This window comes from Nicotiana tabacum, chromosome 12 (assembly GCF_000715075.1).
Source record: "Nicotiana tabacum cultivar K326 chromosome 12, ASM71507v2, whole genome shotgun sequence".
Taxonomy (NCBI): domain Eukaryota; kingdom Viridiplantae; phylum Streptophyta; class Magnoliopsida; order Solanales; family Solanaceae; genus Nicotiana; species Nicotiana tabacum.
This window is the reverse complement of record NC_134091.1, coordinates 15,113,326-15,185,414: the sequence shown is the minus strand read 5'-3', so window position 1 is coordinate 15,185,414 and position 72,089 is coordinate 15,113,326. Positions and strand designations below refer to the sequence as shown.

The 72,089-nt window shown below is 39.3% G+C and overlaps 2 protein-coding genes across 5 annotated transcripts; one reads left to right on the top strand and one right to left on the bottom strand.

The window, feature by feature from the left end:
- Window positions 1-27,746: 27,746 nt before the first annotated feature.
- LOC107763502 (uroporphyrinogen-III synthase, chloroplastic) lies at window positions 27,747-42,103 on the top strand. 3 transcript variants are annotated; one of them, XR_012697212.1, is made up of 12 exons: window positions 27,759-28,066; window positions 29,272-29,359; window positions 30,761-30,827; window positions 31,618-31,736; window positions 31,928-32,023; window positions 32,388-32,443; window positions 32,674-32,759; window positions 33,006-33,140; window positions 34,671-34,750; window positions 34,905-35,153; window positions 40,668-40,724; window positions 41,530-42,103. XR_012697212.1 is itself a non-coding variant. In XM_016581987.2 (10 exons), exons 1-9 carry the CDS (start codon window positions 27,860-27,862, stop codon window positions 34,726-34,728), a joined length of 912 nt encoding a protein of 303 aa, XP_016437473.1. In that variant the 5' UTR covers window positions 27,747-27,859; the 3' UTR covers window positions 34,729-34,750; window positions 34,905-35,300. The 3 variants fall into 3 exon arrangements, 1 of the variants encoding a protein (XP_016437473.1); XR_001643034.2 differs by lacking the exons at window positions 40,668-40,724; window positions 41,530-42,103 and adding an exon at window positions 35,261-35,300; XM_016581987.2 differs by lacking the exons at window positions 40,668-40,724; window positions 41,530-42,103 and having other exon boundaries at window positions 27,747-28,066; window positions 34,905-35,300.
- Window positions 35,622-53,359, bottom strand: LOC107775083 (putative serine carboxypeptidase-like 23). 2 transcript variants are annotated; one of them, XM_075226185.1, is made up of 8 exons: window positions 52,902-53,359; window positions 40,989-41,093; window positions 40,617-40,891; window positions 40,276-40,521; window positions 40,049-40,167; window positions 39,846-39,941; window positions 39,643-39,748; window positions 35,622-36,308 (listed from the first exon to the last, which is right to left on the bottom strand). In XM_075226185.1, the coding sequence occupies exons 1-8, from the start codon at window positions 53,263-53,265 to the stop codon at window positions 36,261-36,263; spliced, it is 1,359 nt and encodes a 452-aa protein (XP_075082286.1). In that variant the 5' UTR covers window positions 53,266-53,359; the 3' UTR covers window positions 35,622-36,260. The 2 variants fall into 2 exon arrangements, with proteins under 2 accessions (XP_075082286.1, XP_075082285.1); XM_075226184.1 differs by lacking the exon at window positions 35,622-36,308 and adding an exon at window positions 38,980-39,236.
- Between the last annotated feature and the right edge of the window lie 18,730 nt (window positions 53,360-72,089).

The following is a 72,089-nucleotide window of genomic DNA, read 5'->3' as shown; positions in this document are numbered from 1 at the left end:
ATTACTGCTAAGGTACGACCCTCCCATGTTCATTTGTATTTCGAAACTAACCCTTGCAGGTGTTCGACCAGAAATAGGGATGGATTCTTCAACACGAAGCCTTTATATCTGAAAGCACGCGTTACACTCTTTTTTCCTTAGACCGGTTTTGTCCCAAATGGGTTTTCCGGCGAGTTTATTAATGAGGCAACCATTGATCGTCCTAACTTAGAAAAATTCAACAGTATCCGAGGCCTCTTTACAATCAACCCTAAATACTAGGGGGCATTGCCCTCGAATATCAAGTTCGATGCAAGGAAGTTACTTCATGACAACAGGGTCTCGATAGGAAAATTTTGTAAGTGCCAAATGATCAATCGAACCATGCCCACGTAGTTTGCTCGAGCCCTGGCACAAAACATGTACGCATGTATGATGACATATAAAGAGAAAGTTCTTCTTTACGGATACCTCATACCTCAGAAAGGTTCTTCTACTTCATATTCTTGATCTATTATGCAAACAGGCTTAAGGGCCGACCGTGACCGTAGTTCGAATGATTACGCCCACAAATCTGGGACTGCCGTCCGAAAAAGATTACCCCCTCAAATCAGGGACTGTCGCCGAAACATCAACAAGATCGAATTATATAAACTCCGAAGATCATAAGCCCAAGAGGCAAATCCCGAACTAAAAAGGGATTTCTATAGGCCACGGCCACGGCCACCCCATTTGGGGACTGATACTTCGGGCAAGTTCGAAAGTAAAACCGGAAAATAAGCCCAAGACGCAAACCCCGGACTAAAAGAGGCTACGACCAAATTAACACGAATCAAAGACGTTTGAATTTTGTAACAAAGTAGGCCTTCGAAATCAATCATAAACCGGTTAGAAAGGCTACCCCCCGGCAAAATCATAAAAGGCTTCTATAGTATCAAGTTTCGAAAACTCTAATGAGTACAAAATTGTTTGAAGACTTGAACAATTTCCTATTTCATGTTAAGGCATTACAAGTTTCCCAAATGCGAATGATAAGAAACTCTTTCAAGCCAGAAAGGGGACAAAGCCATAAAACAACCCTTTTACAAAAACCTAAGGGTTACTTTACTTCGAGTTCGAGCAAGCACTCACTCGACCATAAAGCCTAAGGGCTATTTTCTACTTTGAGCTCGAGAGACCGTCCTCGCTCAACTAAAAACCTAAGGGTTACTTTACTTCGAGTTCGAGCAAGCACTCACTAGACCATAAAGCCTAAGGGCTGTTTTCCGTTTTAAGCTCGACAGACCATCCTCGCTCACATAAAAAACCTAAGGGTTACTTTACTTCGGGTTCGAGCAAGCACTCACTCGACCATAAAGCCTAAGGGTTGTTTTCTATTTTGAGCTCAAGAGACCGTCCTCGCTCAAATAAAAAACTTAAGGGTTACCTTACTATGAGTTCGAGCAAGCACTCACTCGACCATAAAGTTTACGGGCTATACTAATTCGGGCAAGTTCGAAAGTAAAACCGGAAAATAAGCCCAAGACGCAAACCCCGGACTAAAAGAGGCTACGACCGAATTAACACGAATCAGAGACGTTTGAATTTTGTAACAAAGTAGGCCTTCGAAATCAATCATAAACCGGTTAGAAAGGCTACCCCCCGGCAAAATCATAAAAGGCTTCTATAGTATCAAGTTTCGAAAACTCTAATGAGTACAAAATTGTTTGAAGACTTGAACAATTTCCTATTTCATGCTAAGGCATTACAAGTTTCCCAAATGCGAATGATAAGAAACTCTTTCAAGCCAGAAAGGGGACAAAGCCATAAAACAACCCTTTTACAAAAACCTAAGGGTTACTTTACTTCGAGTTCGAGCAAGCACTCACTCGACCATAAAGCCTAAGGGCTATTTTCTACTTTGAGCTCGAGAGACCGTCCTCGCTCAACTAAAAACCTAAGGGTTACTTTACTTCGTGTTCGAGCAAGCACTCACTAGACCATAAAGCCTAAGGGCTGTTTTCCGTTTTAAGCTCAACAGACCATCCTCGCTCACATAAAAAACCTAAGGGTTACTTTACTTCGGGTTCGAGCAAGCACTCACTCGACCATAAAGCCTAAGGGTTGTTTTCTATTTTGAGCTCAAGAGACCGTCCTCGCTCAAATAAAAAACTTAAGGGTTACCTTACTATGAGTTCGAGCAAGCACTCACTCGACCATAAAGTTTACGGGCTATACTAATTCGGTTCCAATCGAATTGTTTAAACCTCGGATCTTGGAATAAAACTTCACAAGGCAAAAAGGAAGAAAGTTTAATATATATGTCAAAAATGATTTACAAAGGCAACATGGCCCGATCAAGTTTCTATAGAAAATACCAAAATAGTCTTATAAGAAACACAAAAAAAATACTAAAGGACTTAGTCCTCTCCGAGAGCAGCATCTTCGTCCTCGAGGCCTCCTTCACTTTCAGATCCTCTCATACTCCCGGTATCATCATCATCAAGAAAGGCCAACACTCCGTCCTCATCTTCTAGCTCCTTAGCTCTCTCGATTTCGGCTGTAAGATCAAAGCCACGAGCATGGATCTCCTTGAGAGTCTCCCTTCGATACTGGCATTTAGCGTGCTCGGCAACCCAGTTTGCTCGAGCCTGAGCAGCCTCAACAACCTCATTTTCTCGAACCTGAGTAGCTTCAACATCGGACCGGTAAACGGCCACCATTGCATCAGCATTAGCCATGGTTTTTTGACCTCCGATTTGGCCGCTGAAAGTTCTGTGGCCAGTCTCTCTCGATCAGAAGTTGCTGAGCCCAATCGAGACTGGAACTCCTCGATTTTCTTGGCTTGCACCAAGGCTTTCTCTTTCAATCTTCAAAGTTGGATCTCAGCAGAGGACAGTTGAGTTCGGGCAGCCTCCTTTTCTGAGGCAACGCGGTCCATATTCTTTTTCCACTCTTCGGCCTCTGCCTTCACTGCGTCCACTTCAACACGAAGTTTCCTGATCACATCGAACTTTTGCTGGACCTGTGGAACCAAACTGTTAGCCATCACGCCCGAGTTAGTGTCATTAACTTCAAAGATTTTTTTAACATGCTCGGACTAATCGGCTTGTTCTTTCCGAGCTGCTTCTAGCTCAGCTCGAAGTCCTTTTCCTTCTCCTTCTCTCTACTCATTGAGAAGCTTGAAGGCATCTCTCTCCTCGGTAAGCCCTCGGATTTGGATTCATACCAGTTCAGTTCCCCTCAGGATCGGAGAAACACCTCGTGATGAAGCATATAGGCCTACAAAAATAGAAAGAAGGAATTATACAAGGAAAGAAAAATGCAAGTATGAAAATTGACAAAGAGAAAATGAACTTACCCTATCCAGGGCCTATTGAGCTTCGTTGAAAAGACAAGAAACTCCCGCCTCGCCAGAGCTCTTCTTCGGAGCCTCTGAGTCACCAAGACCGATGACATCTTCTAACCTAACAAAATAACCACGGAAAGGGTCTTCCTCTTCATGGGCTCCTTCCCCGTGATAGGCCTCCACGGCCTAAGCATCGCGTATCATCGACTGGGAAAATGAAGAAAACTAGGAATACCCAATCTCTATTGCCCCGAGTAGGTCTTTTGGGGCTCCGCCTCCATCTTGGGAAGCCTCAAGGTCAGTTCCTACACTGGTATCCACCGCCTCTTTGACGGTCTCCTTGCCCCAAGGTAAAATATCCTCGGTCCCCCTCTGCTCGGGAACTTGGGTCGAAGTCTCCTTCCAGACCTCATCAAGCCTGGACGGAGCAGTATCGTCTCCCACCGATTCCAAATCTTTTTGAATATCGGTGCCGGTTCATGCACGGGCCACCAGCCCAGAACCACCTTCTTCTTCTTCTTCTTCTACTTCTTCTTCTTCTTCATCCCTTAGTCTTTGGACTGACTCCAGATTCAGTGGGATTATGTTCCCCTTGGGTTTACGGGCCGCTCTCTTCTTGGGTTTTTGACCCTCGGGGTTCGAGGCCCTTTTTTGCTTAATTTACGGTTTTGAGATAGGTGGTAAAGCCTCTTCATCTCCGGCGAAGGTATCATAACTGCATCCTTTCTGAGACCTACAAATGGAGAAAGTAAATAAATTCATACTTGAAAAAAAATGCTTGAACGATAGGCAAAATTGGTAAAACTGAGAAGAAGGCTTACCATGAGTACGAGCCTCCCACCGACCCTTTGTGCCACGTGCGCTCAGCGTATGTTGATGTTGAAACCAGGCTCCTGACCCAGTTCTCGAGGTGGGGAAATGCACCCAGCATCCAAGCAACGGCTACATCAAGAAAAATACTGATAAGAAAAGATGAAGAAGTAAACACAACAAGAACTAAAAATGGGATCATACTTACATTTCATATTCCAATTCTCAGGAAATGGCATACTCTCAGACGGGATTAGGTCCGAGGTCTTCACTCGAATGAATCGGCCCATCCAACCCCGATCTTTGTCTTCATCTATGCTCGTGGTAAATGCCTTGGTGGCCCGGCGCTGAAGCTTTATCATCCCACCTCGGTAAAGTCGGGGCTATATGATCTTACGAGGTGGTTGAGGGTAAAGGGAAGCCCGTCGATTTTGCTCACAAAGAAACGAAGCAATATCACAATCCTCCAAAAAGAAGGGTGAATTTGACCGAGGGTCACATGGTATTTCTTGCAAAAATCAACGATGATTGAATCGAGGGGACCAGCATGAAAGGATAAGTGTAAACATTATACCCTTCCACATGGGTAGTGATAGCCTCCTCCGGTGTCGGTATCACAACCTCCTTGTTTTCCCAATTGCAGACCTTTTTCACCAGATCAAGAAGACTTTTTGGTATCGAGCATATATATCTCGACACTGGCTTGCATCTACCAGCAACCGATGAGGGTTTCTCGACTTTAAAATCAGAATCAATAACATACTCCCCGGGAACAAGTTCTTCAAGGCGTGGCTCCACCACTATCTTCTCGTCCGCCGGCCGAGATGAGGAAGCAGCCTCTTTCTGCGGAACAGTTTTAGATGTTTTGGCCATCTAAATTTCTGTGAACAAAGAAGAAGGGAGATTGAAGTATTTTATATTTTGGGAAGAACAAGCAAAGAAATTCCAAAACCTGGAAATAGGACGCTTTGAAGAAGGCAAAGAACAAGAACTATGTATATTGGAATGAAAATTATTTGAAGATAAAAGTTTGAAATAATGAAGAAGGGGGCTATTTATAGATTTCACAGCGACAGTTCAAAATTGGCGGTGGCCGACCGTCGACTGACGCGCATTTAATGCCTTGGTAACTGGACTGATGGGGCATTTGTCACATACGTCACAATCGGGCTCGTTGCAGACGTCGGTATTCATCTAGTCAGAGCTTAAAAATCATATCGTTTCACGCCACCTTCTTTCCGAGAAACGAGGGGACTATCTGTACACGGTCAAAATCGAGTTTGCCCTTCGTGTGACTAATCAAGACTGGAGCATGATGGACCGAGGTTCGTCATTATAATGTCTAGCGGTGATGTGAAATTGGGTTGTCGAGTTCGAGACCCAGAGATATTTTCCAAGGCTACTGAAGAGATAAGGAGTTTGAAATAACTCCTCAATCAAAAAGAGATTTACGTGGGAGAATTGGTTCAGACACTTACCTAAGATTAGGAAGATCTCCGCACCTCTATAGATAAGATTCAGTTTTTGGAAAGTTCTCTCGCTCATTTGAAGACAGCCTATGAAGCCTCGGAAGTAGAAAGATAAGAGCTGAGAACTGAGATTGATCAGTGGGAGAAGGATTATAAGGCTCTCGAGGATAAGTTATCGTTAGATGTGAGCTTTGCTCTCTTGAACACTCGCCTCGAGACTCTAAATGAAGCTAACCATGAGGTTTTTGACCTTAATGTTGAGATTGCTAGGGCTAAAGAAGCAATTGATTAAACTCAGCAATGTCAAACCTTTTCCTCACCTGGAAACGAAGGTTCCAAGGGTGATGGAGATGGACTTGTTCCTGGGAGGGCTGATGTTCATGCCTATTCTTCTCAAATTAATCCTTCTTCTCCAGTTGATAATACTCTTTAGCTTTTTCCTTTCCCTTACTTTTTGTTAGCTTTTATTTGGAACTTCCTTATGCTATTTTTCCCTTAGTTTAACAACTTTTTGGAAGGTTTGATTTTGGCTGACCCTGTCTTCTTTTTGGGGTTTAATGACAAATTAGCACCCTTATTTTTCAAGGTTAATATATATAAATGTTTCGGTTATTTTTGACACATATTATGCTCTTTGCCTTTTTGATTTTTGAGCTTTGTCTTGCATTTAAAAATACCTTAACAATCTGTGACTTTGGTAAATACGGGTTTTTATAAAAGAGGGCCCTTTTATGTTAACGACACTGATGAAAATGACGTCTCATCTTCATATTTGTGTAAATATATGAAACATGAAGTAGACATGAAAAAAGAAATAATTTGAGGAAGTTTTATGTTTTGAACTTTCAAATAAATTTCGTACATCATTTCCATAATTTTTCGTACAACACTTTCATAACTGCTTTCATTGTAGCAGATTTTAAAATACAAAATCGGGTCTATTATCCCGTGACTAAATTTTGGCCTTAACCTAAAACTCGTGGGAATATGGAATGTCTTTCATCCTTTTCGCGAGTTCACACTCCTTTGAAACATTTAAGGTTACATCAAGGTTTTTGATTCATGCTGAACTGAATTATGCCTTTCTAACTCTTTTGCTTCCTTCTATATGCATAGTCCACCTAGTGTTGAAGCTTTGAAGTATGAAATCTCGAACACTCGATTACTCCATCCTTTTGGTCCATTCCCTGAAAAGGAAAATACAAATGGGACTCGGAGATAATTATTTAGATGATGACTGCATAACCCTTTTTTCGTCAAAAAGGTTGCAACCTAGACCGGGAATAATTCAGTATTTCGCGTGCCTTTCGGATTTAATATCATCATTTGGTACGGGCAAGCTTTTATCATCTAAATGGTTAGTAAAATTCAAAAGAACAAAATAAAATTGAACTTGCGTGATACCTGACCATGGGTACTTTCCTCGTCTAGAAGTAATACTTCTTTAAATGAACTGTGTTCCAGTATGATGATAGTACCTTTCCATCTATGGTTTCCAACTTGTATGCTCCCTTTCTAGTGATGCCTCGAACCCTATAAGTGCCTTCCTAATTTGGAATCAATTTTGCTGCATTGGCTGCTTTTGTCAATCGGAACACCTTTTTGAGGACGAAGTTCCCAATCTTGAAGTATCTCAAATTAGCTTTCATGTTGTAATATCGTTCAATCATCTATTTTTGAACTGCTATTCGAATTAATGCTACTTCTTTCCTTTCTTCTAATAGATCCAAGTTTACTCGCATATCCTCCTTATTAGCTTCCTTAGTAGCATATGTGTATCTCGTACTTGGTTCACCTATCTCTACCGGAACCAAAGCTTCTGCACCATATACAAGTGAAAATGGAGTCTCACACGTACTCGTTTTTGTTGTCGTCCGATAAGCCCATAACACCCCCGATAATACTTATGGCCATTTACCCTTTGATTCTTCTAATTCTTTCTTCAAGCTATTGATAATAACTTTATTTGTCAATTCAGCTTGTCTGTTGGCCGCAGGGTGGTAAGGTGCGGAGGTAATTCGTTTAATCTTCCAACTTTGAAAGAATTATGTGACTTTTGTGCCTATGAACTGTGGGCCATTGTCACACATGATTTCCTTTGGAACCCCAAATCGACATATAATGTTTTGCCAAATAAAGTCCCTGACTTCTTTTTCTCGCACCTTTTTGAAAGCACCTGCTTCTACCTATTTTGAAAAATAATCTGTTAAAACTAATAGAACTGGTGCCTTTCCTTTAGCTTGAGGCAACGGGCCTCTAATATCGATGCCCCATTTCATGAAGGGCCATGGTGAAATAACTGAATGCAACAGTTCTGTTGGACGGTGCATGTTATTGGCATATCGTTGACACTTATCGCACCTGGCTACAAAGTTCTCTGCTTCTTCTTCCAATTTTGGCCAATAATATCCTGCTCTTATTAATGTTTTTACCAATGATCTTCCCCCGGCGTGATTGCCGCAGTGCCCCTCGTATACTTCTCTCATCACATACCCCATTTGCGATGGACCGAGGCACCTTCCTAAAGGTCCTACAAACATCTTTCGATATAAATTTCCACGAATTAAGCAATACCAAGCAGCTTTTTGTCGAAGCAATTGTGACTTCTTCTTGTCCTCAGGCAAGATTCCATACTACAAAAAGTTCACAAATTCGTTTCTCTAATCCCAAGTTAGACTATTAAACTTTACCTCACTCTTGTCTTGGTCAAGTGCAGAATGAAACAAATGTATCGCGATAGCATTTTCTGCATTTGTTACATCCACGATAGATGCTAGATTTGCCAACGCATCTGCATCTGCATTCTCTTCCCTGGGTATCTGCACGGCCTTCCATGTCTAAAATTGTCTAAGCAATTCTCGTACCTTTTCCAAGTATTGTTGCATTCGCGTTTCTCTTGCCACGTAAGTCCCCCTGCATCTGGTTAACCACCAACTGCGAGTCACTTTTGATCACATTCTGCTCTATACCATGTTCTCGTGCCAGTTCCAAGCCTGCAATCACAACTTTGTATTATGCCTTATTGTTAGTGATTGGATAACATTTTATTTTTTGTCTTATGGCTTCCCCTGAAGGTGGAATTAGAACAATTCCTATACCTGCTCCTTTAACGTTTGAAGAATCATCGGTAAATAGAGTCCAAGTCCCTGGATTAACTCTGATAAATACCTGTAGTTCCTTTTTTGCTTCATGAACTAAATTCGTGCTAAAATTCGCTATAAAATCTGCTAAAACCCACAATTTTATTGCAGTTCTGGGCTGATATATGATATCATACTCGCTGAGTTCTATTACCCATTTAGCTAATCTACCTGATAGTTCCTGTTTATGAAGTGTATTCCTCAAGGGAAAAGCAGTTATTACTTAAATAAGATGACATTGGAAATAAGGTCTTAACTTCCTAGATGCTATAATTAACGCCAAAGCAAGCTTTTCCAAATGGGGATACCGTGTCTCAGCATCTAGCAAAGATTTACTACCATAATATATTGGGGATTGTTTACCTTTATCCTCTCGGACCAACACTGCACTTACCGCTACTTCTGACACAGTGAGATAGATGAGATATCTGTCACCGTCTTTTGGTTTGGCTAGCAAAGGCGGTTTTGACAGATACAACTTTAGGTCCTTGAGGGCTTGTTGGCATTCATCAGTCCATTCAAACTGATTTTATTTTTTCAATACTTAAAAGAATTTAAAACTCTTTTCTGACGATTTTGATATAAACCTCCCCAGGGCTGCTATCCTGCATGTTAATCTTTATACATCTTTTTTGCTCGTAAGTATATCTGGTATTTCCTCGATAGCTTTGATATGCACAGGATTCACTTCAATACCACTGTTAGAAACAATAAAGCCTAAAAACTTACCTGAAGCCATGCCAAAAGCGTAATTTTCTGGATTTAGCTTCATATTATATTTTCAAAGAATCTCAAAAGTGTCCGACAAGTATTGAAAATGATATCCCGTCTGTGCTGACTTGACTAGCATATTCGTCAATGTAGACTTTCATAGTTTTTCTCATATGTTCTTAAAATATTTTAGTCACCAATCTTTGATACGTGGCTCTAGCATTTTTTAAACTAAACGGTATGACTTTATAACAGTAAGTCCCCCTATCTATGATAAACGAAGTTTTTTCTTTATTTAGAGGGTCTATTTTTATTTGGTTATATCCTGAATATGCATCTAAAAAACTCAAAAGCTCATTTCCCACATTAGAATCAATTAGTTGATCTATATGCGGCCAAAGAAATGAATCTTTAGGACAAGCCTTATTTATATCAGTATAATCTACACAAACTCGCTATTTTCCATTCTTTTTAGTAACTACGGCGGTATTAGCTAACCAGTTAAGGTACTTTACCTCTCGTATCGACCCAATTTTATAAGCTTTTGTATATCATCTTGGATTACTTGATTTTTGAAGGATTCTTGCTTCCTCTTCTTCTGCTTGACAGGTGGGTATGATGGGTCCTCATTCAGTTTGTGGGTCATCACCTCCAGTAGTATACCTGTCATATCTAAATGCAACCAAGCAAAGCAATCTACGTTAGCTTGTAAAAATTTAATTAATTTACCTTTTATTTCTGGGCTTAAATTTGCCCCGACATAAACTTTTCTGTCTGGCCAGTGTGTAAATAGCACTATAGCGTCGAGTTCTTCAATAGTTGTCTTAATATTTTTATTTTCTTCTGGCTCTTGAATAACATCGGGTCTCGAATTAACATCAGTCTTTCCTGGTATGCCTTCAGTTGAGGTCTTTGCACCAACATCCTCAACCGAGTTCTGTAGTTGCTATTGCGCATCTGCATCATTGGTTACCGTATTTGTAATCACCACTGAATTGATATTTCTTGAAGCTTGCTGATCTCTATGGATTTGACGAATTCCCCACTGTGAAGGAAATTTGATAACTTGATGCGGTGTGGATGGGACGGTATCCATATCGTGAATCCACGGTCTTTCCAGAATTATATTATATGCCATGTTCGCGTCTATCACCTGAAACTTTGTATCCTTGACAACTCCTTCCACGAATGTGGTAAGCACAACTTTCCCTTTTGTGATAATGCTTGAATTATCAAACCCGAACAAAGACTGTGCCTTTGGTATCACCTTGTCAGTAGCTTGCATTTCGTTCACCACCCTTAGTAAAATGATGTTTCCTGAACTACCTGGATCAATCAAAACTCGTTTTACATTAGTATCATGTACTAGTAGAGATATTACCAGTGCATCGTTGTGTGGAATCATCAAGTCGTCTGCATCTTCATCATCAAATGTTATACGGTCTTCTTCCAAGACCTGGCAAACTCGCTTCCCGTGAGTTACCGTGACTTTTGACGTCTTTTTTGCAGCTGTATATGTTACCCCATTGACCTCATCTCCCCTAGTTATTACATTGACTGTTCTTTTTGTGAAGGAGGTTTCGGGGATTCCTGTCTGTTCTCCATATATGATTGTCTTCATTTCTCACTGAACAGATCAGTAAGATAACCTTGCTTCAACAAATGCTCGACTTCTCCCTGCAGAAGTCTATAATCTATTGTTCTATGACCATGATCATTGTGAAAGTCGCACCAGAAATTTGGATTTCTTTTGCTTGGATCTGATCTCATTTCTTTAGGCCATCGCACCTTATCTCCCATACCTCTTAAAACAGCTACTAACTCAGATGTGCTGACATTAAAGTTGTGATCTTCTATCCTCGCGTGTGTATTGGAATCGTTGCCTAGTGCATCTCGTTCCTTTCTGAACCTAGATGAAGAACCCGTATCTTTTTGCCTTGGTCTTGAGTCTAATTGTGTGTTATCTTGTTTAGATTGAGAGTCTCATCCTACAGGTCCCGTATAAGGTTCGTACCTGTTTTTTCCGATCCTTTTTTCTGATTCTGAACGTCTCGATCATGTTCTTTCATTAGCCATTAGTTGTGTGACCGTATCTTCCTCTATCCGTAACTTTGTACTGTACTTGTTGTACTCATCGTTCCAAGTTATTTCTGGGAATTCTCGCAAACTTCCCTTCAGCCTTCTCGTGGCTTCTGAACTTTCTCGTTTAAATTGCTCGCGAATGCCATAGCTGCCCAGTTATCAAGTACCCGAGGACATCATCCTCTCCCGCTGGAATCTATCTACAAATTCCCTAAGTAATTATGTATTCCCGTGTTTTACCTTAAAGATGTCTTCCATCCCTTTTTCAACTTTCTGAGCTCCCGAATATGCTTTTATAAATGAATCTGCATGCTCAGCAAAAGAATTAATAGAGTTTTTCGGTAAAAGAGAATACCATTTTACCGCTCCTTTCGTGAGTGTTTCACCAAACTTTTTAACCAAAACTGATTCGATTTATTTCTTGGTTAAATCGTAGCCTTTCACGCCAGTTGTGAACACAGTCAAGTGATCTCGAGGGTCAGTTATTCTATCATATTTTGGAATATCAGGCATTTTAAACTTTTTAGGAATTGGCAAAGGTGTTGCACTTGGCTTCCAGGGTTGTTGTGAATACTTGTCAATATCTACCCCTTTGATTACGGGTGGCACGCCTGGTATTTGCTCTATGCGTTCATTTTGCTCCTTCAATTGTTTTGCAAAGTTAGTATCAAACTTTGTAAATTATAATTATTTGGTGTACCTGACCCTCTCTCATGAGATTCGTTAGGAATTCCTCCACTTCCAGAATTGTCAAGCCCTAAGCGTGTGCCTTCCATGGTTGTTGTATTGACCGGTGGAGGAGTTTGTGGCGCATTAGGAAATCCTCTAACAAAAGCTTGTAGTGCACTATTCATATGGTCTGCAATCAATTGCTTTAGAGCGTCTTGCTCTATGGTTTGTCTGACCCCTTGTTGATCATCAGCGTGTGATGCAGACCTTTCAGGTGAACCTTCACGAGATTGCTGAGGGGATACCGTTGGAGAGTGGAGTGGTGGAGTTCCATCTTGTTGGTTCAACAAATCGTTTTCTTTAATCATTGACATAGTTACTTGTCAAAGAATAGAATTTGGGAAGTAAGAAGATTAGCAGATTCCCGGTAACGGAACCAATTTGTTTAACCAAAAATAGATTTTTAGGTCAAAGTCAATATTTAGAAGAAACCAGGTTACTGATAACCAATATTTACTTCACTTTCACAATAATTTTAAGAAGAATAGAAAAAATAATGTATACGATTAGCAAAGAACAGTAAGGAATGAACTGACAATCACTCCCCAAAATTAAGGTTTAAAACTTGAAGAGTAAAGCAAAGAATTATAGTATGTATTTCAGTAATAATCGTAACCTGTCTTTACAAATGATATTCTCATCCTTATATAGGAGCATATAATTATAATAGTTCTCACACTTAATTTGGGCTTATTAGAGGCACTAATTGTATTGATTGCTCGTTACCATAGACAACCGTTATTGGCATATTTATAACTAAAAATTCCTTGTAACTGCTCTGATTCCCCTTCCTTATTTACTTTTGGTTCCTGTATCTTCCCTTCTTTGTAGCCTTCATTCATTTCATTCCTGCTTCTCATTTGACAGCTGTCAAGTCCGGTTCTTTTCTTTATGCTACCCTGGGGGTGTTTCTCCCGTACCTTCCGTGCATTCTTAATTAAGTTAATTGAGAGTGCCACTTGTCGCTAATCGACGATCCACGTGTCATGCCTCGTCAGCTTACTGATGTTCCACGTGTCATATTGTTTTCCACCAATACAAAATAGTTGTCGCAATTATGAGTCAGATAAAAAAGAACAAATAAAAAGCTTATAAACTTTATATTACATCACATAAGTATTAAATTTCATTATATCGTATTCTCTATTAATATTATTTCCATCCGCACTCTATCCGCACTGAAAAGATGTATAAGGACATCAAGAGTTTTAGCAGGTTGAATAAGATCGTGTACTCTTAATAAGAGGTTTCGAGTTTGAGCCCTATAAATGTTGAATATTTGTAGGATAACGACACAAATAAGATATTTTTGTGTCACTGTTGATTTTTGACCCCAATAATATAAGTTTTAGGAAAATAACCTAAAAGTAAGATTTTAAAGCATTTTTGCCAGAATTTTAGAGTTATGGTGATTGTCAAGATTTATGGCAAATTTTTGAAAATCACCAGAATTTTCAGTCAGAAATGCTTGGAAAAATCTGTTGATCATTAGGATTTTTGTGAGTGCTTTCCTTTTAATAGACCTTAATTAGGGCTCCAAAGTCAAGTAGTAATAGCGTCGATTAACCATTTTTCAGTCTTGTAATCGAAAAATAGCCATTGTCAGATGAAACTCCTGACAAAGGCTATTTTCGATTTTAGACCTTAAAAGCCACTAATTATGAATTTTATCCAAATGCGAGATGAAAAATCAAAAAAGAAAATAGGAATAATAATGAAATAAGAAAAACAATGAACAAAAAAAGATGGCAGAATACATAAAATACCACCTGAACTTGTAACCAAATCCCTGTTACACACATGTTGATCACAAAACTATTTTTTACACACCTAACCTTTTAAAAGTGTGTCTGTTACACACCATTTTGACTACATGGCAAGAGCATGTTTTACACGCAAGTGAATAGAAAAAGAAATGTATGAACTCTCATCTAGACGCCACATATGTCCATTTTTTAATTTTTTAATTAAAAACATTATCTTCTTCGTCAAGAGCTTAAAAAAACAACCAGCTCTCGCAACGATGGAGAAATTATTCCCTTTTCTTTTTCTCCAAAATCTCACCATAGAAAACTTCCCTCCCTTTCCCATTTATTCTATATTTTCTCATTTATTTCCTTCCATCCTTTCTTTGAAAAAATCCATTTATTAAAAAAATCTCAAGAAAATTAGAGAGATTTTGGCCCCAAAAATCCCATACATTCAGCATCTTTCACTATTTATTCCGATTATATGAGGCAGTAGGGTTATTCGTTGGACTTTGTTCTATGATGAAGCAAGGACTGTGTGAAAATATGGTTTAATTGAAGGAGGTGGATGTGGGTTCAAGGATAGATGATGCAAAATGAATGCAGGTGAAGGAATATTGTGCTTATAGTGTCATGGACTACGGGAAGGTGCCAATGAAGGAATATTTTCTACAAAAGAATGTGGTGGTGTCGAGCGGCGCCTATGGCTGATTGATGGCGAAGCAGTGGTGGATTGAAACATTTATGGTGGTGGGAGATTGGATAGTTAAGAGATGACTGGAGTTCTTGACATGGGTGGTAATGGAGTATTTGTTTGGGGCGAGAATGGTAATGGAGTTCTTGACAGGGGTATTTGGGAAGATGAAGCAAATGGATTTTTTTAAGTGTTTTCTTTTATTTTCTTAGTTAATTGTTACGATCCAAAATCCCAATCTGTCGTGATGGCACCTATCTCAATACTAGGCAAGCCGATAATATCGATAAACCACAGTTTCTTTAAGTTTGAAGATATAATATTTAAATATAATACAAAATCTCACAAATACTGATATGAACACTCCCCAAAACCTGGTGTCACTGAGTACATGAGCATCTAATATAAATACAAGTCTGAAAAATATGGTCCATAACAGTCTGAGACCAAATATTGTAATTTAGGAGATAGGGAAGGAGAGGCAAGGTCTACGAAATACGACAGCTACCTCAGAATCTCCAAAAATTCAACCGTGCAAAAGAATCAACACCCACTATGTTCAGAAGCACCTGGATCTGCACACGAAGTGCAGGGTGTAGTATGAGTACAACCAATTCATCAAGTAACAATAATAAATAAGTAACTGAAGATAGTGACGAGCTACACATTTATAGTTCATTTTCAGTAATTCCAATAAAGAATAGACATGCTTTCAAGTCCAGCAGTTTAAGTCAAATCAATTTTATACAGTTCATGTTCATGTAATCCGGATATAGAATCTTTCAAAAAATTGCACAACAATAACAGATAGCAACTAAATGCAACAACAAATGAAAATCAAGTACAGCCTTTCAGGCAACAGTTACTCAACTCGTCACAACAGCTCAACCACTCGGCTCTCAGCCCTCAGCACTCACACTCAATGGATACCCGCGCTCACTGGGGTGTACAGACTCCGGAGGGGCTCCTACAGCCCAAGAGCCATAATTCGCACGGACAACTCACGTGCTATAATATCCTTCATGGATAACTCACGTGCTATATATCCTTACCTCACTAATAGGCCCTCGGCCTTACTCAGTCCTCAACCTCTCTAATCTCTCGGGCTCTCGGAAATCACAAAGATCAGCCCAAACAAAGGTAACATAGTGAATCAACAAATATCAAGAAAGACTAGGGTATGATACACAAGTAAAATCATGACTGAGTACAAGACAATAATTAGCAAATAATTCAATAAGTACGCGACCTTTGTGAGTCCTAACAGTACTATCACATAGCCTAAGCATGATTTTTAACATGATTTACCGTCAAATTTCATCAACACAAAAAGAGCATATAGCTAACAACAAGTTATTAAACTTTACAGTTTCACGGGATGGACCAAGTCACAATCCCTTCGGTGCACGCCCACACGCCCGTCACCTAGCATGTGCGTCACCTCCAAAATAATCACATGATACAAAATCCGGGGTTTCATACCTCAGGACCAGATTTATAACTGTTACTTACCTCAATCCGAGCAATTCCTTATTCCAATAAGCCTTTGCCTTGCGAATTGGCCTCCAAACGCCTCGAATCTAGCCATAAATAATTCGATTCAGTCAATAAAATTTATTGAAATTAATTCCATAAGAAAATACTAATTTTCCATAAAATATGAAATTTAGCTCAAAAATCGCATGTGGGGTCCACATCGCAGAACCTGACAAAAGTTACAAAATCCAAAAGCCCATTCAATCACGAGTCTACCCATACCAATTTTACCAAAATCCGACCTCAACTCGACCCTCAAATCTACAAATCTTATTTTCAAATTTCTAAGTTCAAATCTCCGATTTACACCTCAAAATTATGTAATCTAGTCAGATTATTCGATGATAATTCAATATTATAGAGTAGAAATGATCACAAGGAATTACTTCAAGTTTTCCTTGAAAATCTATCAAATATAGCCTCTCCTCAAGCTCCAATTTGTCAAAAATGGCGAATGGAACGAAGTCCCTTGCTTTATAATTCTGCCCAGACAGCCCTCGATCCTGGGCCTTGATCCTGGGCCTCAATTCTGACCCTCGATCCTGGCCCTCGATTATGGCCCTCGACCCTGGCCTTCGATCCTGCCTTCGATCCTGCCTTCAATTATGGCCCTCGACCCTGGCCCTCGATCCTGCCTTCGATCGTGGCTTCGATCCTAGGCTCGATCATGGCCCTATTTTAGGCACGATTCAGGGCTCGATTCTGGGAGATTCTGGGCTCGATTTTGGGAGAAGGAACTTGCAGCAGAAGGAAATTGCAGCAGCTATTTTAGTCCACTTTTTGATCTGTTAACCATCCGAAACTCACTCGAGGCCCTAGGGACCTCAACCAAATATACCAACAAGTCCTAAAACATCATACGAACTTAGTCGAGTCTTCAAATCACATCCAACAACACTAAAAACATGAATCACACATAGATTCAAGCCTAATGAACTTTGAAACTTTTTATTTCTACAAACAACGCCGAAACCTATCAAATCACGTCCGATTGACCTCAAATTTTGCACACAAGTCATAAATGACATAATGGACCTATTAAAATTTTCTGAATCGGATTTTGACCCCGATATCAAAAGGTCAACCCCCCGGTCAAACTTCCCAAAAATTCAACTTTCGGCATTTCAAGTCAAATTCCACTACGGACTTCCAAATAATTTTCCAAATACGCTCCTAAGTCCAAAATTACCATACGGAGCTATTGGCATCATCAAAATTCAAATCCGAGATTGTTTACATACAAATCCACATCCAGGCAACTTTTCTACCTTAAAATTTTCAATTATGAGACTAAGTGTTTCATTTCACTCTGAATTCCTTCCAAACCCGAACCAACTAACCCGATAAGTCATAAACCAATTGTAAGGCACAAATTGAGTAGTAAATAGGGGAACGGGGTTATAATATTCAAAACGACCGGTCGGGTCGTTACATTCTCCTACTCTTAAACAAACGTTTGTCCTCGAACGGGTTAAGAATAATACCTGGAGTCTCAAATAAGTGTGGATATTTGTTCCGCATCTCCTGCTCAATCTCCCAAGTAGCTTCTCCGACTGGATGGCCTCTCCACTGTACCTTCACTGATGCTATGTTCTTTGACCTCAGCTTTCGAACTTACCGATCTAAAATAGTCATCGGCTCCACATCAAAAGTCAAATTACCGTCCAGTTGTGCTGTACTGAAATCCAGAATATGAGACGGATCCCTGACATACTTTCGGAGCATGGATACATGGAACACTGGATGAACACCTAATATACTAGGTGGCAAGGCAAGTTCATAAGCCACATCTCCAATTTTCTTAAGTATCTCAAAAGGCCCAATATACCGAGGGCTCAACTTGCCCTTCTTCCCGAACCTCAATACACCCTTCATGGGTGAAATCTTGAGCAGAGCCTTCTCCCCAACCATGTAAACGACATCGCGAACCTTCCTGTCGGCATAACTCTTCTGTCTAGACTATGCCGTGCGAAGCCGTTCCTGAATCACTTTTACCTTCTCTAAAGCATCCTGAACCAAGTCAGTACCCAATAGTCTAGCCTCACCCGGCTTAAATCAACCCACCAGAGAACGGCACCGTCTCCCATACAAAGCCTCATACGGAGCCATCTAAATACTCGACTGGTAGCTGTTATTGTAAGCAAACTCCGCGAGTGGCAGAAATTGATCCCAAGAACCCCCAAAATCAATGACACAAGTGCGTAGCATATCCTTTAATATATGAATAGTGTGCTCGGACTATCCGTTCGTCTGAGGGTGAAATGTTATACTCAACTGAACCTGGGTGTCCAATTCTCGCTACACTGCTCTCCAAAACTGTGATGTAAACTGCGTGCCCCTATCTGAAATGATGGACACTGGCACACCGTGTAGGCGAACAATCTCGCTAATATAAATCCCAGCCAATCGCTCCGGAAAATAATTAGTACCAACTAAAATAAAATGTGCAGATTTGGTCAACTGATCTACTATCACCCAAACAACATCAAACTTTCTCAAAGTCCGTGGGAGCCCAACTACGAAGTCTATGGTAATACGCTCCCACTTCCACTCCGGAATTTCAAGTTTCTGAAGTAATCCGCCCGGTCTCTGATGCTCATATTTTACCTGTTGACAATTTAAACACCGAGCTACAAATCCAACTATCTCTTTCTTCATTCGCCTCCACCAATAGTGATGCCTCAAATCCTGATACATCTTTGCGGTACCTGAATAAATAAAGTACAGCGAACTGTGAGCTTCCTAGAGAATCAGCTCATGCAAACCATCTACATTAGGCACACATAGCCTGACCTGCATCCGTAATACACCGTCATCTCCAATAGTGACTTCTTTGGCATCACCGTGCTGCACTGTGTCCTTAAGGACAAGCAGATGTGGATCATCATATTAGCGCTCTCCGATGCGATCATATAAAGACCGAGAAACCACACAAGTCAAAACTCGATTCAGCTCGGAAACATCCAGTCTAACAAATTGGTTGGCTAAGGCCTGAACATCCAAGGCTAAAGGCCTCTCTGCTACCGGTAAGTATGTTAGCTGCCCAGACTCTCCGCCTTACGACTCAAGGTATCGGCCACTACATTGACCTTTCCGGGATGATAGAGAATGGTGATATCATAATCCTTAAGCAACTCTAATCACCTTCGCTGCCGCAAATTAAGATCCTTCTTTTTAAACAAATGTTGTAGACTCCGATGATCGGTATATACCTCATACTGGACACCGTACAAGTAATGCCGCCAAATTTTCAAGGCATGAACAATAGCTTCTAACTCAAGATCGTGGTCCAGGTAATTCTTCTCATGTACCTTTAACCGTCTGGACGCATAGGCAATCACCCTACCATCTTGCATAAGCACTGCACCGAGACCAATACGCGACGCGTCATAATACACAGTATAAAACTCTGAACATGTAGGCAACACCAATACTAGAGCTGTAGTCAAAGCTATTTTGAGCTTCTGAAATCTCTCTTCACATTCATCTGACCACCTGAACGGAGCACCTTTTCTGAGTCAATTTAGTCATAGGCAATGCAATAGACAAGAAACCCTCCACGAAGCGACGATAATAACTGGCCAAGCCGAGAAAACTCCGAATCTCAGTAACTGAAGATGGCCTGGGCCAATTCTGAATTGCCTCTGTTTTCTTCGGATCCACCTTAATTCCTTCACTGGACACTATATGTCCCAAGAATTCCACCGAACTAAGCCAAAACTCACACTTAGAGAATTTGGCATAAAGTCTCTCCTCTCTCAGCCTCTGTAATACAATACCCAAGTGTTGTGCATGCTCCTCCTAGCTACGTGGGTACACCAGAATATCATCAATAAATACCACTACAAATAAATTAAGATATGGTTGGAATACACTATTCATCAAATGCATAAATGTTGTTGGGGAATTGGTTAGCCCAAAAGACATCACAAGAAATTCATAGTGGCCATAACGAGTTCTGAATGTCGTCTTTAGAATATCCGAATCCCGAATTTTCAACTAGTGATACCGAGATCTCAAATCAATTTTGGAGAACACCCTCGCTCTATGAAGCTGGTCAAATAAGTCATCAATACATGGCAAGGGATATTTATTCTTAATTGTAACTTTGTTCAGCTGCCTATAATCAATGCACATCCGCATAGTACCATCGTTCTTTTTTCACAAACAGAACCGGTGCACCCAAGGTGACACACTAGGCCTAATAAACCCTTTTTCAAGGAGTTTCCAAAGTTGCTCTTTTAATTCTTTTAACTCAGTTGGTGCCATATGATACAGAGGAATAGAAATGGGCTGTGTGCCCTGCACCAAGTCAATACCGAAATCAATATCCCTGTCGGATGGCATACCCGGCAGGTCTACAAGAAATACATCCGAAAAGTCTTGCACGACCGGTACTAAATCAATAATAGGAGTATTAGCATCAACATCTCTCACAAAGGCCAAATATGACAAACATCCCTTTCCAACCATACGTTGGGCCTTCAAATAAAAAATTACCCTACTAGGAACAAAATCTAGAGAATCTCTCCATTCAACCTTTGGCAACCCCGGCATTGTCAATGTCACGGTTTTTGCGTGACAGTCCAGAATAGCATGACATGGAGACAACTAATCCATACCCAGGATTACATCGAAATCAACCATACCGAGTAATAAAAGATCAACTCTAGTCTCCAGTTCCCCAATAGTTACCACACAAGACCGATACACAGAGTCCACAGTAATAATAGTGCCCACCACTGTAGACACACAAACAGGTGAAACTAAGGACTCACAGGGCATGTCCAGATAATGAACAAAATATGATGATATATATGAATAAGTAAATCCAGGGTCAAATAATATAGAAGCCTCCATGTGGAACACTGAGATAATACATGTGATCACTGCATCTGAAGCAACAGCATCTAGCCTGGCAGGAAAATCATAGAATCGGGCCTGACCGCCACCTGACCGGTCTCCCCCTCTTGGGCGACCCCTAGCTGCCTGACCCCCACCCCGAGCTAGCTGGGCGAGTGGTGTAACTGCTGGTGCTGATGCCGTTGGCGAGAACTCTGTTGTAGAGCCCCACTCAACAGCCTAGGATAATCTCTCTTGAAATGACTCAATTCTCCGCACTCAAAACAACCCCTCCTCTGATGGAACTGCTGCTCCTGATAACCCAAAGAATTATCTGTAGAAGCCTGAGCGGACAAGGCATGATGAGAACTCTACGCTGGTAGTGCACTAAATGAAGATTGGCCTGAGTGAGCACTGTAAGAACCATGGCTAGCTGATGTACCACGATGAGTTGGACGACCCGTCTGAGCATGTCTGTAAAAACGACCCCTACGGCGGTAAAACTGACCCCCTGAATGAACACCGATGAAATCACCTGAACCACGAGGCCTCTTAGCCTCCCTCTCAACCCGTTCATGGTTGCGAACCATCTCAATCTGACGAGAAATGTCGACAACCTCGTCGAAAGTAGCACCAGACACCCTCTCTCTAGTCATGAGTAATCGTAGCTGAAAAGTGAGGCCATATATAAACCTCATGATCCTTTCTCTGTCTGTAGGAATCAACCAGATAGCATGACGGGCCAATTCTGAAAATCTCATCTCATACTATGTCACGGACATATCACCCTGACGAAGCTGCTCGAACTGCATGCGCAGCTCCTCTATGCAGGACTGAGGCACGAACTTCTCCAGGAATAGACTAGAGAACTGCTTCCAGGTAAGGGGTGCTGTACCGACCGGCCTACACCTCTCGTAAGCCTCCCACCATCTGAAGGCAGCTCCAAAAAGCTGAAAAGTAGTGAACGAGACCCCACTGGTCTTTAGAATACCTATTGTCCAAAGCATCCGTTGACACTTATCCAGAAAACCCTGAGCATCCTCTGACTCAGCACCACTAAATGGTAGAGGTCGAAGCCTCTCAAATCTCTCAAGTCTCCTCTACTTATCATCTGCCATAACAGGAACTATCGGGGCCTGAGCAGCTATAACCGGCTGGGCTGGTGGTGCCCCCGGTAAATGAAGTCCCTGTACTACCTGGTCTAGGGTACGAGGAATAGGGGTATGAGTACCTCCCCCGGCCTGAGAAGTGGCAGGTGCAGCCTGAGCCGAAACCACCTGAGCAAGACCAGTGCAAACTGTCAATATCTGGGCCAAAGTCTCCTGAAGGCCTAGAATCTCAATAGGCACAGCTGGTGCCTGAGTTGATCCTGTCGGCTCAGCTATATCTGGAATCTGCTCCTGACCTGAAGCAACTGGTGGTACTACAGGTGCGGGTCCAACTGTGGTACAAGCTACACCTCTACCTTGGCCCCGGCCTCTACCACGGCCCCGGCCTCTCGCGGTCCTAACTGGTGGCACTGGTGGCTGACCGTCTGATCTGGTAGTACGTGTCCTCACCATCTGTGAGAGAATAGAATTAAAAAAATTTAGTTTCCGGAATCAACAAATTCGCACGACAGAATACAAGAAAGTGAAATTTTCCTAAGGGTTCTGCAGCCTCTCGAAGATAAGTACAGATGTCTCTGTACCGATCCGCAAGACTCTACTAAACATGCTCATGACTCATGAGACCTATGTAACCTAGGCTCTGAGACCAACTTGTCACGACCCAAAATCCCAATCTATCGTGATGGCGCCTATCTCGATACTAGGCAAGCCGATAATATCAATAAACCATAATTTCTTTTAAGTTTGAAGATATAATATTTAAATACAATACAAAATTCCACAAATACTAATACGAACACTCCCCAAAACCTGGTATCACTGAGTACATGAGCATCTAATATGAATACAAGTCTGGAAAATATAGTCCATAACAGTCTGAGACCAAATACTATAATTTAGGAGATAGGGAAGGAGAGGCAAGGTCTGTGAAACACGACAGCTACCTCAGAATCTCCGAAAAATCAACTGTGCGAAAGAATCAACACCCTCTATGTCCAGAGGCACCTGGATCTGCACACGAAGTACAGGGTATAGTATTAGTACAACCAACTCAGCAAGTAACAATAATAACAAAGGAACTGAAGATAGTGACGAGCTACACAGTTATAGTTTATTTTCAGTAATTCTAGCAAAGAATAGACATGCTTTCAAGTCCAGCAGTTTAAGTCAAATTAATTTTTATACAGTTCATGTTCATGTAATCCGGATATAGAATCTTTCAGAGAATTGCACAATAATGACAGATAGCAACTAAATGCAACAACAAATAAAAAGCAAGTACAGCCTCTCAGGTAACAGTCACTAAACTCGTCATAACAACTTAACCACTCGGCTCTCAGCCCTCAGCACTCACACTCAACGGGTACCCATGCTCACTGGGGGTGTACAGACTCCGGAGGGGCTTCTACAGCCCAAGCACCATAATTCGCACGGATAACTCACGTGCTGCACAGATAACTCACGTGTTATAATATCCTACACGGACAACTCACGTGCCATATATCCTTACCTCACCGATAGGCCCTCGGCCTTACTCAGTCCTCAATCCCTATACTGAGGTATGATGCACAAGTAAAATTATGACTGAGTACAAGACAGTAATTAGCAAATAATTTAACAAGTACACGACCTCTGTGGGTCCCAACAGTACTATCACATAGCCTAAGCATGATTTTTAACATGATTTACCGTCAAATTTCTTCAACACAAAAAGAGCATATAGCTAACAACAAGTTATTAAACTTTACAGTTTCACGGGACGGACCAAGTCACAATTCCTTCGGTGCACGCCCACACGCCTGTCACCTAGCATATGCGTCACCTCTGAAATAATCACATGACACAAAAATCCGGGGTTTCATACCCTCAGGACCAGATTTATAACTGTTACTTACCTCAATCCGAGCAATTCTTTATTCCAATAAGCCTTTGCCTCGCGAATTGGCCTCCAAACGCCTCAAATCTAGCCATAAATAATTCGATTCAGTCAAGAAAATTTATTGGAATTAACTCCATAAGAAAATACTAATTTTTCATAAAACCTTGAAATTTAGCTTAAAAATCGCCCGTGAGGCCCACGTCTCGGAACCCAACAAAAGGTAACAAAATCTGAAAGCCCATTCAACCATGAGTCTACCCATACCAATTTAACCAAAATCCGACCCTCAAATCTACAAATCTTATTTCCAAATTTCTAAGTTCAAATCTCCGATTTACACCTCAAAATCATATAATCTAGTCGGATTATTCGATGATAATTCAATATTATAGAGTAGAAATGATCACAAGGGACTTACTTCAAGTTTTTCTTGAAAATCTATCAAAAATCGCCTCTCCTCAAGCTCCAATTTGTCAAAAATGGTGAATGAGACGAAGTTCCCTGCTTTATAATTCTGCCCAGACCGCCCTCGATCCTGCCATGATCCTGGGCCTTCGATCGTGTTCCTCGATGCTGGGCCTCGATCCTGGGCCTCAATTCTGACCCTCGATCCTGGCCCTCGATTATGGTCCTCGACCCTGGCCTTCGATCCTGCCTTAGATCGTGGCTTTGATCCTGGCCCTCGATCATGGCCCTCGACCCTGCCTTCGATCGTGGCTTCGATCCTGGGCTCGATCATGGCCCTTAACCCTGCCTTCGATCGTGGCTTCGATCCTGGGCTCGATCATGGCCCTATTCTGGACACGATTCAGGGCTCGATTCTGGGAGATTCTGGGCTCGATTTTTGGGCTCAATTCTGGGAGAAGGAACTTGCAGCAGAAGGAAATTGCAGCAGCTATTTTATTTCACTTTTTGATCCGTTAACCATCCGAAACTCACCCGAGGCCCTTGGGACCTCAACCAAATATACCAACAAGTCCTAAAACATCATACGAACTTAGTCGAGTCTTCAAATCACATCCAACAACACTAAAAACATGAATCACACATAGATTCAAGCCTAATGAATTTTGAAACTTTTTATTTCTACAAACAACGCCGAAACCTATCAAATCACGTCCGTTTGACCTCAAATTTTGAACACAAGTCATAAATGACATAACAGACCTATGAAAATTTTCAGAATCGTATTTTGACCCCGATATCAAAAATTCAACCCCTCGGTCAAACTTTCCAAAAATTCAACTTTCGGCATTTCAATCCAAATTCCACTACGGACTTTCAAATAATTTTCCGAACATGCTTCTAAATCCAAATTCACCATACGGAGCTATTAGAATCATCAAAATTTAAATCCGAGGTCGTTTACACACAAATCCATATCCGGACAACTTTTCTAACTTAAAATTTTTAATTATGAGACTAAGTATCTCATTTCACTTCGAATTCCTTCCGGACCCGAACCAACTAACCCGATAAGCCATAAATCAATTGTAAGGCATAAATTGAGCAGTAAATGGGGGAACAGGGTTATAATATTCAAAACAACCGGTCGAGTCATTATATTAATCCACGTGTCAAGATTCCATTGGCGCGTGACATTACACTTACTTGTAAAGAGTGGTGAAATACAAAAGTGGTGTGTAATAGATACACTTTTGAAAGGTTAAGTGTCTAAAAATATTTTCGTGGTCAACAAATGTATAACAAAGATTTTGGGTACAAGTCTAGGTGGCATTTTATGTACGGATAAGGGTCTGATTTGCCCCTCTACTATCATAAATATGCCTTATTTACCTTCCGTTTAAGTTTTTTATCAAAAATATCCCTACAGTTATACATTAGGTTCATATTTAACCCTTACACGTTAAAACGAGTTACATTTGCCCTTCGCTATACTTTAGGATCATATTTACCCCTCTACTATTCAAAAAGGATTACATTTGCCCTTCATTATACTTTCTTGACATATTTATCCTTACAATTATACTTTAGGATCATATTTACCCCCCATCTGTTAGATCGCCATGTCCCACCTTTGTTTTCCTACATGGCGCCTATGTGAATTTCTTTTTCTTCCAATTTAAATATGATCACCTATTTAAGATAATTTAATCTACCCACCCAATTTAAATAAGACTTCATTAACTCCATTGTTGTGCAACTTCTCGTAATTTACTTTGGTTACTGCAATAATTGTGAGTTGTATTAGATTAGTGATTTTGAGTTCAAAGTTATTATTTGCCAATATGTTGTCGCTGCTATAACTATTGTATTTCGCACAATCTTCGTAAATGTCGTATCAGAAAATTACTTTTCGTGGATCAATCATGGTCAATTGACCCAGTTTAAACTTTACAGAGTTGTATCTCTACAAACACTTCAAAATATCATTGAGTGATTCATGTCTCCTAACTCCTAAGTATTAAAGGGAAATAAATTAACATAGACAAAGGTGAAATAATTAAATAAATCAATTAGAGATAACACTATAGTTTTGTTCATTCACTGTCCAAAATTTTCTCGCTCTCCGAAAAATATGGAGCTGGCCCGGAGAAGAGAGATGGACGAGTGGGGGGGAGGGGGGGGGGAGGGGGATTGGGAATTATGATTTTCATTTATTTTAGTTAGTGTGTCTTATTTAAATTGGGTGAGCGGATTAAATTATCTTAAATAGGTGACCATCTTTAAATTGGAAGAAAAAGAAATCCACATATGCGCCATGTAGGAAAACAAAGGCGGGACATGGCGATCTATCGGATGAGGGGCAAATATGATCCTAAAGTATAATTGTAAGGATAAATATGTCAAAAAAGTATAATGATGGGCAAATGTAATCATTTTTGAAGAGTAGAGGGGTAAATACGATCTTAAAGTATAACGAATGGCAAATGTAACTCGTTTTAACGTGTAATGGATAAATATGAACCTAATGTATAACTGTAGGGATATTTTTAATAAAAAACTTAAACAGAGGATAAATAAGACCTATTTATGATAGTAGAGGGACAAATCGACTCTTATCCGTTTTATGTATTCTAATTTCTACCTCAATTGGAGGGCCAATATGTAATTTTGTGTGGGATACATTTATGAAAAGTTGGACCGAAAAAATGTACTAAACGGATTCGGAGTGATTCTGTGATATGATAAGCAAGATTATACAATTCTAAACTTAACTTTTGCCTCACTAAAAGAGGAAAAGAGTACTCTAATTACTTTATTTTAATCCTTTATTACTAATGAATGCCCCCACATTATTAGTAAGAGACCCCACCTTTAATTTTGCTTTGCGTGTTCTTTGAGAACAAGGATGTCAAATTAAGATCTGTTGCATCTTGGGGCACACACCTTAGATCCTAACCAATATTTTCACCAGTATTTGCTCACACATTAATCTAATCCAAATCCTGATTACAACCGTCAGATAAGAAGTTTCACTATCTTGATTAAAATCTACGGTCTAAATTCAAGCCTTCTTATCTCCGTAGACCAGCTGATGATAACAGTAAAGTAGAATACCATCATTGCCTACAATGGTCGGTAGGTCACAGCGGACTGGCGGGCCCTACTTATTGTACACGTGTTATAAGCACAAAATTCTTATCCTTTCAGCTGTGCCACGTGTCGAGAAATTCCACTATTGTTGATTAGTACTTAGTACCACTAATTAAATACTCCAATTATATTAAAGCTTTTGAGATTACTTAACTGGGGAAGCTACTGACGACTGAGGAAAAGTTGCGGTTTAAAATCGGTTACAGGCTTACAGCTGGCAGTCGTCAGTGCAACACGTTCACAAAATGTCGAAGCTTTCTCTCTCCTCCTTCTCTCCTCCTCCGTTGACGTCGTCTTCTTCCACCTCGCAGCAGCGACGGAGCTGCTTCCGTCGTTCATTCAGAGTCGGCGCGTGTGTTTCACTTTCTTCGGTTTCCGTTTCGTGTTCGAAGCAGCCGACAGTTGTTGTCACCAGAGAACGCGGCAAGAACGGCAAGCTCATGAATTCTCTGGTACTCAATAAGAATTTCAACATTCCGGTTATATGCTTTTTTTTCCTTTTCAGTTTAAATTTGGTTCTCATGAATAATGTTGAAGTTCTAGGGTTTCTGTGGTTGTTTCGTGGTGGTTCAGTGCTAGTGATTGTTGCGAGATATAATTTTTTTGCGTAGGCTATGTTTTGGTATGTTTTCGGTAGCTACATTGGGATAAAGGAAGTGACACATTAGATGTTTGATCAAATGCTTAAACAAATTAAACTGCTTAGCTGCTGATCACTTGCATTTCTAGGATGAGTACGATAGAGTGGAGAAAGGAAACAGTGAACTGCGAATTAGCCTGTCGAAAAGAAAAAAACTGCAAATTAGTCTAAAAATCAAGAGGAGTTTGGTTTAGCGGTTCCATGAGGGACTAGGCATAGCTTAGAAGAGAGTGTGTTCATAAACTTGATTCAACAAAGTCATCGGAAGGATGTGGTGAAGAGAATAGAATCATGTGCAGAGCTTTTTTCTGTTTCTCGCGTTCTGGATTTACAATTTGGTGTGTTTGGTATGAAGGAAATATTGTTCAAAAGAATTTGAAGAATAAGTCATTTTCTGGTGTTTTCTTGCCAGAATGAGGCGTAATTTCAGCTCTTAACTTCATATCAATGCTTCAATATTATTTAGACATTATTATCAATCTTTAATACTCGGAAATTTCATAAAGCATTATCCAATTTGATAGCACTATTATCAATCTTTACGAATATTTTTTGCAGAAGATATTTTCCACTCTACCAAACACCGCAAAGTATTTTCCAGAAAATGACTGTATTTTTTGGAAAATGTTTTTCTGTCATACCAAACACACATGTTCATGAATGGCCTGCAATACCTTTTTGTTTGCTTTCTATTTGGGGAAAAGAAAAGGCAAATGAGTGATAGAAATTTCAAAAGAATTTCTCAAATCACGTGGTTATCTCCTCGTGAATAGATAGATATGATTTAAATGAAGTAGAAAAACAATGTATCCATAAAAAGCATTTAAGAAATCGTCATGAGCGAGAGAAGGTGGGGCAAACAACTTTTTAATCCGACCAAATTTCTAACACCAAAGATCGTGGTGATCTAGACTTGATAAATGTGGGGCAAACGACTTTTTAGCATGGATGTCTCTCTAGGAAGTAGTAAATGTAGTATCTTCAATAATTATGTTTTCCCTCCTCTCTTGGTTACAGGCCAGACATGGAATTGATTGTCTTGAGCTTCCTCTCATTCAGCACATGCATTTACCTGATCTAGGCAGGCTCACTTCTGTATTAAGTGGTAGGTTTCTTGCTATCTGTGCATTGGCTTGAAAATCTTTGTTCATATTTACTTGCCCAAGATTAAGCGTTGAGCATCGGTGTAATTTATTTTTCTATGGAATTTTCCATTTCCCTTCATTGCCCAAATTGTAGCTATTTTCTACTATTGGCTTTGATTTGTTTTAGAAAATATTCTATCTACAGGAAATCTGTTTTGAAGGTTAGATTGGTGCTCTAGAAGTCTGAAATTATAATTTTAAACAGGGTAAATTGATGTTCTTTTCTTAGAATATAAATTTTCTCGAGCTCTCAGGGTCAAATGACACTTCTTAGGATCCTGCATGATTATCCTTTATTGAATGTGCAAAACCGAAACTTTCTAAGCACTAATATTTCTTTTTTATGGATTGTGGCGGGTTTGGGTTTGTGGGTGGGGTGGGGGGGGGGGGGGCACAACACCCCTTTTCTGGCCTTCCTCTTGATGATGTTGGCTTCAAATGAGACTTGACTTGGGCAATGTTTTGAGATGACATTTTTGGAATAACAACATATTACGTCTTCAGACACAAAATTAAGTGAAGCCATTGCTTTAAGATATTACCATAGGCTATAGCAATTGTAAACAGACAAGCTAAGTTGCACTTCCATTACTTTATTGTTATTGCTATTGCTGTTATAAGTACTAATCAAACTTCCATTGCTATATTATCCAAGGCTATAGATATTGTACACTTAAGATTAGGCCCATTTGGTACTTCCATGAATTACTTTATTATTATTTCCATTGCTGAAACTAGTACTACCGTTTACTACTTCCTCTCATTTGTGAAATTCACGAATGCAACAAATGAGTATGAACACAAGCTTGAGTGCGATCTTTTGAAAAACAAAAAACAAGCTTGATTGCGGCAGCAGCCACGGTATGCGTAGCATGTAACCTACCTTCCCTCCTTGAGACTATATGAAGTTCTAATTTTCAGTTATACCTAGGTTTCTAAAAGTTGGGGTGGGTTTTATTTCCTTCTCATTAACAAGCTATACTCTTAGTTACTAAATAAATTATGCTAGATGATTAATAAGAAGAACATTTATGCTTCAGGAAAAATGACATATTTAGGCTTAATAGAAAAGAAATTTCAATAAACATGAACAACATATAAGACAAGTAAAAAGGAATGTTGCTCTTTAATATCTCTCAAATGGCCCCACAAAATACGTAGAACAATATTTCTCTCACTTGCATGGGTATCTTGCGTGCCTCTGTGCATCCATTATAAATTACTATTGATTGGTGTTCGATTATAATTCATAGCGAACTATATCAGCAAACTCTATGACTGTGAAAGTCCTCATTAAACATATGTCCTCTGGTGTCTTGAGTGGCACTAATGTTCTTTCTCCTTTCTTCTTGTGATAGCAGACGCCGCGTTTGACTGGATTATCATTACTTCACCAGAGGCGGGAAAGGTTTTTCTTGATGCTTGGAAGTAAGGGCTAGGTTGAAATTTTCCATTAAGGAGGGTTAATCTTGTCTTAAGCTCTTCACCTTGTTATGTTGAATAACTAATGTATCCTTTTGACAAGTCTTTAATATCGTTCCTCTGTTGGGGAAAATCTCTGTGAAGTTTGCTTTAAAAGTATAAAAATGTTGAGCAGTATACAAGACCTGATGTTAATTTGAGTCATTTAGTGTTTGACTTGTCTGTAAAACTAAAGTCATTGAAGGTGTTTGATAATATTGCTGCTTGCTTGTGTAGACAAATTGGGTTTTTTTATTTATTTATTTTGAGCAGCTCTTTTTTGATTATTCTTTCAGAAAGTTTTAGAATCTTATCTACTTGTTGAAGATGTTTCGTTCGACTCCGTAAGCTGAGATGCAAATACTTCCTATATGTTATGGTTGGTTATTCTCATATAAAGTCTTGATTATCCCCTTAATTGATAAGTAGTTTTATGTGACACAGTTTTAGTATGAACCTTCCATCCATTGTGGACATATTCCTTGAAGAAGAATAGAAGCTTGTATAAAAGATTCTCAATAGATTGATTTTCAGCATACACAATTAGCAAAAATCATTAGTGTCTACAGTAATGTGTGTACTTACGTTGTCAGATGAAGTTTTTTGACTAAAAATGGTACAAATATTTAGTTCCCAGAAAAGATGCTTTCCATTACAGTTAATTTCTTGATAGAAGCTTCAAATTCTTTAAGCTGCCTAAATGATCTATATTTGCTTTTGCACTATCTGGTTCCCTCATGTTTCTAATTTGCATTAGAGCTGCTGGGACCCCATCTGTCCGAGTAGGTGTCGTTGGATCTGGTACAGCTAGCATATTCGATGAAGCTGTTCAGTCTTCAAAGCAGTATCTTGATGTGGCATTTACACCATCAAAAGGTATTGAGTCAATTTTTCACTTTTTCTTTGACATTTAAAACATAGCATACGCCACAAACATGTGCGTCGAGGCTGACACTTGTATTTGTCATTTCGTTTAGACCCTTGTATTTGCAGAAAATTTGACTAAATTTAACTGATATTTTCTTTTTCGTCACTGACTGAAAACTTCTTTTTGATTGCATTTTCAGCAACTGGTAAGGTTTTAGCTTCAGAGCTTCCAAAGAATGGGAATGATAAGTGCACTGTTCTCTATCCTGCTTCAGCAAAAGCGGGCACTGACATTGGTGTGCATGATATTGCTCCTTCTCTTTATGTTTCTGTCTCTCCTCATTCTCCCATTCATCCAATTTTTTACAGAAATCTCTTTTTCTGTATGGAACTCTTAGTTTCTATGGAGGTGTCTTTCTATTTTCAACCATTATCCAAAAAAGTTAAAAGAAAAAAATAAGGTAAGGAAAGGAATAACCACAAAAATCATGGCTTCCTTTCCTTTTTACTAGTCGTAATTAGTACAGAGATCAGGATTCATCTGATATCTGCAAGACTGCAACTGTCTCACCTTGATATTTCGTACTTAGTATGGAAATTTTCCTCAGCGTATGAAACTATGTGAAGTAATCTTGAACGACATACGGCTTTTTATTTCAGAGGAAGGACTTTCTGAGCGGGGATTTGAGGTTACTCGGTTGAACACATACACAACGGTACAATATTTCTTTATTGCATTTTGGAGAAAGATTCATTTATACTCACATGAGACTAGTGTGCTTGCAAATTTGGTTAACACATACTTACCCTGAAGAGAGGGTCACTTGTCCTTTTATCCTGATAAATGGTCAAAGTTTTAGCTATCACACTGCCTCTTGGATCCTTAAGTTGATCTAAACTAATTAGACCTCATCTTGTTGCGTATAATGTATGTCATTTCTTGCAGGCACCAGTCAATCAGGCTGATCAATATCTTCTTGAGCTAGCACTCTCTGCTCCTGTTGTTGCTGTAGCATCTCCCTCTGCCATCCGGTAGGACGCTCCAAAATTGTTCGTTCTTGTAGCAAATGTAAACGGATGATCTATTGATGTCTAATATTGGCATAAGCAAGCACTAGGTTCTATAGCTAATGTTTGTAATTCCGCCAATATACTAGAGAATATTATGCATAAATGTTTCTAGATATTATTCATTGAGCCAGGGGACAGAAATGCACCATTATGTTCTTCATCCTTTTCCTTTCTCATTTTTTTTCATTTTGCTGAGTTATGTGACAGGGTATGGACTAATCTTATTCCAGCATCGAGACAGTGGGACAATGCTGTTGCATGTATTGGGGAGACTACAGCTTCTGCAGCTAAAAGACTTGGGTTGAGAAATATATACTATCCAACAAGTCCTGGTCTTGAAGGGTAACTTGTTGATTTAGTATCTTAATGTGTTCTTTTGTTGCATCTTTTCTCCCTTTCTGTTTGTGTCCGTGATTTTATAAGATACGTTGACTCTATCTTGTAAAGCCAATATGACAATTGTTATTTTTAGTGCCCACGTTTGCCCCGTGTAGTTGGTATGATCTTTTTCGCTTGGAAGTAATATTCACTGCCCGTCTCTTCTAGGAATTGGCTGTGGGAAGAGAATAAAGTGTCAATATAAGAATATGTTGCATTCTTTTCTTTTTGATGACCGAGAAATCCGTCTGGGGCCGATCCTTCGGACCAACCGCAGCCTTCGAAACTCGGTGGATAATGGGCCCGCCCCTCTACCCTTCTCCACTTAAATACCAGGCTTTGCTTTGCATGGTGTGGGGGGCTTGAACCTGTGACCTAAGACACAAATCCACCACCCTTTGCCACTTGAGCTAGGCCCTGGGGGCGCATTCTGTTATGCCTTTTTCTTTCTTCAAAAGATTTCTTAGTGTATATATTTTTTGTCTGTCCCTCCTAACCTGGGTTGTTTTTTATTTGAATTATACAGATCAACCAGTTAGAACCCTGATGGGAACAGCTTCGCAGGAATTCAATTTCCATTAGTATTATACCAAACACTGCATTAGGGCTATCTCTGAGCAATTTTAACCTTACTGTAACCAGCGAATATCGTTTGTTTGACCTTTTCGAAATTATGGAACTCACTTCTTTCAAAAGTTCACCTACAAAACACTTAAAAAGTTCTAAGATCCACCTTTTTATTCCTACCTATTACCACATTTTTCTTGCGTCTTCATGATGGCTCTATATTACGTCACAGTAATTAATTAAAGGGTAATTACTACTACTACATTCTAGGGTTATCATTTTATTAAGTAGCTTTTATTGAAGGGGTACATTTTATTAAGTAGCTTTTTAAGGGCAAGGCGCTGCTGCTATCTAGCCACTTCTTCAGTGCCCCTGATCTTGGCAATCTAAACTCCCGTCTGACTGGAAGGTTTTATGCTGAGTAAATTGGGTGATGTTGTGACTTGGGATTACTACCTCTCCTGCCCATGGGATGGTTAACCCCAATGCCGTTGTTTCCTTCAGTAACTTTTCTTGAACAGGGTGTGCTTGTTTAATGGTGTCACCAGTAAACCCTGTGACAGTGGCAGGTTTTGTTGTCAAGATTGGCAGCTCGTCGGAAAGAATTGTCTAAAATTCTAGTGTTTTATTGAACTTACTTATGAAGTATTAGCCATTCAGTCAAGCGAAACTGGTATCTTCTTTTCTCTTAGGCTGTATGCGGCTCTGCGCCCTTTTTCACAGGATAACACTTCTCTACGAAGTAAGTGTTAAAAGAAAGCTAACTCTGACTACCTGAAGGCTGTTAATTTCTTGCTGATGCTTTTAGGCATGTAGTGAGATATGTAGGAGGAGGCAAGGGACTATATATTGGTTTCCATTTTCCGTTGTGTGTTTGTAAGATTTGCTTAAATTTGATCTACTTTATGCTATGATCACATGGTGCAGGTGGGTGAGTAGCATTCTGGAAGCATTAAGTGTACATGAGCAAGTACAGAAGGTCTAAAGGCCATGTAATGTGGCTTCTGGTAAATTCTTTTTCCAAAGTTCATATTTATTATCACTGGCTATAAATGCATAATAGACCAACAAACAGACATGCAGACATGTTTAAAATGATTAATGTGCACGTCGCTCTGAAATAGTTTATGTGTTACTTACAAAAAATTGTTGTATCTTCAGATGGTGGGCTGAGAGAGCTCTGGTTCCACTCTATGGTCATCTTTGCAATGGCAAAGCTGATTAAAAGCTTTCTATACATGCAGCTTCAACGTGGCGCTGTATTTTGAAATCTTTGAAGTATTTATGTATAGAAGCGCAGAGGGAGGTGTAGGATCTAATTGACACAGCATATGTGGAGACGTTGGGGAGACGAAATTTTTTTTTTTGCGGAGGTATTTACCCACTTGTCTAGCCAACTTTTCTTGTGAGGTAAGGCTGTCTTTTGTGAATAGGATCTTTTTTAATTGTTCCATATGTAGATATCCCTTTAGTTTTCTCTTTTAACATTTTTTTGGCTTGATGTCTGATGTCTTCAGAATTGATTATAAAGCGAGCCCCTCTCGGTTCATACTCCAACCTAAATTTCCTCAAAAGAGAAACATGTTTATCTAACTTTTAGCCATTCCTCGTAATGCACAACGTATTGATTTTTGTAATCGTTTACTTCAAGTACTCAAATCTTGTGCTCCATTTGTAAGTATCTGCATGGGTAACTCTGGCAGTTTATAATTTTTCATTGTATTATTCTAAGGAATCAACTGAAAAGTAGGGTAACATAACACCTCTATGGAGGGCTCTCTCATCCAAACATCTGCAGAGATTACCATCTTATGCTGTAGATGCCGAGTTCTTTACGGTTCAAACCTAGAGGTGTGTGAGACCGCCTACATCTCGTGATTGCTTTGTAAGTTCGCGCTCCTAGTAGTGTTTGTTCAGTCTGCTTTTTATGGTTTTGCGTGACATGATTTTTTCCATAGTTTAAAAAAGTATATTAAGTTTCCTCACGCCAATAGTTAGATGGTAATTGAGAAAAGTATTGCGGGACTAGGAAGTAAACCAACCAAAATATCCACTTGTTGTTATAAAATATATTTTTTTTGGGTCCATTTGTGTTATGTATTATCCTGCATTGAAGACAGGGAGAACTTGCCTTATAATCATGGTGAATGCACGCTCTAATAAATTTAACAGTAGCGTCTTATCACTTTGTACAATACCATGGGCGCTGTTGTGTTCATGGGATATGAGGCTGTCACTGGAGATCTTTCATCTGTATCTCCAATGTAATTGTTTTCTCCACGTGCTCATTGCGTCATTCTTATTCTTATGTGTTTGATACATATGGTAGTGGAAATTGGCATGCGTGGAAACCAAATGTATATGTTTTGGTATTAAAATGTCACTTGGAGGGACTTTTATGCGTATAAAATATAGGAAATGTCTTCTAACTTTCCATTCCAACGTCGTTTCTTGGCTCATCTGGCAACGTCGTTTCTTGGCTCGTCTGTCTTTTGCCACATCATGATTCAGTCTTTCTTAATTATTTTCTGTTGAAGTCCGTAATTCTGTTTGTGACAATTTTTTCTGCATTTTCAGTTGGTTTTCAGGAGAGAGGTACATAAGAGTTGAGCTAAATGACACGCGTTAACACACTTTTCTTACTTAATTATGTTAATGAATATACATTCTCACTGAATTGAATCACTTAATCATGGTCATGCTTATTTTATCTTTTTTTATACTAAATAGTTGAGGAAAAATCTGAATTTGATTATGACATTCTTTTTTATAAATATTAAAAACTTCAAGTACATAAATAATTTGACAAAACGTTATTTAATCTATTAACAATGGGTTCTTATAAAACTCTAATTAAGTATTCGTCGTCCACTTTTATTTGTATCTTCTTGTTAGTTTTCCAATTTAAAGTTATTCTATTTTGCTTTTCCCGTTAATGGATGACAGTAACAAACGCGCGCTAATTGGAGTTGGATATATGTATCTTTTGATGAGTTTTATGTATGTTCTTTTTATTTCATTGCATTAGCATTTGTCCTAAAAAAGTTATGAGTTTTTTTCCGGAAATTAGAAGCCTTTAGCATTCTACATTTTACATTGATATGCAGATCATCAGCACTGAACTAGAAAAAACTGAAAGCCTAACGGGAAACATGAGATATGATGCAAGTATAACAGCATATATAAGCCTTAAACCCAACAGTGACAGCTTTAATTAATGTTCATGATAAGATGAGCAGTACTGTGGTGGAAGATAGTGCAAGCGGGTTGAGAGTAAAAAGACCTTGGGAAAGCGTTTCCCTGGACTTCATCACCGGATTGCCCAAGGTCGGAGATCTCACAACTATCTTGGTTGTGGTGGATCGGTTTTCCAAGTATGCTACCTTTATAGCAGCCCCACAATATATATCAGCAGAAGATACAGCTCGACTATTCTTCTCTCATGTCGTCAAGTATTGGGGCTTACCTAAAGACATTGTTAGTGATCGCGACTCACGCTTCACTAGCAATTTTTGGACCCAACTCTTTAAGTGCCTCGGGTCAAAATTGAGTCATAGCTCAAGTTTTCATCCGCAATCTGATGGCCAGACGGAGCGATTCAATGGCATGCTAGAGGAATATCTCCGGCACTTTGTGACCGGATCGCAGAAGAATTGGGTGAAGCTTCTGGATGCTGCTCAACTGTGTTTCAATTCACAAAAGAGCTCAAGTACCAACAAAAGCGCTTTTGAAATTGTTACCGGACAGCAACCGCTACTCCCACACACAGTGAACGCACCAAACATGTCAAAATCTCCTCGGGCTGCCAGCTTCTCAAAAGAATGGAAGCAAAATTTGGAGATAGTGCGGAGCTATCTTGTCAAAGCCCAAAAGCGGATGAAGAGGCATGCTGATCAGAATCGCCGCTTTGTGGAATACCAGGTGGGAGACAAAGTGATGGTCAAAATCCCAAAGCGGTACTTGTTTGCAGGGGTCCATGACCCTCGCCTATTGCAAAAATATATTGGACCCTTGTCCATTGAAAGGCGCATTGGGAAAGTTGCATACCGGGTGGATACCCCAGCTTGGTGGAAAATCCATCCTGTTTTCCATGTCAGTCTCCTAAAACCTTTTCGGGAAGATGTGGAGGATCCTTCACGAAGCCAACTCACAATACCAAGTATTCGAGGCCCCAATTCAACCGGAAAAAGGCGTGCTGAAGCTATTCTTGATGATCGAGTGATTCACGCCTCAAGAAAAGATCACCAGGAGTTCTTGGTGAAATGGCAGGGATGTGATGCAGAGGAGAATACTTGGGAGAGGGGAACAAACCTCAAAGCCTACAAGAGCCTGATTGATGATTACCTTGCAAGGAAGGCGCCGAGGACGTCGCCAACTCAGGTGGGGGAGAATGTCATGGGCGGCTTTCCAGCCATGCCCCATGATCCCTTGGACGCGCCCCGTGGCGTCCTGGCCAGCCTCCCAACGCCCGTCGCCACGGTCGGCCCCGTGGTCTCGGCAGCTCCAAGTGTCAAGCGCGCATGTGCCTCTGTCGCCCCACCGATAGCCATCGCCAGCGCCCAGCCACAGGCAAAAGCCAACAGCGCCGCGCGCGCAGACAATGCCGCGCGCGCAGACCCTGATGCTAAAGACAAAGTTGCTGCCAACGGACTTGCTGCTGCTTTGTAGAAGACTAAGTCCTTTTCATTGTAAATATAGAGTAGTTTTGCTGCATTTTCTTTAAGTGTGATTTTCCAGCTTTCATAGGTCTAGTCATGTAACTTTGGTTTATTTTTTTTAAGCATTATTAAGGGGGACCAAGCAATCAAAACTTTCAAGCAAGCAAACAATTCTCTGTACTGGTGTCTCTCCCCCCGACACCGTCTTGTTTTCTGTAATAGCTTTCATTCAATGCAATCAAGCTTTCTTTCATTCTCAATTCTCTTTTCTGCTCTCTTTCAATTGCTCATGACATTGGTTTTCCCGTACGGCACTGACAATCTAGTCTAGCGTACGGAGGGGACCTCAGTTGGCGGACAGCAACCGTACTGACATCGGTTGCCTAGCCTTACGTCGCCCTTCCAAGGAATTTCAGGAAGGCGCCGCGTAACAGATATGATGCAAGTATAACAGCATATATAAGCCTTAAACCCAACAGTGACAGCTTTAATTAATGTTCATGATAAGATGAGCAGTACTGTGGTGGAAGATAGTGCAAGCGGGTTGAGAGTAAAAAGACCTTGGGAAAGCGTATAATATATATATATATAGAGAGAGAGAGGGGTCAATATTGAGGGTGAAAAATGGTGGTTGGTCTTAGACACATTTTTCTTTTCTGTTATGAAGAAGTAAAAGCTTTATTGTAGCCTACTACTCCTTAGGGGGAAGTTTTCCACTAAGAAAATAGGAGAAGAAAGAAAGGGCACGACTTGGCTGATACGTTGGAACAAAATGCCCTGCTCCTCTTATTGTCACCAATGTCAAGTTCTCATACTCCTCTACATATCCACCAACCTACACAAAATCAACACCATCATTTAGCGTCTTCTCCTTGTAACAATACTCACGAACGATCCAGAATTTGAAGTTTATGGTTTCCTTTACTAACTGTTTCGCTACTAATAAATGAGCCTTCGTTGTCCACCCGACCCTATCGCTAACAACCGATCCCCCCAAATGCAAAAAAAAAAAAATAATTTGGTGCACTAAGCTCCCAAAAGTCGAACCACAAGAATCTATTATGCGCAACTCTACCCTGCATTTCTGCAAGGGGTTATTTTCACGGCTCAAACCGGTGATGACCTCCTCGTCACATGGCAATAACTTTACCGGTTACGCCAAGGCTCCCTTTCTCCAAATGCAAGTGAAAATGAAAAAACAAAGTTAACAATTTTTTTTCTTTTTAATGATGAGCATTTACCTCTTCCTGGAAATACCAAGGGTACCAAGCTGTCTTGATTGGTAACTTTAGCTTCTTTATAGCATACCTCGTATCTGTCACTGGCACTACAACATCCATGTCACCACTGCAATGCATATTGTCACTTGTTCAAGCTTGTTAAAATTCCCTTTTATCATTATGCTATCTTGAAATTCTGTGGATTTTGTTTCCATAAATCTTACCTATATAGCCAGATTTTTAAGTCACTCTTCATCAACTGACGCAAAAGTGGCAAAACGGTCAATGGTCTATCTTTCCAGCTGAGATTAAGCGTATTACTGTTCCCAATAAAAAAAAAATTGATATAATGTTAGAAATATTTTTCGAAATGTATAATAGGCAAAAAAAAAATGTTTTTACTAAATAATCATCAAGAGTGTTATACTTGCAGCTTTCCCATGGATAGGGAAGATTTGTAACGTTTGCATGGATAGCCTTTTGAACTTCTGGTTTGTTAAAGTAAGACTGAATATAAAATGGCATGCAAGGATCAACTTCTGAGGTCTATTCAACAAACAAAAAAAGACCAAACAATTTGAGAGGATTAGTTAATTGTACATTCTTTAGTTTTTCTAAGACAATAAACACTAAAAATTATATGACACTGCTTACTGAGGTACTTGAGGGTGATCCGTTGGGGCACAATGGCGCGTAAATGTTGTATAGAAAGATATTTCCAATTTCTTTGTCAATTTGGTCCAAGTAGTCGTTGCATTTCTTGGATGCAGAAGATGGACTAGAAAAATTACAACTTGATATGATTTTGTTGTATAATTCATCTGATATTAGTGCATGAGACCAGTAATATTCTGTTGTTCCTTTCATGTTGGCTTCAAAGTCAACATAGGCATTGCCAATCTGAGATGTAAATTTTCATTAAACGACGATATTGGTCTAATTAGAGGAAAATCTGAGCTGCTACAGATGTTAATCAGATAAAAAAAAAAACTTACAGTGATGCCTTTCAAATTGATGATAGTCTGATTTGAGTAATTGTTGTGCAGAAGTATAAGCTGAGCAAGTTGAGGGACATAATGCCCGGCGTAGCTCTCTCCAGTAAGGTAAAAGTCCCTTGTTTTGTATTCTGGAAATCGTTCGAGCCAATTGACTAGAAAAGTGTAAGAATCAATAGCTGTTGTTCTATCTCCACTAAAATTGTAGTCCACGCTTGTGTTTGTATATGAAAATCCAACACCAGCAGGCGATTCGAGAAAGATTATGTTGGCCTCTAATGAAGAAGAGAATGTCAAAACTCACTAGTGTATGTTCTGAGAGTACTTGACTTAAGATTTGATACTATTACTACAGTCTTTGAGTTTACTCACCAGAAATCCATGAAAATTGATTCATGTTTAGACTACCGTCTTTGTTAACTCTAAATGGCCCAAGTTCTCCAAATGCTCCCCCTCCAAGTGAGGAACAACCTGGCCCTGTTTGTTACATAATGTTTTTTGAAATCACGAACATGAAAATAGCACAGGAGCGTGTATATTGTTCTAAAGGAAAAGGGTCAGAAATACCGTTTTACTATATGAAATATCTTCATTTTACTCATCGTTATACTTTGGGGCCATTCATGTCTTTGCAGTTAGTAAATAGTCTTGTGTTTGCCCTTGTTCATAACAGAGCTCTAACATGAAATATAATGGAGGGTAATCTTAAATTATACTAGTCAAAGAGTAGAGGGTTAATTTTGGACCTTTTTCTCGAAGTATATATATATATATATATATATATATATATTGACTTTGCTATTCAGAATTTTCCCAAAAGAATGGCACAACATTTGATTGATCAATATAGAACTCTGCATAAGTGAATAAACAATATCTGATCTCATTACTTCTTTTTTTTGGAATAACTAAGGATATAAAAACAGGAAACTAACCTCCATTGAGCCATAAGACAAGGGCCTTCGTACGATTGATCAAGTTCGAATATAATCGATCGAAGTAATACTTCGAGATGGGTTCCGAAGATGCTACAAACAAGCTTCGAGTCCAAGGGGCCGATCAATGTACAACTCGATATTATAATCAAGCTCGAATCCAAATCGAGCTACGATGCAAAGTAAAGTTGTCGAGCTTATGATCCAGAGACCGACCAACATTGACCCCGAATCAATTCAAGGGTCCGAGTCAGAATTGAGCTCAAGCCAAGATCGAGAGTTCGAGTCAAGACTGAAAACTCGAGTCAATATCGAGCTTATAGACAAGAGCCGTTGCAATATCACTAGAGGAGAGAATCTCCGCAGGAATTGTGGAAATGTTGGTTTATCATGGGTCTCCCACTACGTATTTTTAATTATATCTAAAGTAAGATCCTTCTACTATAAAGGGAATAGTTATCATTTTTGTAGAAGGCAAATTTTCAGGCTTACATTGTAATCCAAGCATCATATCCTCCCATAGTGAAGAGTTGTTCTTTCAAGCTTCTTAAATTGATCTCACTTGTTTAGTCCTAAAATCCATCTTCTTTACAAATTTATTTATTCCGCGTTCTTTGCAATCCATACTTGACATTTCTATATATCCTTACGATTTGTATTAAAATTCACCACATATCCTTAGAACTACGTACAAATTCAACTCTATCCGTTTTTCGGGTAAACAGTTTGGCACCCACCGCGGGGCTAAGGATAAAGTGGTTATTTGATACAAATCTAAAAAAATACGCCATTGTGTTTTGTGATTGTTTTCAAAAATATCTTGGATTTCGGATTAGCAACGACTAACTACCGATCAAATGGATTCATCAATCGACAACGGAGCCGATCTTCAAGATGAGAACAATAACTTGACACCCAGTATCGAAAGACCACTCGTAAACACCGTTGGAGCTTGAATCGGAGCGTCGATAGATATCAATTCGCATGTAGCCATTGAGGCAAACCTACATTCTGAAATGATTTGGAAGACGATGAAATCTAATCTGTGTTGTTAAAACAATTCAGAGAAACCCTCTCGAAGGGAGCAATGATTTGGTATCACAACCTACCACCAAATTCCATCGACTCGTTCGCCATGTTAGCAGATTCTTTTGTGAAAGCACATGTCGGTGCCATAAAAGTCGCAACAAGGAAATCGGACCTCTTCAAGGTAAGACAAAAAGATAACGAGATGCTGAGGGAATTCGTATCTCGTTTTCAAATGGAACGAATGGACCTGCCACCAGTCACAGACGATTGGGTTGTTTAGGCTTTCACTCAAGGTTTAAACGAACGAAATTCGACAGCTTCACGACGGTTAAAGCATAACCTGATCGAATACCCAGCCATCACGTGGGCCGACGTGCACAATCGGTACCAATCAAAAATTAGGGTCAAAGATGACCGATTGGGGTCTGAATCCGCTGTTCGAAGGGATATTAATCGAGAACAAGGTCCGATCGGGGATCGATACCGACTGTACAACGGAAACCGCAGAATCAGTGAATCGAGACATAACCTCGGACAAAATAACAAGAGAAGTGATCGAGGTCAAGGGTATCGGAGGCTGATGAGCAGAAGTAGGTTCGATAGGCTTGCCGGATCTAAGGAAGCGCCTCGATTATCGGAATATAACTTCTGCATTGATGCATCCGCCATCGTTTCGGCTATCGGACGCATCAAAGACAATAAATGGCCTCAATCCATGCAGACCGATCCTGCCCAGAGGAATCCCAATCAAATGTGCGAGTATCATGGCACCCATGGCCACAGAACGGAAGATTGCAGGCAACTAAGAGAGGAAGTAGCTCGGTTATTCAACAAAGGGCACCTTCGAGAATTTTTAAGCGATAGGGCAAAGAACCATTTTAAAAATAGGGATTTCGGCAAGGAAAACGAACAAGAAGAACCGCAACACGTCATTCACATGATCATCGGCGGCGCCGATACCTCTCAGGTACAGGTGCTTAAACGCACTAAGACATCGATTGTGAGAGAAAAGCGATCTCGAACTCAAGATTACACACCCATAGGAACTTTGTCCTTCAATGATGAAGATGCAGAAGGAGTCATACAACCTCATAACGATGCACTGGTAATATCTGTACTCATGAATAAAACTAAAGTTAAGCGTATGTTGATTGAACCAGGTAGCTCGGCCAACATCATCAGATTGAAGATCGTAGAACAACTCGGCCTGCAGGACCAGATCGTACCCGCGACCCTGGTTCTAAACGGATTCAATATGGCATGTGAAACCACCAAAGGCGAGATAATTCTACCAATAAATGTAGTCGGGACCATCCAGGAAACGAAGTTCCACGTGATTAAAGGCGACATGAGATACAACGCCCTTTTTGGAAGGCCACGAATCCACAACATGAGAGATGTACCTTCGACCCTACACCAGGTCCTTAAATTCCCAACCTCGAGAGGAGTCAAAAGAGTGTACGGAGAACAACTAACCGCAAGAGAAATATTCTCCATCGAGGAAGCGAAACCAATATCCTCGCCTTCGCCAGTAAAGGGATCGGGCTCAGAAAGGGAACGAGATACCAAATAGCAATCACAGACATCAACTTTGACTCGACTAGATAACCAGAAGACCGAAGAAGATGATGATCAGAGGATCCCTCGATCCTTCATGATTCCCGATGATTCCGACGCTACCAAATCAATGATTGAGGAATTAGAGCAAGTCACACTAATCGAGCACTAGCCCGAACGGAAGGTATACTTGGGAACGAGGTTGATCCCCGAACTCAGGAAGAAACTTATTCAATTTCTTATCGATAACATTGATTGCTTTGCTTGGTCCCATTTAGATATAACAGTGATCCCATCGGACATAACGACGCATCGGCTAAGCTTAGACCCTAGGTTCAGACCAGTGAAGCAAAAAAGAAGACCCTAGTCCGAGGTAAAGCACACATTCATAAAGAACGAGGTAACCAAACTTCTCAAGATAGGGTCCATTCGGGAGGTGAAATATCCCGAATAGTTAGCCAACGTAGTTGTAGTGCCTAAAAAGGGAACAAACTTAAAATGTGTGTGGATTATAAGGATTTGAACAAAGCATGCCCCAAATATTCCTTTCCGCTGCCCAACATCGACCGCATGATCGATGCCACGGCCGGCCACGAGATCCTTACTTTTCTCGATGCCTATTCCGGGTATAATCAAATCCAGATAAACCCGGAAGATCAGAAAAAGACTTTATTTGTCACCAAATATGGAACATATTGTTATAATGTGATGCCCTTCGGGCTAAAAATGCAGGAGCTACCTACCAACACCTAGTAAATAAAATATTCGAAGAACAAATAGGTAAATCAATGGAAGTTTATATTGTTGACATGCGAGTTAAGTCCTTGCGCGCAGAGGACCATTTGACCCATTTGCAAGAAACGTTCGAGATTTTGAGGAAATACAACATGAAGCTCAACCCCGAAAAATGTGCTTTCGGAGTCGGTTCGGGTAAGTTCCTCAGCTTCATGGTGTCAAATCGGGGAATCAAGATTAACCCCTATAAAATCAAGGCCATCGAGGACATCACCATCGTGGACAACGTGAAAGTTGTACAGAGGCTAACAGGACGGATTGTAGCCTTAAGCCGATTCATTTCGAGATCATCATATAGAAGTCACAATTTTTTCTCTCTACTCAAAAAGAAGAACGATTTCGCTTGGACCCCGGAATGCCAACAGGCATTAGAGGAATTAAAACGATATCTATCGAGCCCGCCATTACTTCATACTCCAAAAAAAAAAACTTTGTTTGTACTTGGCAGTATCCTAAATCGCAGTAAGCGGTGTCCTAGTTCGAGAAGAGCAAGGTACGCAATTTCCCGTTTATTATATAAGTCGAACCTTAGGAGAAGCAGAAACTAGATATCCGCACCTAGAAAAATTGGCATTTGCACTAATAAGCACCTCTAGAAAATTAAGATCGTACTTTCAATGTCACCACATATGCGTATTAACCACTTACCCTCTTCGTAATATTTTGCACAAGCCTGAACTATCAAGTCGATTGGCCAAATGGGTCGTCGAACTCAGTGGGTACGATATCGAATATCAACCCCGTACGACCGTCAAGTCTCAAATTTTAGCAGACTTCGTGGCTGATTTCACGCCAACCCTCGTACCCGAAGTCAAAAAAGAACTCTTGTTGAAATCGGGTACGTCATCGGGGGTATGGACCCTTTTTACGGACGGGGCTTCGAACGTGAAGGGGTCCAGGCTAGGCATAGTTTTAAAGCCACCCACGGGTAACACTATTAGGCAATCTATTAAAGCTATCAGGTTGACTAACAACGAGGCCGAGTATGAGGCCATGATTGCAGCTCTCGAGCTAGCTAAAAGCTTGGGAGCAGAAGTCATTGAAGCCAAGTGTGACTCTTTGCTGGTGGTAAATCAAGTAAACAAAACCTTCGAAGTTCGAGAAGATAGAATGCAAAGGTATTTGGACAAACTACATATCACTTTGCACCATTTCAAACAATGGACTTTACAGCATGTTCCATGAGAGCAAAACAGTGAGGCTGATGCACTTGCGAATTTGGGATCAGCCGTCGAGGAAGGTGAATTGAGCTCGGGGACTGTCGTTCAACTCTCGAGATCCGTGATCGAAGAAGGTCATGCCGAGATAAATTCTACGAGCTTAACCTGGGATTGGAGAAACAAGTATATTGAATACTTAAATAATGGAAAGCTCCCATCGGATCCTAAAGATTCAAGGGCTCTACGAACCAAAGCTGCTCGATTCACGTTGGCTTCAGATGGAACGCTATACCGAAAGACATTCGATGGACCATTGGCAGTATGCTTAGGTCCGGGAGATACTGATTACATCCTACGTGAGGTGCACGAGGGTACTTGTGGGAATCATTCCGGTGCCGATTTATTAGTCCGAAAAATAATCAGGGCAGGTTATTATTGGATCGATATGGGCAAAGATGCAAAGGAATTTGTTCGAAAATATGACAAATGTCAAAGGTTTGCACTAATGATCCATCAACCCGGAGAGCAACTTCACTCGGTCCTATCCCCATGGCCATTCATGAAATGGGGAATGGATATCGTTGGCCCTCTGCCATCGACCCCAGGTAAAGCTAAATTCATTTTATTTATGACTGACTATTTCTCTAAATGGGTTGAAGCACAGGCGTTCGAGAAAGTAAGAGAGAAAGAAGTTATAGACTTTATCTGGGATCATATCGTTTGTCGATTCGGGATACCCGCCGAAATAGTGTGTGACAATGGGAAATAATTTGTCGGCAGCAAAGTGACGAAATTCTTCGAAAATCACAAAATAAAAAGGATATTATCAAAGTCGTATCACCCCAGTGGGAACAGAGAAGATGAATCAACGAACAAAACTATTATTCAAAACCTAAAGAAGAGGCTGAACGACGCTAAAGGAAAATGGAGAGAAATCCTACCCGAAGTCCTTTGGGCATATCGAACAACATCAAAATCTAGTACGGTTGCAACCCCATTCTCCTTAGTATATGGCTCCGAAGCCTTGATACTAGTTGAAGTCGGCGAACCCAGTACCAGATTTTGATATACAACAAAAGAATCAAATAACGAGGCTATGAACACTAGCCTCGAGTTATCGGATGAAAAACAAAAAGCTGCTCTCATCCAATTGGCCGCCAAAAAGCAACGAATCGAAAGATACTATAATCGAAGAACCAAACTCCGCCATTTTAAGCCCGGGGACTTAGTGCTAAGGAAAGTCACCATCAATACCCGAAATCCAAACGAAGGAAAACTAGGACCAAACTGGAAAGGACCATATCAGGTTCTCGAAAACGTCGGAAATGGATCATACAAGCTCGGCATTATAAACGGCAAACAACTGTCAAGCAATTAGAATGTGTCGCGTCTAAAACGATACTACTGCTAAGGTACGACCCTCCCGTATTCGTTTACATTTCAAAACTAACCCCTGTAGAAGTCCGATCAGGAGCTAAGATGAATCCTTCAATACGAAGCCTTAGGTTTGAAAGCACGCGTTGCACTCTTTTTTCCTTAGATCGGTTTTATCCCAAATGGGTTTTTCGGAAAGGTTTTTAATGAGGCAACCAATGATCGTGTTGTACTTGGAAACAATACGACAGTATCCGAGACTTCTTTGCAATCGACATCGAATACTGGGGGGCATTAGCCCTCAAATATATCAAGTTCTGATGTAAGACAATTATTTCATGACAACAGGGTTCCAATAGGAAAAGTTGTAAGATCCAAATGGTCAAAACGAACCATGCTCGTGTAGTTGGCCCGAGCCTTGACACAAAATACGAACACATGTATAATGACTTGTAAAGAAAGTTCTCTTCTTTACCAATATCTTATATCCAAGAAAAATTCCTTTATTTCGAGATTTATTATGCAAACAGGACCGAGTTCAAGCAAGCACTCACTCGACCATTACGCCTACGGGCTATATTAATTATAGTTCGAATCATTCACTCGACTACTAAGCCTACGAGCTACTTTTATTTCGAGTTCGAGCAAGCACTCACTCGACCATTATGCCTACGGGCTACATTACTTCGAGTTCAAATCATTCACTCGACTACTAAGCCTACGGGCTACTTTTATTTCGAGTTCGAGCAAGCACTCACTCGACCATTATGCCTACGGGCTAAGACACTTTGAGTTCAAGTTCACTCGACTACTAAGTCTATGGGCTACTTTTATTTCGAGTTCGAGCAAGCACTCACTCGACCATTACGCCTATAGGCTACATTATTTCGAGTTCGAATCATTCACTCAACTACTAAGCCTACAGGATACTTTTATTTCGAGTTCGAGCAAGCACTCACTCGACCATTATGCCTACGGGCTACATTACTTCGAGTTCGAATCATTCACTCGACTACTAAGCTTATAGGCTACTTTTATTTCGAGTTCGAATCATTCACTCGACTACTAAGCCTACGAGCTACTTTTATTTCAAGTTTGACCAAGCACTCACTCGACCATTATGCCTACGGGCTACATTACTTCGAGTTCGAATCATTCACTCGACTACTAAGCCTACGAGCTACTTTTATTTCGAGTTCGAGCAAGCACTCACTCGACCATCATGCCTATGAGCTACCTTATTTCAAGTTTGAGTAAGCGCTCACTCGGTTATAGAGGCTACGAAGTCCAAATTTGATTAAGTTGTTTAAATCCTTGCGAAAATATTCATAAGGCATGAATAAAGTCTTCACAAGACAGGAAACAAAACAGAAGCAAGTCGGCAAAAAAAAATTGTTTACATGATTGATTACAACGTAAAAATTAAGGACTAAGCTTCCTGGTCATCCCCAGGAACAATCTCTTCTCTATCAGGATCCCCCCCCCCACCCCCCGTTCTCGAATTCGCTCTTACTCTCATCGTCATCATCATTGTCATCATCATCGTCATCGGAAACCAAAGCTTCAGCATTGGCTTTGAGTTCTCTGGCCCTTTTTATCTCTTCAGCGAGGTCGAAACCTCGAGCATGGATCTCCTCGAGGGTCTCCCTCCGAGATCGGCATTTAGCAAGTTCGGCGACCCAATGTGAGCGAGTATCGGCGGTCTCGGCTGCTTCTCGTTCTTGGACCTGGGCAGCTTCAGTATTTGCCCGAAAGACGGCCACGAGTGCATCCGCATCGGCCTTTGCCTTTTTGGCGTCAGATTCGGCCTTGGCAAGTATAGAGGCCAACCGAGCCTCGAGCTCCTCTATTCTTCTTGTTTGGACCAAGTTTTTCTCCTTTATTTTTTGAAGTTGGTTTTTGGCCGATAACAATTGGGCTCGAGCAATTTCTTTCTCTGCAGCAAAGCGGTCCATTCCTTCTTTCCACTTCAACGACTCCGCTCGTATCACATCAACTTCTTCACGGAGCTTTCCGATCATCTCAATTTTCTGCTGCAGCTGTGAGACCGAAAGATTAGCCATCGTTCTGGTATCAAGCCCATAGGCTTTTAAAAGCATTATTACATGCTCGGATAGATCAATCTGATCTTGGTAAGCCCTGGCCAACTCAGCTTCGAGGGCTTTTATTTTCTCTCCCTTTTGGCCCAAAAGGATCTTTAAGAAGTTCCTTTCCTCCGTAACCCGTTGAAGTTCGGCCTCGTATCGACGCAGCTCAGTTCGGGACCGAGAACATGATTCTCGATGAACTGTCGTGGCCTGCAAAGAAAGAAGAAACGAAGTCAGAAAAGAAAAGCAAACTTAAAGGTAACGCTATATGATTTAAGGCCTACCCGAATCAAAGCCTGCTGCACTCCGTGAAAAAGATCTGATGCGTCACTTGTATCGGCAGTGTCTTCGACGCCGATGAACAGGTCACAAAAAGGATCTTCTCCATCGTGAGGCCTATCTAATTCGAGGGCCCCCAAAGCTTAGGCTTCCCAAATCGCCCCTGCGGAAAAAGAAGGGAAGGTAGGCGAGCCTTCGATTGCTACTGCCCCAAATAAGTCATCTGGGGCATTATCTTCGGTTCGAAAAGATTCGGGAAGGGCCCCTTCAGACATATTCCCCACCCGTCGGCTTTGATGGGAAACATCTTCGATCTCCAGCAACTCGGGGACTCTGCCCGAATCTCTCTCCGACATATCCTCAGATCGAGGCGGAGCCTTATGAACCACCACCGATCCAGCTGCCTGTGGAACAACGGTGGTCTTCTTTGTTAGGGCCGCCAGAGCAGACCCATCGTTCTCTTCTTCTTCTTCTTCATCCCTCAGATGCAGAAATGATTCTACGGTTAAAGGAATAGCATTCTTGTTCGGCTTACGAGCTGTCCTCTTCTTCGGTTTTTGATCTTCGAGGATGGGGGCTCTTTTCCTCTTATTATCTTTCATCGGCTTTGGGACAGAGGCCGAAGCCTCTTCCTCGGCAGACGAGGGCCTCAAAACTACATCCTTGCCCACACCTGCATACGAAAATTTTTACTGAAGTATGTGAAATGCATCTTATTCGAAATACCAAAAGATACGAGAGAAGTGCACACCGTAATTTTTGGCCTCCCATCGGTCCTTTGACAAGTCGCGCCATGAGAGCTCGGCATATGAGGAGGTCGAAACCAGATCTCGTACCCAGTTCTTGAGATCGGGCACTGCACCGGGCATCCAGGGAACCGTTGCATCGTAAAAGGGGAATATTGGTGAGAAAAGAAATGAAAGAACAACATAATAGGAGATAACAGCAGAACTACACTTACGCTTCATGTTCCACTCTTCGGAAAAAGGCATCTTTTCAGTTGGGATCAGGTCCGAAGTACTCACTCAAACGAATCGGCCCATCCAGCCTCGATCCTTATCCTCGTCTATACTCGAGAACAAAGCCTTGTTAGCTCGACGTTGGAGTTTTATTAACCCTCCTCGAAAAAGGTGAGGACGGTATAATCGGATAAGATGATCGAGGGTGAAAGGCATCCCCTTGATTTTACTCACAAAATATCGGATCAAAATAACGATCCGCCAAAAGGAAGGATGTATCTGGCCTAGGGTTATTAAGTATTTACGACAAAAATCTATGATAACAGGATCGAGGGGACCTAACGTGAAAAGGTAAGTATACATGCTTAAGAACCCTCTCACGTGAGTAGTAATATCCTCTTCGGTAGACGGCACTACCACCTCTTTGTTCTCCTAGTTACAATCTCTCTTTATCCTCTCGATGTACTCCCGAGTTATCGAACAAATATATCTCGATACGGGCTCACATCGTCCAGGGACCGGCGAACCTTTATCAAGTTTTAAATCGGAGGTAAGAACACACACCGCCGGAACGCACTCCTCAGGACGAGGATCCACTGGTGTTTTATCGGCGGCGGGTTGGGAAGAAGAAGCTTTTTCTTTTTGGGGAACAGTTTTGGATGTCTTCACCATTTTAGATTTAAAGAAGTGGCAAAGATTTGGTAATTCGGAAGAAGAATTTTGCAAAGACGAATCATAGATTTGCGAATAAACTCAGAAAATACGAAAACAAAACTGGGAAATTTGGAAGGTTGAAGATGTAAAAGTGATAAATGATAAAAAGAAGGGTTATTTATAGGTAAGCAATGGCGGTTTAGTATCAGCGGTGGCCGACCACCGTATGACACGCATTAAATACCTTGAAAGACTAAATCGACGGGACAGTTATCACGTGCGTCATGGTCGAAGCCCAATGTAAACGTCAGCTTATAATCCGATCGAGCCGTTGAAAAATCATATCGTTTCTCACCATATTCTTCCTGAGAAACGAGGGGACTATCTGTATACGGTCGAAATAGATTTCGGCCTTCGTACGATTGATCAAGTTCGAATATAATCGATCGAAGTAATACTTCGAGATGGGTTCCGAAGATGGTACAAACAAGCTTCGAGACCGAGGGGCCGATCAATGTACAGCTCGATATTATAATCAAGCTCGAATCCAAATCGAGTTACGATGCAAAGTAAAGTTGTCGAGCTTATGATCCAAAGACCGACTAACATTGACCCCGAATTAATTCAAGGGTCCAAGTCAGAATTGAGCTCAAGCCAAGATCGAGAGCTCGAGTCAAGACCGAAAACTCGAGTCAATACGAGCTTATAGACAAGAATCGTTGCAATCCCACTAGAGGAGAGAATCTCGGCAGGAATTGTGGAAAAGTTAGTTTATCATGGGTCTCCCACTACGTATTTTTAATTATATCTAAAGTAAGATCCCTTTACTATAAAGGGGATAGTTATCATTTTTGTAGAAGGCAAGTTTTCAGGCTTACATTGTAATCCAAGCATCATATCCTCCCATAGTGAAGAGTTGTTCTTTCAAGCTTCTTAAATTGATCCCACTTGTTTAGTCCTAAAATTCATCTTCTTTACAACTTTATCTATTCCGCGTTCTTTGCAGTCCATACTTGATATTTCTATTTATCCTTACGATTTGTATTAAAATTGCATCACATATCCTTAGAACTACGTACAAATTCAACTCTATCCGTTTTTTGGGTAAACAAAAGTCAAGGGCAAATACGAGATGATTTGCTAACAACAAAGGTATATGTAGACCAAAGTATAATGAAGATTAAAATTAAGATATTTCACAATATAAATGGGTAAATTTGAATTTTCTTTAAACTTGTTTTAATAAAGTTCCTACAAGAGTAAAAGGTGAACCGTGTCAAGTTAACTTTTGCATTTTATGTGTTCATATTGTACACTTAATTTGCCATTCAGAATTTTCCCAAAAATATGGCAAAATACTTGATTGATCACCATAGAACTCTGCATAAGCATCAACAATATCTGATCTCATTTCATTTTTTTGGAATAACTAAGCATATAAAAACTGGAAACTAACCTCCATTGAGCCATAAGACAAGGGGCTTAGAAGCAGAATCTTGAGGCGACTCGACGAAATAATAAAACAAATTTCTTCCCGCAGTTGGATCAACTGTAACATACCCTGAGTACTGGTTAAAATCTACACCTTGAGGTTGACCAGGTAGTTGTTCAATTCTGTCATTCTCTTTGAGTGAATTTTGAGGACCAACATGCACTGGTGAAGTCCTACTAAGTTGTGGATAATAAGTACTAGTAATACTAGTTTTTTCCATGTCTTGCCTGAAATAATGACCAATTGGCTTTAGGCTTTTAGCTTCGTAACAATGCACTAAAGCTAACAAGCTTAGGAAAAAGAAGTGGAGAAATGATGTTTTAACCATTTTAAAGTTGTGTGAGAAGATGACAAGTATAATTCATCTGTCCCATTTAAATGCCTAAGGTTTAAATTTTATGTCCGGCCAATATAGTTCTTGATTTCGGCATCGTCTTGTTTTGTTCTTGTTTTTTTGGAAATCTCTAAAGAAAATGTTGCCGAATTATATGTATTACTGATTAATGACACTTGGAAGCCCTTGTTTGATACTCTTATTTTTTATGTTACCTATTTTCCAATCATGCTCTGGTTTACTTTTCTGTTTTGTTTATCATAAAGTCTCTAACTTAGTTGAATATTCCCTAGGGCATTTGATGCAATGGACGGCAAGATTAGTGCTCGACTCTAACCGTTCGGTGATATTGTCAGCTTTGCGCCTAAAATTTGTTTTCTTATATACTCATCGACTCTAAATGTTCAGTGATGTTGTCTGCTTTTGGACTCGTATTTGTACGATTTGAAAGTGTCTAATTAAGGCCTAAAACTTGCTTTCTGATATACTCATCGACTCTACTGTCTAGTAATATTGTCTGTTTTGGACTCACATCCGCATGGTTTGAAGGGCCTAATTATGACCTAAGACTTGCTTTCTTATATATTCATCATCTATTTCTTGTTTTGGCAATGTGGATTTGCTGAAGGTGTTATATCAACTAACATTACGCATTCCTAATTTTGCAAGAATATAAAGGACTTGGCCTGTATTTTTAGAAATTTACTCGAAATGATTAAGATGGAAATTAATCCCAACTCATTAACACCAAGGTCAAGAGGTAAAAGTAAAAGACGGAAAGGAGGGATGATAACAAATTCTTAGAGCAAATAAGATGAAAGAGTACGGTAAAAAAAACAATTATTTAGAGTCGGCTACAAGCAAAAGATAATGATCGAGAGTCGGCTTTCTTTTGTCATTTTTTCTTTTTTAAAAGAAAAGGTATAGTTTAATTGTAATAATTCACAATTAAATGTGGATCAGTGAAGGGCCTAATATGGGGAATCAGAAATAGCCTGATTCACGATTAGTAATTGAGAAATAGTCACAGTTTTAAAAGTAATCAAAATTTAATCACTTTTTCAGGTAAAGATAAAATCTGAACAAAAACACCTTTGGAAATTCGGAAAAAATTTCAACATAATATGCTGGAATTCGAATTTTTTAAATATGAGATTCTAGTATAACGTGCTGGAATTTCATAATGTGCTGGAGTTCCAATATAATATGTTGGAAGTTTATACGCAGGAGCTCTATAATCCAACATCATGCTGAAACTTTCCGTATTTCAGCTAGGATATTTTTCTCTATATTTTATCTCTGCATAAAATAGTGGTTATTTTTCAATGACTTTGCAAATACTGACTATTTTCGATTACTGATCCAAGAACTGGCTAGCCCATGCTATTTTTACTAATTTGAGTGTGACCACCCATTGAGCCGGCCCAACTACTTGACTGTTGGACTTCTAAATTATAGGCCATTGTTGTAAGCTCTCTTAGCCCAAATTTAGTAATTAGTGACGTTCTGTCACTTGTTTCTGCTTGTGTAGGCTTGTGTGGTAGTTCTTCTGAATATTGAGAAATGCGAAAGATAAAGGAGAAAATGGAGTTCGTTGGTTCATATTCTACATATTACTTTGAGAGTTGGTGTAATTTTTAGGGCATAAATCCAAAACCGTAATGCCAAAAAGGGCTGATTTCATTTTCACAGGGACCATTCTTTTACGAAAGCTGGTGCAATCCAAAATCATTTGCACAAAGCATGCTAGCACCTACCATAGCCGGAGCTAAGGTTTCAAATTTATAGGTTCCGAATTTTAAAACGATAATTTCAAGTATTAATGAGTAATGACTTGGTTTTGAATGTAATATTTATACATATTTCATAAATCTATTTACAAAAATACATTGTTTAAGTAAAAGTTATTGGGTTCGGTCAAACCCGTAGCTCGACTTCTACTTCCGCCCCTGCCTCTGCCTCTGGCACCTACTCATTCATATAGCTAAAGAGCTCTTATTCTTCTAGCTAGGTCCATCTTGTTGTCTCATTTCTTCTTCTTTTTTTCCTATAAAATATTGAGTAGATCCCTTTACTTGGAGTTATACGAAAGGCCCCTTGGGTATATATTGATAGTGTAAAAAAAAAAATCTATAATTATTGTAGTTTAACTAGTGATAGTATGTTATGTTACTTTTCCTAAGGTATCAATTAATGTGTAATATAAATATTTCTTTATAATTATATTTAATTAACATAATTATATGAGTATTATTTTGGTCATTATTGCATTGAACTTAAACTCCTTGAAAAAGAAAATTTACACAATACTTCGTAATTTTCTCACATATGCTAAGCAATAGAAAAGCACATGTATGAAGATGGATCCCCTCGTGATTTCCTTTGAGTACAGTCGCTATAATTAGGCATGGATCCCCACTATCCTTTTGTAACCTTTCTACTTTATATTTTATTTATTTATTTATTTTCTTTACCTGTTTTTTTTTTTCAATTAGACCACAAAAACAAGTATTTAAGAATTTGATCAATATCTAATCTTAATATTACACTTTAAACATCCCCTCTAATATTTTTCTACGACAATCTTCTTTTATTTCTTTTTTACTTTTTTCATTGGCAGTAAAATGTAATCGTTCAAATTCATGAACTGGAAATATAAAGGAAGATTCTAAAATTAAGGTGCCAGAACAAGTCAATTCGTACACAAATGTGGTCTCCCAAAAGTTATTTACAAACATTTCTAGTTCTGCAAGATGTGGAAATGTCACCTATAAATCAAATCAATTTCCTCTCTTCTGACTTTGGAGTCCACTTCTCTCTTTTCAGAAAGGTATATATATATATATATATATATATATATATATATATATATATATCTTTCCACCATTTGATTTATTTTACTTTATAACAATAATGTTCGAGCTAATTTATGTGCACCGCAATTAATTTATTGAGTTCCAGTATGAATATTGAGTAACTTTGTTTATTAAGGTTTAAATTAATAAACAAAAATTACCTAGTTTTTTGTTTTGTCTTTCTTAGAATTTAAACTCTGATGTCATGGATTTTTATCCATTTCATTAAGATAATAACCATGGACAACATTTAGTTTTTTATTATGGTTATATAATTGTATTGTGAAGTGTTGGAGTACATATCTGACTTGTTGCACAATAGTGCTCCAAAAGCACAATGATAGTGATTCACATGTTTCAATTTGTCATTGCATTATTGTTGAATGTTGAGACTTCATTTTCCTCGTCAGAAAACTACGATTATGTCTAAAAACTATTCATTGGATGAGTCTGAGATTCCTTAAAAGGTTTAGAATGTTTTTATCAATGCAAGATTTATGAAATTATCCAGGGGAGTCTTAGAGCAACGGTAAAGTTATTTTCTTGTGATCTCTAGGTTACGAGTTCGAACTGTGGAATCAGTCACTAATATTTGCATCAGGATAGGTTGTCTACATCATACCCCCTTGAAATACGGTTATTCTCTAGATTCTGTATGAACGTGGGATACATTATGCACCGGACCGACGCTTTTAAGATTTATGACATTATTAATAAGATTATTATTATTTAGGGGTGGGTATCCCATCCCATATAATAAGACAGCTAAGAGTTAATCAAATTAAAGCTACAAGTTCCAAGTTGGATAAAAAGTGGCTTTTGATTGTACCACAAAATGGAAAAGGGTCTAGCTTTTTAGCGTGTGGTTGCTATTTGCCCTTTTATGATGACAGCACCAGTGCAATGTCACTGTTTTTATCTTTATTTTTTTTTCAATTCTCTTTCTATTTTCTGGCTTCTTCCTACTTTAAAGTTAAAATCTCCAGAAACTCATGAAGATTAGAACACACAAAGGGGACCTCCAAACATAGTTAGGACCACACTAACAAATTAGTACTACTTGTTTTGACTATTGTCTAAGTGAGTATGATTCTTTCTAGTTTTCCTTTTTTTTTTTCTCTGATATTTCCTTCGCTTTTAGCTTAAATTTGATAGTTTTTTCCTACATGATTGCTTATTAGGCTTGAGTAATATTTTAAAACTACATGACATGATGGACGAGATTCCTTTGCCCTTAATCGGAGAATTCCTATTCGAGTCTTAAAAATTAAAAAAACTTTGGTAGAAAGCATATTTTTCCCTTAAAGAAGCCCTACAAGATACGAATCAAGATTAATTGAGCATATGGATAGCTCATGGTTAAACAAAACAATTTCGAAACTAAGTTATTTTGACCAAGATAAAAAAAAAGGGGGAGAACCCGGTACACTAAGCTCCCATTATGTATGGGATCCGGGTAGGGGCCAGACCACAAGGGTCTATCGTACGAAATTTTATCTTGCGTTTCTACAAAAGACTGTTTCCACAACTCTAACCTTGTGACCTCCTCATCAAATGGCATCAACTTTGTCAGTTACGTCAACACTCCTTCATTTTGATCAAGATATATTGTCATAAAATTGACCTTTGATGTAGCAACTATTTAAATGGTATTGTCTTAATTGTAGTATCAGAGGTTTAGTATTAGCTCTTGAATTTAGGGAAATTCAAGTAGACCACCATATATCATAGAAATCTCCACCGAACCCAAAAAAAAAATAAAAAATAAAAAAATAAAAAAAAAAAAAAATAAAATATTGGAATATGGAGAAGTAGTAAGATAACTAATTGCTACGATAAATGCTGACAATGGTCCAACATCTTTATCTTTTCTTTTCTAATCAATTACTTTGCTAAAAGGAGGAAAGACATGGAGGGGCTAAAGGAAAAAACAGGTTGACAAAGTAGTGAAAAAAAGATATAATGGAAGGGAGGTACAATAATTTTGGATGATGTGAAACTATGATCAATTAGTGGTTATATATAGCAAACACAATCATTAAGAAAATTTTAAAAAAAATACTATTACTACTAATAAGAACATTAAAATCTCCATCTTGACCACAAAAGCATGTGATGACAATAGATGAGATTTTTCACTTTAATCAAAAGTTTTGGGTTCGAATACTCGAAACGGTAAAATTTCTGGTAAATAATAGAAACTACCAGTTCGGTACATATTTACACAGTATCCGACAAAGGGTCGCACTCTAAGCGGTGTGATGTAAACATCTTACCTTGACTATGGATGAGATTCTTCACCTTAATCAATAGTTTTAGGTTCGAATCCTCAAAATGGTAAAACTCTTATTAAAGAATGAAAATGGCAGTCCGATGCATAAAGTATCTCGTATTTACGCAGCGTCCAATGAAGAGTCGCACCCCAAACGGTGTGATGTAAATAACCTACCTTAATACAAACATTAGCGACTGTATCTACGTCTAAAACCAGTAACCTATAAGCCACACAAAAATAGCTAACATTTCTCCGGAAACGTCAAACTCCTAATAAAGAATATCAAATATAAGGTAGTTATTTCAAGAAAAAGGGTAGTAGACAACGATTCATTAGTGACCAAACATTGGTTGGTGCATGGTCCTTTTGTGGAAATCTGAACCCTCTAACAACATTATCGTCATCTTTATTGCTTATCCGTATGTCTAAGAAGAAATCATTACATTTGTACTTAGACCAAACGGTATATTAAATTCTAAAACTAATTAAATCAGAATCCCTTGTGATGAAATTTTGGTGAAATGTCAATTTAGACAACTATTCTATAATTAAATCAGTGCATGAAGACAAATTTATCATTCTGCTAATTGTACCTTCTTTTCCAGTTGCCTATCAGGTGAGCCTACAATTCTAGGCCAACTTAAATAGTAGTATACGTACTTTTTTTAATTAAAAGTCTCACTAGTACGACTTTTTTTAGGATATTGCTTATAGTATACCTTTTTGTGTGAAAAAAGGGGTTAGGTGAACGTCTATTAAGAGTTGGAGAATAAAATATTCTAGTTGGTCATATTGCTTTTCAATTAGCTATCCTTATGTTAAATCTTGTACTCATAGACAAGAGTGGGTTGCCCTAGTGGTAAGCATTCTCCACTTTAAATCAAGAGGTTGTGAGTTCGAGTCACCCCAAGAGCAAGCTGGGGAGTTTTGGGAGGGAGGGAGCCGAGGGTCTATCGAAAACAGTCTCTCTACCCTAAGATAAAGATAAGGTCTGCGTACACACTACCATCCCCGACTCCACTAGTGGATTATACTGTATTGTTGTTGTTATTTGTTAAATCTTGTGGGATTAATGATATAGCATCCAACTAAACATAGTTAGTAACATGTAAACTCAATAAATCATATTAATTTGTTTGTGAGTGAAATTACGAGAGGTCAGTTGTCAAAGGCTCAAAGCAAGTAATTGATTTGTTGAAATCTGCAGTACACACATTACAATTTAAGATGAGGGTCAAGTCTCTTTCTTTCAACTATTTAGCACCAAAAAAAATTACTACTAATAATAAATAGTCATTTGGTCATTAATAATCTAATTAGTCGATGTTCCCCCTCTTCAGATGTTTGGTTTGCTTTCTTGGATAAGCTTGAGCTTGTGTTTTCGTGGTTATAGTCATTTATCCCACCACTTAAATTAAAAAAAGTATATATATATATATACTGACTAGAAGAACTAAACAGCGAATATGGTCGGCTATTTATATAAAAAATCTCGTTGTTTAATCAGACTAAGCTACTATTTGATCATGGTCTGTTTCCTAATACAAAGGACATGTTGGAGGACTAGCTAGCTAGGAGTTTAAAGACTTAATTACTAGTGCAAAATAAAGTATTAAAACTTGTCGAGTTTCTAGGAGATACAGAATCTAATCTAAATTAAGAAGTAAACACTAAAATACTGAGGATTAAGTTTTGTTTTTATTGGACATTTCATCTTCTCCCATTATGCACAAAAGAGAAGAGAAGTGTACCCATATGCAATACTGTCGGAAAAAATTAGGAAATCCATTTGTTTCTATGTCTGTTAGTGCATGAATACAACATTTCTCTATTTTGGTCAAACATGAGATTTGTCATATATGAATATTATTAGGAGTTAAATAAATGTTTAATGTATATATATTTGTATGTCCCCCAAGTTATTGACTACTCGCTACTGTCTTTATAATTTTTGTATACATCCAGGTCTAAATTTATGAATCTGGTCCCCAAAAATTGAGATCTAAGAGAAGCAATAGAATAGCAAAATATATAGCTAGAACATTAATATTGAATAGAGTGAACAAACACATTGTTGATTTGAAGAGGTCATTTAATTATGGTGAGATTAAGCAGGATCAAAATCATTTTTTCCTTCACATAGTTAATTGAATATTCAATGAACAGAAATGATTCGAATTCAAACTTGTGATATTGTAATTATTAATTTTGAATTGTAGTGCTAATGATATGACCTTATTGGTAAGTGATATAAGACCTCGTGACTACCTTTCTATTTGTATTAGTGGAAAAAATGCATGACACGTGGACTATCATCGAGGTAACAAGGCATGGTACGTGGACCATTAATATAGCGATAAGTGGCGTTCTTAATTAGACGAGTTAAAGAAAGCGAAAAGGCACGGGAGGAACACCCTCGGGATTATACTGAGAGAAAAAAACGGACCTGACAGTTGTAAAAGGAGAAACAGGAGCGGAATAAATAAAGACCGTTAAGAAGGAAAGACGTACGAACCCGTCATAAATAAGGAAAATCGATATTTAATTACGGTTACGGAAAATCCTCAGCCATAAATACTTCCGTTACAATTATATATGGTAACGGGTAATCAAGGCAATTAATGCCATTAGTGAGCCCGAATTAAGTAAGGAAACACTACTAGAAATCCGCTAAACACCGACCAAAAAAATCGACCAACACCAAAGTTGGTCGTTTATGGCCAATTACCGACCAAAACGCGACCATTTATGTGTGGACGGTATTTTGAAGGTCGAAAAGGCATACCGACCAAAGGTGGTCGGAAATTACCGACCAACGTTGCTCGATCAATTAAATTCAAAGATGCAAAAAACAACCGACCAATGTTGGTCGGTTTTTTAATTGTGTAACCAAAAGATTCACCATCTGGGAATCGAACCAGGGTCTGTACTGTGGCAGGATACTATTTTACCACTAGACCATTAGTGCATTTTGTTTTAAGACTATCTTTTATTTGATTTAATACTCTTTAATTGTATTTTCGCACGAAAATAACCGACCAAAGTTGGTCGATTTTATTAAAAAATAAAATTACCGACCAAAGTTGGTCGGTTTTTTAAAATGACTGGCCGAATTAACCGACCAATTTTGGTCGGTTTTTTTAAAATTAATTTTTATTTATTTTAATTGAAAACCCGATCAAAATTTGGTCGGTTTCTTAAAAAATAAATTAAGCGGGACTCAAAAATAGTTTTCCTCATTTTTGTGCCAAGAAAAACTGACAAAGTTGGTCAGTTTCGTAAAACAAATTAAAAAATAAAATATTTTGAAAAACCGACCAACTTTGGTCGGTTTTTTGGCTGATGATTTTTGACCGACCAAAGTTGGTCGGTCGACCTTGATCGATTTTTGCCGAATTTCTAGTAGTGAAATCATTATAATTGTATGCTCTTATATAAGGACTAAGACCTCATTTGTAATGACATCTCATTTTAGATTGAAATGTACGCAATCATTCTTTATTTTATTCACCAAGTTCTAACCGCAATTTTGGGAGCGTTTATCACTCTATTTCGTATTTTCTTTCTTTGTCAATTATTTTCATTCCTTACTTTATTCTTCAAATTATTAGGGAAGTGAAGTAAATCTTGGTTATCAGTAACCCGATTTCTTCTTAATATTGACTTTGACCGAAAAATCTATTTTTGGGTTAAATAAATTGGTTCCGTTACCGGAAATCTGATAATTTGTTCACTTTCCAAACTTTATTTTTAACGACCAAATATGTCAACTGCTAACGAGAACAACCAGCTAAACCAACAAGGTGGAACTCCACCACATCACACACCTACGAGATTCCCTCATCAAATCCCGTGAAAGTTCATCTGAAAGGTCTGCTTCGTGCACTGATGATCAGCATAGAGACAACCAAACCATGGAGCAGGATGCTCTAAAACAATTGATTGCAGAGCACGTGAACAGTGCACTGCAGGCTTTTGCCATAGGATTACCCAACGCAGCGCAAACTCGTCCACCAGTTAATACAACAACTTTTGGAACCCGCGTTCGGGGTTTGATAACTCTGTAAGTGGAGAAATTCCCAATGAATCTCGCGATGGAGGGTCATATACACCAAATAATTCTAGTTCACAACGTTTAGCGCTAACTTTGTAAAAACAGTTGCAGGAGCAAAACGAGCATATAGAGCAAATACATGGCATGCCTCCCGTAATCAAAGGTGTGGATATTGACAAGTATTCACAGCAACCCTGGAAGCCAAGTGATTTGCAGCACCTTTACCAATTTTCAAAAGGTTTAAAATTCCTGATATTCCCAAATATGATTGAACAGCTGACCCTCGGGATTATGTAACCGCGTTCACTACCGACGTGAAAGGCAATGATTTAACAAAGCAGGTGATCGAATCAGTTTTGGTTAAAACGTTTGGCGAAACACTCAATAAAGGAGCGTTAATATGGTATTCTCTTTTACCTAAAAAAATTCCATTGATTCTTTTGCTGAGCTTGCAGATTCATTTATAAAAGTACATTCGGGGGCTCAAAAAGTTGAAAAAAGGATGGAAGACATCTTCAAGGTTAAACAAGGGAGTACAGAATTGCTCAAGGAATTCGTAAATATATTCCAACGAGAGAGGATGGTGTTGCCTCGAGTACCTGATAACTGGACGGCTATGGCATTCGCGAGTAACTTAAACAAGAAAAGTTTAGAAGCCAAGAAGAGGTTGAAAGAAAGTTTGCGAGAATTTCCTGCAACAACTTGGATTGATGTGTACAATAGATACAGTACGAAGCTGCGAATAGAAGAAGATAAAGTAGCACTTTCAAGGGCCGAAGAAAGACCAGGTTCGAGACGCTCAGAATCAGAAAAAAGAGGTCCGATAAAAAAAAAAGTACGAGCCATACATGGGACCTGCGGGGCGATACTCTCGATCTAAACAGGAGAATGCACAATTTGATTCAAAATCAAGACAAAAAGACGCGAGTTCTTCATCCAGGTTAAAAAATGAGTGGGATTCCTGAAGCAATGATCCAGTACACAAACAAGAATAGAGGATTATAGCTTTAACATTAGCACCTCCGGATTGGTGGCTGTTTTAAGAGGTATGGGAGATAAGGTGCGATGGCCAAAAGAAATGAGATCAGATCCGAACAAAAGAAACCCAGATTTTTTGTGCGAGTTTCATAATGATCATGGCCATTAGACAGCAGATTGCAGGCTTTTGCAAGGAGAGGTCAAACATTTATTGAAGCAATGCTATCTTACTGATCTATTCAGTGAAAAAGAGAGACAATCATACATGAAGAACAGACAAGAACTCCCAAAACCTCCATCACCAAAGAGAACAGTCAATGTTATAACCGAATGAGATGAGGTTAATGAAGTAATATACACGGCTGCGAAAAAGACTTCAAAAGTTACCGTCACTCATGGAAAGAGAGTCCGCAAAGTCTTGGATGGCGATAGTATAATATTTGATGATGAAGACGCGGACGACTTGATGATTCCTCACAACAATGTATTGGTAATATCTCTACTTGTATATGATACTAATGTAAAACGAGTTTTGATTGATCCAGGTAGCTCAGTGAATATCATTTTACTGATGGTGGTGAATGCAATGCAAGTTAATGATAAGGTCATACCAAAAGCACAGTCCTTGTCTAGGTTTGATAATTCAAGCGTTGTTACGAAAAGGGAAGTTGTACTTACCACATTTGTAGAAGGGGTCATCAAGGATACAAAGTTCCAAGTGATAGACGCGGACATGGCCTATAATATAATTTTGGGAAGACCATGGATTCATGATATGGATATTGTCCCATCCACATTGCATCAAGTTACCAAATTCCTTCACAGTGGGGAATTCGAAGAATCCGTGGAGATCAACAAGCTTCACGAAGTATTAACTCGGTGGTGATTGCAAGCACAGTAGCCAATGAAGCAGATGCGAAATAGCAATTACAGAATCCAGTTGAGGACACTGTTGTTCAAACCTCAACTGAAAACATGCAAGGGGAGACTGATGTCGACTCGAGACCTAATGTGATTCAAGAGCCAAAGGAATATGATAACATTAAAACAACCACTAAGGAGCTCTAAGTCGTAATACTATTTATCCACTGGCCAGACAGAAAAGTTTACCTCAGAGCAAATTTGAGCCCAGAGATGAAAGGTAAGTTAATTAAATTTTTACGTGCTAACGCAAATTGTTTTGCTTGGTCGCATTCAGATATGACAAGTATACCACCGGAGGTGATGAGTCATAAGCTGAATGAGGATCCATTACACTCACCTGTCACGCAAAAGAAAAGGAAGCAAGGGTCCTTCAAAAATCAAGTAATCCAGGATGAGGTACAAAAACTTTTGAAAATTGGTTCAATACGAGAGGTAAAGTACCCTGACTGGTTAGCTAATACCATTGTGGTTCCAAAAAAGAATGGAAAATAGCGAGTTTGTATAGACTATACTGATTTAAATAAGGCTTGTCCTAAAGATTCATTTCATTTACTACATATAGATCAATTAATTGATTTTACCGTAGGTCATGAGCTTTTAAGTTTTTTAGATGCATATTCAGGTTATAACAAGATAAAAATGGACACTCTAGATGAAGAAAAAACTTCGTTTATCACAGACAGGGGGACTTACTGTTACAAAGTCATGTCATTTGGCCTAAAAAATATTGGAGCCACGTATCAGAGATTGGTGACTGAAATGTTTCTAAAACACCTTGGAAAAACCATGGAAGTCTACATAGATGATATGTTGGTAAAGTCAACACAAGGGGGATCATTTTCAGCATTTGTCTGAGACCTTTGACATTCTCCGCAAGTACAACATGAAGTTATCCGGAAAAGTGCGCTTTGGTGTGGCTTTAGGTAAGTTTTTAGGTTTTCTTATTTCTAGTAGAGGTATTGAAGTAAATCTCGCATAGATCAAAGATATTTAGGAAATACCAGATATACTCACGAGCAAGAAAGAAGTGCAGAGATTAAAAAGCAGGATAGCAGCTCTGGGAAGATTCATATCAAAGCCATCAGAAAAAAGTTTTAAATTCTTTTCAGTGTTGAAAAAGCAATATCAGTTTGAATGGACTTACGAGTGCCAACAAGCTCTGAAGAACCTAAAGTTGCATCTATCGAATCCACATATGTTAACCAAACCAAAAGACGGAGAAAGATTGCTCGTTTATCTCGTTGTGTTAGAAGTAGCGGTAAGTGCGGTATTGGTACGTGAAGATAAAGGTAAACAATCCCCAAATTATTATGTTAGTAAGTATTTACTAGATGTTAAGACACGATATCCATACCTAGAAAAGCTTGCTTTAACTTTAATTATGGCTTTAAGAAAGTTACGACCTTGTTTTCAGCGTCATCATATTTCCGTTATAACTGCTTTTTCACTAAGGAACATATTGCATAAACATGAATTATCTGGTAGATTAGCTAAGTGGGCAATAGAACTCAGTGAATATGATATCATATATCATCCTAGAACTATAATAAAATCGCAGGTGTTAGCAGATTTTGTAGCGGATTTTAGCACGAACCTAGTTCCTGAAGCAGAAAAAGAACTACAAGTGTTTACCGGAGCTAATACGGGGACTTGGACCCTATTTACTAATGGTTCTTCAAATGTTAAATGAGAAGGTTTGGGTATTGTTTTAATTCCACCCTCAGGTGAAGTCATAAGACATGCAATAAAATGTTATTCAATCACTAACAATGAGGCAAAATATGAAGTTGTGATTGCAGGCTAAGGACTGACACGAGAACTTGGTATTGAACAAATTATGATAAAAAATGACTCGCAACAGGTAGTTAATCAAATGCATGGGACTTACGTGACGAGAGAGACACGAATGCAGCAATACCTCAAAAAGGTACGAGAATTGCTTAAACAATTTAAGACATGGAAAGTCATGCAAATACCAGGGAGGAAAATGCAGAAGTAGATGCTTTGGCAAATCTCGCGTCTATCGCAGATGCAACAAATGCAGAAAATGCTATTTTGGTACATTTTTTTCATTCAACACTCGATCAAACCAAGAGTGAGGTAAATTTTAATAATTTAACTTGGGATTGGAGAAACGAATTTGTGAACTTTTTGCAGTATGGTATCTTGCCCCAGAGGATAAGAAGAAAAACCAATTGTTACGGTTAAAAGATGCCAGTACTGCTTAATTCGCGGAAATTTATATCATAAAATACTTGGTGGACATTTAGCACGATGCCTCAGACCATCACAAACGGAATATGTAATGAGAGAGTACATGAGGGTCATTGTGGCAATCACGCCAGGGGCAGAATGTTGGTGAAGACAATACTAAGGGAGGATATTATTGACCAAAAAATGGAAGAGGAAGCAGAAAACTTCGTAGCCAGGTGTGATAAATGTCAACGATATGCCAATAACATGCATCGACCAACGGAACTATTGCATTCAATTATATCACCGTGACCCTTCATGAAATGGAGCATGGACATCGTAGGACCTTTGCCTCAAGCTAAAGGAAAGGTACGATTTCTGTTAATTTTAACGGATTATTTCTCAAAATGGGTAGAAGCAAGTACCTTCAAACAGGTGCGAGAAAAGGAAGTTACGGATTTCATTTGGAGAAATATTATATGTCGTTTTGGAGTTCTTAAAGAGATTTTCTATGACAATGGCCCACAATTCATAGGCGTGAAAGTCACTGATTTTTTTCAAAGTTGGCATATTAAATGAATTACTTCTGCACCTTATCATCCAGCGGCCAATGGGCAAGCTGAATCGACGAATAAGGTTATCATCAATAACTTAAAAAGCGATTGGAAGAATCAGAAGGCAAATGGCCAGAAGTACTCCCAGGGGTGTTATGGGGTTACCGAACAATGACAAAAACTAGTACGGGTGAGACACCATTTTCCCTTGTTTACGGAATAAAAGCTTTGATTCCGGTGGAGATAGGTGAACCAAGCAGGAGGTACACACATACCACTGAAGCAACAAATGAGGAAACGTTACTAGTAAATTTGGATTTGACAGAAGAAAGGAGAGAAGTAGCATTAATTTGAATGGCGGCTCAAAAGCAGATGATTGAACGATATTATAACAAAAAATCCGATTTGAGGTACTTCAAGATTGGGGACTTCGTCTTCAAAAACGTGTTCCGGTCAACAAAAATGGCAAACGCGGGGAAGTTGAGTCCATATTGGGAAGGCCCATATAGGGTTAGAGGCATTGCTGGAAAATGAGCGTATGAGTTGGAAACCATGGGCAGCAAAGTATTACCATCAAATTGGAATGCAATCCATTTAAAGAAGTATTACTTCTAAACGAGGATAATACTCACGGTTAGGTTTCACGCAAGTTCAATTTTAGTTTGTTCTTTTGAATTTTACTAACCATTTTAGATGATAGGATAAAAGTTGGCCCGTACCAAATGATGATATTAGACCCGAAAGACACGCAGAATGCTCAAATATTTCCGGTCTAGGTTATAACTTTTATGATTGGGAAAAAGGGTTATGCAGTCATCATCTAAAAAATTACATTCGAGTCCCGTTTGTATTTTCCTTTCAGGAAAAGGACCAAAAGAAAGGAGTTGATCCAGTGTTCGAGATTTCATACTTCAATGCTCCAACACTGGGAGGACTCTACATATAGAAGGTTACATAAGGAAGGAAGATGTATACCAAGGGCATAGTTTAGCATGAATCAAAACCTTGAAGAAACCCTTGAAGATTTTCAAAAAAAAATTCAAAGGCGTTCAAACTCGCAAAAAGGATGTAAGATATTCCCACGAACTTCTAAGTTAAGGCCATAATTTTAGTCGCAGAAAGACATACTTGAATTTGTAAACTTGCTACATTGAAAGCAGTTATGAAAATGTTATACGAACAATTATGAAAATGATGTACAAACTTACTTATTTGATGTTCAAATATTTAAAACTTCCTCAAATTACTTTTTGTTTCATATCTAATTCATGTTTCATATCTTTGCACCAATATGAAGTAGAGACGTCATCTTCATTAGTGTCGTTAACATAAAAGGGCCCTCTTTTTTGAAAACCCGTGCATATGGAAGTCACAATCTATTAAAGCATTTTAAGTGCAAGAATAAAGCTAAAAAAATTAAAGAGCAGAAAGCATAATATGCGGCAAGAGCAATAAAGATATTTATATCATTGCCCCAAAAAGAAAGGGGCGGTAAAACCTTCCAAATATTGTCCAAAAAACACAAGGGAATTCCAACCAAAAACCAACAAACTAATACTTTCAACACAAAATCAGAAAAGGGGAGAGCTAAGGAGCATCATCTATGGGGGGAGAAGGATCATCTTGAGGAGAAGAGGGTTGAACATCGGCTTCACTAGGAGCAAGTCCATCTCCGTCAACCTTAGAACCTTCGTCCTCGGGCGTAGAGAAGCTTTGATGCTGCTGAGTCTATTCAATTGTTTCTTTAGCTTTCGTAATCTCAGAATTAAGGTCAAAACCTTCCTGGTTGGCTTCAGTTAAAGTCTCAAATCGAGTGTTCAAAAAAGCCCAACTAACGTCAAGTGATGACTTATCTTCGAGGGCTTCATAATCCTTCTCCCACTGCTCAATTTCAGCTTTCAATTCTTCTTTTTCTGCCTCCGAGGCTTCATAAGTTATCTTCAAAGGAGCAAGAGAACTTTCAAGGAACTAAATCTTACTTGTAGAGGAACGGAGATCTTCTTGAGCTTGGGTAAGCATCTGCACCAGATCACCTGCGTAAACTTCTTTTTGATTAAGGAGTTCTTTCAAACTCCTTATCTCTTTAGCAGCCGTAGAATGTTGTTCAGCAAAGGAAGATTCCAGTCTGTCCTTATCCTTCTCAACTTGACTGGAAGAAGCTGTTAAAACTGCTAACTAAGCGGAGACCATCCTCAGTTATTGCTCCAAAGCTCATTTCTCCTCTGCAAGAACGTCTTTCTCCAACTGAAGGCCTTCAAATTGTTCTTTCCAGTTGTCAGCCTCAGTGCGTAGCTCAATTACCTACTGGTCAGTCCATGAAATCCTTTTCATGAGCTCTGTACCTGTCAAATTAATCTACAAAAAGACAAAAGGAGAAGAGTTACAATGAGAAAAAAGAAAGGAAATGAAGATAGGTAAAGATATACCTTAAGAGAAGAGTGAATGATGTCATTCATCAAAGTCAAAGAATTGTGACCCTCCAACTTCTTCTTTTCCACGGGTCTTAGTAACGGTTTCAACCACACATCAGCTTGTCTAGATTTTTTCAACAAATTCTCTCCATCGGGGACTTCAATCACAACTTTTTCCATACCCCTCCTACTGCTAGAAGGCTAAACTTCCATACGAGGAACAACATTAGGGGAAACCATTGGGGCAACTCTAGGCAAGGAAATAAGGGGGTTAACAGTAAGTGTAACTGACAATACCGGAAATGAAGCAAGTGGAAACTCTTCGGAAAATAGGCATGAGTCCTTCATCACCCTCAAAGCCATGGGCGATTAACCTTTCAACAGGACTTGGGGGGGGGGGGGGGGGGGTCTAAGTTACCAGCATCTTCATCTGAAATTTCCAAAGGGACACTCTCCGGCTCATCAACGAGTCTGAAGGGAATTGAACTTGATGGGGGATCTTGAGAGATAGGGGTTTCATCATCTGAAACCACGCATCTTCTGACACGCGATTTTCTCACCAAGGAACCTTCTTCAGTATCCTCCTCATCATCAGACCAACGGGCTTCTGTAGTTTTTCTCTTGGAAGACGGAGCACTCAAAATCCGCTCTTGTGCGGAACTTACATGTGGGAACAAATGCGGGGCTGATGCCACGAATGGAAAACCCTAATAAGAAAAGGGTGATGAAAAAGTTATATATGAACAAGTAAAGAGGGAAAGAAACCACGAGAATAAAAAGGTACCGTGAGTCTTCACTTTCCAACCAAATTTCTATGAAAGAAATTTCCATGATCTTTTGTCCATAGGAGCAGCAGTCAATATTTTTCTACCCAAACATAGAAGTAAGGAATTTCTTCAAAAAGTTTTATGGTTGTTGAAGAAATAAATATACGATTATGTAAAGAAAGTCAATACATCAAAGAAAGAAAAAGAAAAAAAACTTACGTGCAAAGTTTTATTTTTGGGAAAATGCATGTTGTCTTCACTCACTAATCCACTAGTGGGGCAGCAACAAATCGGGCATACCAGCCACGTTTACAGTCATCCTTGGGGATGACTAAAACCCTTTTAATTCTAGCCACGAGAGAAAAGACACATTCACGAAACAGTTTAGGAGAGTAATGATGAAGTAAGTGACGGAAGGTAAAAGGAGCGGAAACCAAATCAGATAAATAACGAAGGCATGCCACTGCCCTCCACACAATAGGACCGATTTGGCCAAGGCAAACATTAAAATAGCGATAGAACTCAATGATTACCGGTTCAATATGAGGTTTGAACCATAAAGTGAAAGGGTAGGTATAAACGAAAGAGAAGCCAACATGGTAAGAAGTGATTCTTTGGTTGGCACCGGGAATTAAAACTGGGAAATCTAGTTTCCAATGACATTTATGTCGAACTAAAGAAAGAAGATCAGGAGTGATCAGACTTGGGTAGTGATCAACAGGGTTAAAGGAAACTATAGAAGAAACTTGATTTTTCATGGCTTCACAATATGATACAAAGGAAAACTCTTGAGGAACAATCTCAGAAACTGTAGGTCCACGCATGGGTTCATTCTAATCCCTACTCTTAGAAGAAGATCTAGGGGTTAAAGGGGCTCTAGATCTAGAAGAAGATGGTTTGACGGAACTACTTTGAAAAGTAGAATTGCGAGTAGATAACGAACCAATACTGCGAAGTCTGCCACCTCTCCTACTCCTAGTAGAGGCAATAGAAGGAGCAAGCTCATCGACTATCACAACTTTACGAGGGTCTGGTGTTGAAGAAGACAAGTTTAACAAAGAAAATACAGATGAAAGATAGAGGAAAATGAAGGAAGGTTATGAAGATAAATATAGCAAAAAGGAGAAGGATTTCAAAAAATCAAGTGAGATGAAGTATTTATAAGAAGAGGCAATCGTCATCAAAGTTGATCATTATGAAGTGTCATAATAGAACCGTCACTTCGTGACTGATGCAGCCGCAGAAAAACCCTAAAAAGCGCTGAAAAACTAGAGAACCAATCAAGCTAAGCCATGTGGCATGGGCATTAAATGGATGTGACATACGTCGCATCGATTCTGAAAATGGCATAATGATACTCAAGAAACGGCGGCAAAGAATTCCCGCCATAAATACTTACCACTTTCCGAATATTCAGAAAGTGGGTGGGGGGAGGGGGGACTATCTGTATTAGTGGAAAAAAAGACATAACACGTGGACTATCATCGAGGTGACAAGTCATGGTACGCGGACCGTCAGTATATCGACAAGTGGCGTTCTTAATTAGACGAGTTAAAGAATGCGAAAAGACACGAAAGGAACACCTTCGGGGTTACACTGAGAAAAGAACCAGACCTGACAGCTGTAAAAGGAGAAACACGAGCGGAATGAATAATGACCGTTAAGAAGGAAAGATGTACGAACCCGTCATAAATGAAATCGATATATAATTACGGTTACAAGAAATCCTCAGCCATAAATACTTCTGTTGCAATTATATATGGTAACGGGTAATCAAGGCAATTAATGACATTAGTGAGCTTGAATT

Excerpts from the sequence above, each read along its gene's own strand:
- LOC107775083 (XM_075226184.1), bottom strand. The coding sequence starts at position 53,265 with ATGGTTAAAACATCATTTCTCCACTTCTTTTTCCTAAGCTTGTTAGCT. Across the intron at positions 40,892-40,988 it reads TCAATTTTCATGGATTTCTG|AGGCCAACATAATCTTTCTC; the intron begins GTGAGTAAACTC and ends CTTCTTCATTAG. Across the intron at positions 40,522-40,616 it reads TCAATTTGAAAGGCATCACT|ATTGGCAATGCCTATGTTGA; the intron begins GTAAGTTTTTTT and ends TTTACATCTCAG.
- LOC107763502 (XM_016581987.2), top strand. The coding sequence starts at position 27,860 with ATGTCGAAGCTTTCTCTCTCCTCCTTCTCTCCTCCTCCGTTGACGTCG. Across the intron at positions 32,444-32,673 it reads GGTTGAACACATACACAACG|GCACCAGTCAATCAGGCTGA; the intron begins GTACAATATTTC and ends CATTTCTTGCAG. Across the intron at positions 33,141-34,670 it reads ACAAGTCCTGGTCTTGAAGG|GTGGGTGAGTAGCATTCTGG; the intron begins GTAACTTGTTGA and ends CACATGGTGCAG.